The 72,089-nt window shown below is 39.5% G+C and overlaps 2 protein-coding genes across 2 annotated transcripts; both read right to left on the bottom strand.

Moving 5' to 3' along the window:
• Positions 1-31,529: 31,529 nt before the first annotated feature.
• On the bottom strand, positions 31,530-42,804 carry LOC139718696 (dnaJ homolog subfamily C member 5G-like). Its single transcript, XM_071630155.1, has 6 exons — positions 42,670-42,804; positions 39,779-39,860; positions 38,497-38,553; positions 37,764-37,916; positions 32,963-33,112; positions 31,530-32,085 (listed from the first exon to the last, which is right to left on the bottom strand). The coding sequence occupies exons 1-6, from the start codon at positions 42,768-42,770 to the stop codon at positions 31,981-31,983; spliced, it is 648 nt and encodes a 215-aa protein (XP_071486256.1). The 5' UTR covers positions 42,771-42,804; the 3' UTR covers positions 31,530-31,980.
• Positions 42,805-57,861: 15,057 nt separating this feature from the next.
• LOC139718771 (E3 ubiquitin-protein ligase SIAH1-like) lies at positions 57,862-65,962 on the bottom strand. Its single transcript, XM_071630236.1, has 5 exons — positions 65,847-65,962; positions 62,183-62,407; positions 61,661-61,900; positions 60,510-60,728; positions 57,862-58,298 (listed from the first exon to the last, which is right to left on the bottom strand). Exons 2-5 carry the CDS (start codon positions 62,376-62,378, stop codon positions 57,862-57,864), a joined length of 1,092 nt encoding a protein of 363 aa, XP_071486337.1. The 5' UTR covers positions 62,379-62,407; positions 65,847-65,962.
• Between the last annotated feature and the right edge of the window lie 6,127 nt (positions 65,963-72,089).

The following is a 72,089-nucleotide window of genomic DNA, read 5'->3' as shown; positions in this document are numbered from 1 at the left end:
CCGTCTCTGTGACTTCACTGATGACTGTGGAGACTATTCTGATGAGGATTCTGCCCTGTGTGGTAAGAACAAGCTTTGGTAGCTTTGGTTTTTCACAGCTTAGACATGTTTCTGTCCATCAGGAGATACCATATGTAATTTCGCTTTCTTTGTTTTTCTGTTTCAAGCTTATACACGTGTAGGTTGAAAAATTGTGTTTCGGTTGGATTTGTTTCATTTGAGCTTTTATCATTTGTGTTCAACTTGAATTCCTGTAGACTTTAGAGAGAGGTTGTCACTACTCACTAGTACAAAAGATAGATTTATACCAAACCTTGGTACTGATTAGCCCTAAACATAGGAAATCACTCATTTGCCAATACGGATAGGGAGCTCATGTCTTTGAAAGACCCCTTAAAACGTTCATGTTAAAAAGAAAGCTCTTTTTTTATGTAGGTCTAAGAAATACCAGTGCTAAATTTTTAGAATGTGCAGAACCTCAATATATGGAGGAGTATGGAAAAAAAATCTACCAAATACTTGTAAGCTTTACATCAAAATGCCCAGAACTTAGATGTAAGTTGTATGTTCTTTTAATTTCATAACTTTCTATCACATACATTGTAGTCGTGATGAGTTATACCAGTACCTACTTGTAGGCTCACATAGGTCTCTTGTTTTGCTTTCAGCTTCATATGATATGTGCAGCTTTGAGGTGGATTTTTGTGGCTGGACCCAAGAGTCAACTGACGAGACCAACTTCATCCGAAGGACCGGTCCCTCAGACACAGAGAACTACGCAACAGGACCATTCAGGGACCACACCACTCAATACACTGGTGAGATGGGGCTTAAAGGCATAATTTACCATTTGTAGATGAAACAAAAACGCAGTGTTAGTGCTTTAAAATAGTTCCAAAATGTGAGTTTGGAATAGAAACAATTCACCACTGTAAAAATTTGAATCCGTACAATGTGTATAATCAATGTTAAGTGTATTGTCAAGGAGACAAAATGTGAACAATAGCTATAATAAAGATGTTGCCATACTAAACCATCTACAGTTATGGTTTAATGAGAAAAATACTGATATCTCCTTATATTTTAGGCTTTATTGCGAAAATTTCATATGGTACGATGTTTTGTGATACAACAGACCTACACATGCATCAAATGTGATATCTTGAACATTTTTAAAATCACTGTTCCCAAAGGTAAACAGGACCTTTAGGGTGTAAACCATGACTTTTCTCATGCTTTGTACAAGTCTTGCATGATATTGTATCATGTTGAGGATGGGATTGTAAGCTCAGTCTCTGTGAAGTACATATTGCTAGATATCATTGTTAATTGTCGAAGTATATGTGTTGATTTTTGTTTACCCTTTAAATGTTATCATACTTTCTTTTAACAGCTGTTTATGAAAAATGTTGAAAGTATTCTCCTACCAATTTGCAGATAAAGCAGAATCTTGTTTTGAAATATCTTGCTGACATTTTTTCTTTATCAAATGATATGATATGCAGATATGAATATACTTCTCAATATATCTTTATTTTCATGGGAGTGGTGTGATTACATTTTCAAATCCAATCAGAATTAAACCTAAGAAAAACGGATAGCAGTGATAATCAGTGATTATGACATCAGTTTAAAAAAGAAAGAATATCATATATTTCATCCTAGGTTTCTACTTGGTCATGGACTCCAGTCTGACTGGTCTGAGTGAAGGTTCCAGGGCCCGAGTCATAAGCCCCGCCTACCAGCTGGTTGACCCCTCGGTCACATGTCGGGTGAGAGTAGTCACAGATTAATATTTTACCATTTTGTGCTGGAATAGTAATACAATGTATGTCAAGATGTTTGGCACTTGAACAGAAAGAATAGAATCTTTGTGGTATTCAGCCCTTCTTTGAGTGACAGATTTGATATAGCTATATGTTTTTACAATTTATGTACCTTGTAGCCAACAGAATTGACTCAAGTGCTTGTATTGCTGGCATGAAAAAAAAAGATAAAGCCATTTGCAGTTGACTTTTCAGTTGCCATTTAATCATATTGATAAACCAAGGTAACCAATACTGTAAGTATAAATATCCAGAGAATCTTGCCATCTGTGCTCACCCATATATGAACTGTGTGGAAAGTTTTCATTGTACCTCCTCTTGTGGCTGTTTGTCCGTAGTTCCGTTTGTGGTATCACATGTTTGGCAGCGACATCGGCACCCTTAATATCTACTACCGGACTGCTGTAGGAGCGTACCTTACACCCCTCTTCTCCAAGTCAGGTCATTCCAATGATTACTGGGAGTTGGCAGACATGGAAGTCACCACAAGTAGCAACTTCCAGGTATTGTTATGAGAAATCTTGAAAATTTATGAAATTCTTGCATCAAGTTTGTGTGTGTGTGTGTGTTTTTTTTTTTTTTTTTTTTTTTTTTTTGGGGGGGGGGGTTTGTTTTGTTTTTTGGTCAATATAGGGCAATTCCCCAGTGCAAATAACATCAGAAGGTTGACAGGAGATACATAAAAAAATACTATGACAAGACTTTAGATATGTCATTCAGTAGATATGGGAAAAATATTAGATTGTTTTGCCTTCTAGTTTGAGATATTCTTCCTTGGGTGGTTATGTGAAACATCTGAAATATAACTACAACTGTGTCTACAGTGTGTTTATTTATATCTGTATTCATAGTTCTAGTCCTAGTTATCCTATGTGATTTTCATGTTTTTAGAGTGATAGCAAAACTCAGTCTCATACTTTAGTGAAATCTTCATAGCTTTCATTGTATCAAACCATGGATACGTAAAAATACCCAGGAGAGAGAACAAAAAGAAAAAAAAAAAGAGCACACACCTATCATCATTCCACAAATAGCATCATGTTCTGTTTCCAATTGCCTACTGAAGGAAGATATATATAATATGTTGTGATGGTTTTCTTTCTCTCTCTCTACATATATCTCTATCTCTCTATCGGTCTGTATTGTCCTACATGTAGATTGTGATAGAAGCAGTGCGAGGGGACGGACCCTATGGAGACATAGCCATAGATGATACCTCGGTCACTCCACAGTGTGTGCGGGCAAACTGTAAGTCTCTTTACTGTGACATTAAATAGAAAGGTTTAACCATAACTTATTTCATGTAGGGAAAAAAATAAACAAGATCCAGCAAGAAACAGTGCTGAAGTTAGAACTTAATCTGACTGTCAAAATTCAATCAGATAATATCTGGCGATGATAATACATATAGTCATTCTTGTTCAGACCACATGTAGGTGGCAAAAACTGATCTGATATGAAAAGTACTTGGCACCATCATAAGTGTGCCCTGTCGTTCTGGACTGCACAGACCACTGAGACTCAGAATATGTTCATTTTCAGACCAGCCTTCAATTCTTGTTAAATATATGCTTTAACCTTGTCTTTTATTCCAGTTATCTCTCTTGAGTGCCTTTCTTCATGAAGATATTAAACTAAATTGACTTGTGCATGTGAAATGCTTGTAAAGGACACAAAACCACAACAATTGAAAATGCAAAGATTTTAGATTGATACCTAACAAATGTAAATAGATAGTATCTGTTGTAAAGCAAAAAAGACTGTGCTTCTGTTGAATTATGTGTATCCTAGAAGTAGGTAGTACATTAATGTAGGATTCAATGCATCTTTGCATATGTCAGTCCTCGTTTGAAAATCACCCTGCTTTTGATCAGCTTGTCCAGCACCAGCCTTAGGTATTCTCAGACTTGGATGTGTAGAAATGAATATAATAACAAAATTTAAAGTGTCCCCCAGGGTCATATGTATTATGTCTTTTGTTGCTTCATCTCCCTCTCAGCTGACCTACCCACTGGGTCCACCTCAGCACCCCAGACCACCTTGGGTCCATGCGGTGCAGGCAAGTGGCAGTGTTCTGACTCAACATGTATTGATGTGGACAAGCTGTGCAACTATGAGAATGACTGCAGCAATGGGGATGATGAGGCTTCATGTGGTAAGATCAGATGAAGGCCTTCATGATTAGTCAATCTTAAATAGCATTAAGTAAGGGATTTTTTTTAATGTCCTGTAGGATAACGATGTGCCAGGACATTAGTGTTATAAAATATCACTTGTGCACATAGATTGTACATCATTGATTGATGAACATCCAAGTGGACCCCATGGAAAACCAGACTCTAATAGAGCAGCTGAATATGGGCTTTCCAGCCATTTTCTCAGATGAAGAATGAGAGAAACTAACAAGACAAAACAAAAATATCTGCATTCAGGTTTGATGAATATAAAAAGTGTATTTGTAGTTGAGATGAAAGTAACTTTAAAGGGGATGGCTAGTAACTGATCAGTGGGAATCAGTGGGAATGCTGGAGGATGATTGTTTCAATCCTTGTGGGATTAAAGAGTACACTATATATCTATTCTTGTGTGAAAATTATTTGCTTCAGAATGGTCTCATATTCAAGTAATGTGCAGTTTAATGTTTCCAGGTAAGCGTCCCTGGTCAGTGACGGGGCATTAATCTGCAAATTACTTGAATATGAGACCGTTCTGAAGCAAATAATTTTCACACAACAGTAGATATATAATGTACTCTTAAATAAATCCCACAAGGATTGGAACAATCATCCCTCAGCATTCCCACTGATTCCCACTGATCGGTTACTAGCCATCCCCTTTAATGATAATTTTGATCATTATGGTAATTGCTTTGATAATGGCAACAGTGATGATTATGATGGTAATGATTGTGATGGTAACAGCAGCAATTATAATGGTGGTTGTGGTACTTATCACAATGGTAATGCCAATTGTCATAGTTGTTATAATGGAAACAGCTATAGCTACAAAATTGTATGTCAAGTAATGGTCAGTGATGATATGATGGCAATACCAATACATTGTAGTTGTGATATCAACAGTGTCAATAATGGTTGAGGCAGGGACTTTGTTGGTTACAACAATGATTATGATGGTAATGGTGATGATTTGATGATAAATGGCAATGATTATGATGGTTACGACGGTGATGGTTAGGGTAGTAATGGTAATGATTTTGATGTTAGTGGTGATGATTATGATAAAACAGCAATGAACATGTTTATTGATCCCAATTAAGAGGTGTTAAATGTTTGTAATGGTAAGGATAACAAGTATGATGGTAATGACTACAAGATATGTTGGTCAAGATTATGATGGTAACAGTTTAATGATTATTATTATAAAATTGACAGCAATAGTTATGCGGGTAATGGTGATGATTTGGTAATTCAATTCAATTCAATTCAATTTATTTTCATATTTCTCAATGAAGGAATGTACATCAAATATAATAAAAACATAGTGAATCATAATATGCGGCTTGGATGCACGGTAAATTAATGTAAACATATAAAACATAGCGGTCAATCATCGTACGTTTGGCTCTATGTATAACACTAAAGAAATATGATGGAACTTACTTAAAAGCGAGCTTGTTAAGCGTAGGTCCCAAACTCTGAACAGAGTGTAAGATACATATGAGGAGCACGGATGCAACGTAGGACCAAAATAAAGAAAAACAAAAATGAAAGGCAAAAATACCCGGGACAATAACAGAATCTTCTCAATACAAATAGTGATAGTAATCATGGCAACAAGTATGATGGTATTATTGAAGATTATGATCATGGTTGTTGCAACAGTTATAATTATGGTAATGGTAGTAACTGAGGTGTCAAGAATTATAGAAACCAGCAAGAAACAAAATACTTACAGGGATGCTATTGTTATGCTAATGATAATAATCATGTTGGTAACAGTGATGATTCTGTGTATGAATTTAGTAACTATGGTAACAATAGTCACTAAGAATGATGGTAATATATATCAAGAAGATTAGAAGATTCTGTTATTCACACTGGTAACCAATCATTTTGTTGATTTGTAAAACAAATTGTCATTTGATTGTGTCATTGAATTATAAAAGTTGGCTTAAATATTATTTGCAATTTCTACATCAACTCTATTCCCATGCCAGGTTCATGTGATTTTGAGTTTGATCAGTGTGGTTACCAGGACGACAGCTATGGGACATACGCCTGGACTAGGGAACAGGGCAGTTTGCTGAAGGCTGATGTGTCCCCAAAGTTTGCTGGTGGTAAGTCCTTTCTCAAACATCAATGTATGTCACAAATATAAATAATTACAGATATATATAATTATATCTGAAGGCTTATTATGTACATGTTTGTAAGTGTACATGGTGCAATTTTTAACTCTGGTACCTTAACCAGCAAACCGCAAATTCCTTGTTTTAACTTTCAATAGTGACATACATTATTTCTTGTGTTAAATGGACCACATCTGTGGTGTCCATGCTGTTGTTTCTTTATGTGTGTATTACTTTGCAAAAGAGTAGAGGATAATAGCTGTCACTGTAACTGCAGAAGAATTGTACCTTGTTTGTGTGTTTACCAAGTGTGCATGCATTCATGAATTTATGAATATTGCACGAAATACATTCACTTCAAGGTGATCTATGTACACTACACAAGTTTTTTTTTTTTTATTCTTACTCAGTTGGTAATTGATACATTCATGTGACATTTTGTACATTTGTATATGTATTGGATTTCTCTCCATTCATATTTTGTTCCCCCTGTAGGTTTCTATATGAAGATTGGAAGTGGAAATGGACAGTTCAATGAGCAGGCTAGACTTGTGAGTCCAGTCCTTCCTGACACAGCCCCTGGATGTACTGTCAAGTTCTGGTTCATATCACAGGTAAACAGTCTCCTGATGGAGTCTAGCATGAATGAGTCATTATTACCGATTGAGGACGAGCTGAATTGCCTATAACATGCATTTTACAATAAGAGACACTTGTTCAGGCCAGTGTGTAATGGGTTACATCCTTTAAATTCAACTTCTTTTTTTTTGGATCTAATTCCAATAAAAGGAAATGGAACATCTTGCAGATATGAATGTAAAGTTGCTTCCTGTATATATTTGTCCAGTGTTTTATCAAATATATGAAGCCTTATTTCTGCATTCTGTTTAAATTAGATGGCCTCTTCTACACCTCGCACTGAGTTCTACCTCCAAGTCCACCAAATAAACAACCCTGCTGGATCAGCTGTTGTATGGATTCCACCCTCTACGTCCACCACTGCATGGACACAGGCTACTGTAGGCCTGGGACGCCAGATAAACAGCTATCAGGTAACGGAAAAGAAAGGAGTTTGTGAATCCAGGCTTCTCTTGTACTCTAAATACTCTGCCCTCCTGTGCCCCCCCCCCCCCCCAAAAAAAAAAAGACAAGAAAAAAAGAAGAAAAACAAAAACAAAACAAAACAAAACAGCACAACAATAGCTACAGCACAACAACATAACACTTAAAGTCAGAAGATGGCAACTTCTCCCCAAATCAAAGTGCAAAAATATGTATATGACAAGCCCAAAATCACACTCTCTCAATAGGCCTTGTGTGCATTATTGGCTCCACATCTCCTAGATAAATAGGCTCTAGACTTGATGCTTGCATATCAATCCAACCAAAATACAACACAATGTTATCTTTCTAAACTTCTTTCAAATCAATCACTCATAACAGAAGCTCCCATATTAACAACCTGTGTAATCACTGTATCAAGAAATGAAGCCACTGATGGTAATCATACCTTCCCAGTAGTACCTCCACAGTCATGGAACAGTCTATCCTACATACCATCATCCAATAACAACTACCACATGTAAAATCAAGAAGCTTGGCTGTTGGAAGTACAATAATTATTATGTAGTACTGGTAGCTACAGTTTTGTATAAAGATATGTAGTGAGGGCCTATGTTGGACAAACTATTTGTAGTGCAGTGCTCTATGAGTTTGCAATATTTGGTCATCATTGTTTGGATATCTCTGATTCTTTTTATTCACTTTTCTTAAGGATGAGGTTAAGGGAATGAATGCTCAGTTTCTCACATCACTTTTAAACTGCATGTCCCCAGAAAAATATGACAGTGTGTAGTGGAACACACTTACATTTTGCTTCAATTTTCACAGTGGAATGGAGATACAGAGTTTGCCTGTCTTAAGGAGGGATATTTTCCAATTACATAAGATTATGTTTGTCATTTCATAAGATATATATTTTGCATTACAATGTAGATATCTCTCATCAAAAATATATGACTGCACTGTATTGTGTAACTGCAGGGATTGTTTTTTGTGCTTACCCTTTCCTTGCTGTGTATTCACACTTTATTTAGATGCTTGCATCCTCTTGATGAATTATTTCTTTTTCTTCTGTATTCTTCTGCAGCTAAGATTTGTGGTGTTTATAGAGGACAGTACAGATGTGATTGCCATAGATGACATCATGTTTGAAGGCTGTAAGGTGGAGTCCTACGAACCCTGTGAGTTTGTGTGTGATAACCTCCTCTGTGTGCCGTTCTATGAGAGATGTGACTACTCGGACGACTGCACTGACGGAACGGATGAAAGGAGCTGTGGTATGTCCAGCTGGAATTCACTTCCATTTATTTCTGTCATCTTACCAAAGCCAAAAGGCGCTATCTAAATTCAAACTCATACTAGGCAGGCTTAAAAAGAAATGAATAAATAAAAAAGATAGATAAGGAGTTGAAGCACCTGATACTTACTAGCACCTTAGTTTGCAACTGTCAAGTGCAATACTACAAAATTGTAGGTGGATATAATTTTCAGCCAAATGAAATGTCATTATCATTCATGAAAATGCAATCTCTGTTTATATCAGTAATATTTACTTACTTTGTGTACTGGTACTGTAAACGTCCATATTTCCTCACAATAATTTTTTTTTTTTGCACTGATCTGCTTGAATACATACATATGTATATGCTGGTTCTTGAATTCGTGCTGCACGACTGTCATCCCATTCAAAATGTGCAGAGAAAATTGTGAAGATGTTTTAGAGGGTTTAGAGTATGCACTAGTCAAATGTAGCGCAAAATCCATGAAAATTAATGTACAGCAAAAATATGTGCATTTACAGTATTTTGGCATCATAGTTCAATTTGATTGCTTTTCCTTCTGCATGCTTCAGTAAATTCCTGTCCATCTGTTTGTATGTGAAATTTGTGTCCATTTGATTCATTGGTACAGAAAGGGTTAACCCGTTGCATACAGGAACCTGGTGGCCTATGTATTGAAGGCACATGGTCCCAGTGGTTTAGTCAAATGCGTACGCGGGCGCACGGCGCAAGTTTCCTATAGAGACCTACGCTATCGACTCCTCTTTAGCGCTTACGCTTTGGCCCACTTCCCCGAGTCCGAAGAAGTCCGATCCACTGTAGTCAGTGGTCCGATCACAGTTCGGCGCATGATTCGGATAAGGGGGATGACAGCTTTAGCAAACTTATTTTGTGATGTCATAATAAGAACCACATATGCACACACCCTGGCATTACTACAGACTGCGCGATGCGCAGAGAAGACAATGAAGACAACGTTACTTGGCAACACCTATGCGCTTTGCTCTTCATGACAGCTCAACTTCGGCAATCTTCGCATCAATGCTAACGGTGATCGGCGGTATCATCAACAGCACCCTCTACACTACCGGGACTATGCGCCCGTCTATGGGGATTTCAGAATTCAGTATCAAACAGGTTAATGTGAATCTCAAATATTTGACATTGTTGTCACCTCTTGGTTGCAGACTCCTATGACAGGTGCGACTTTGAGACTGATCTGTGTGACTGGAAGCAGAGTAGTGATGATGATCTAAACTGGGTGTGGCTGACTGGTAACCAAGGGGTGCAGGCTGGTGCCCCTGGGGTAGACCACACCCTAAACACTGCATTTGGTAAGCATTTCTTGTGTTCAGTACCTTAGTCGGGTAATTCAGTGTGGTGTGTCACTGATGTTATGAAAGTACAGGAGGAGTCTGTCGCTACATATTACATTCATTGAATGTGCAAATATATAATACCCATCTTCATGATTTGTATTCTAGATGTTGAAGTTTGGCTACAATTTTGATATGTGATGTTAATGTTTGATTTGAATGTATATTTCTTTCAGGTAAATTGTATTTTAATCACATTTAATTCTACTCACAATACATCATTGTAAGAAGTAATAATGATATAAGTACATGTATACATTCATGGCAATGAAAACGTATTTGTAACAATTCAATATTCCACTTGAGGTACACTATAGCTTCCATTATTCCATGTTTTTTATTGTGTGTTTGTATGTATGTAATCGTTATATTTTGTTGCCCTCTTCTGTACAAGGAAAATTTTATCTTATTTCAATAGATTTCATCACAATTTGCCTAATTGTTATGTTCTGTTCTTCAGGCCACTACCTGTATCTCTACACCTATCAGAGTGATGCAAACAAGAGGGCTAGACTAGAAGGACTAGTCTACTCCAAGCCTCAATCTGGGGACTGTCAGGTGAGTGGTCAAAGGTCAAGGGTCATAAGTCAAAGGTCAAAACTTCAATGAAACAAGAATTCACCTGTTGTAGGATGGCAAAATGTTCAAAATGGAAAGGCATAAAGAAGGTAATGTTATATTTTACCATAGGGAGGCAACAAAAGAAAGCAGCATGTACATACATATATAATAGTGTGTACAAATCCCTAAGCAATATACATTTATAATGCTCTGGGTATGAGGGACAGATGGAAGAAAAAAAAATAGTTGTAAAGAGATGTCAGTCATGCTATCTGGAAATTGACAGAAATAAGCATCCAGATAGGTCAGACTATTGATTTGTTGAAATATTTCTGTAGGTTATTTTATCAGCTATTTTTGAACAAAACATTTGCCCATATTTACATTCATTATATGATACTCATAACTCTTTTACATGCATACAAAATCATAAACTGAAACATATAACCCTTCTTTGTAATTGATTTCATATCTATTAACTTTTTGATACGTATGAGTGACCTAGCTATTTCTCTATTAGAGTATGAGGAGGAACATGCTACATTCAAAGAAGATCATCTCAAAGTACTACTTTACTGTTGACACTATAAATGTTGCATGGCATTTGATTGACCAACCAGAGATTAACCAGTGGAAACTTGATTTTGCAATAACATGCATTTTCAATGAACCACATGCAGCCCAAGTATATTCAAGACTTGCCTTCAGCAGGTTTAGACAATTTTAACAGGTGGAACGTTTTGAACACTATCCCCGCGTTCACATTAGTCCCCGCGACAAGGGGAAAGCCACAAGAGATCTTATCTTTTTTATGACTGACCGTCCACACTGCTATTTCATCTGTCCCCGAGCTGTGGGGGCAATTGGGGCTTGAGGCGAGCTCTGCCACTTGAAACCAGGCATAGCGCATGCGCATGCACACTTGATGACCACAGCTGGACGCCATCAATTTCGCCCCAAGGTCACTCTCCCCTCCAAATCTTGTCCCCGTACCCGACTTGCTTTGAGGGGACGAGGGGACAAGTCCCAGCGAGCGTTCACATTATGGTTTTTGAGGAGAAAGTCCCACGGCGCGGGACTTTCCCCGCGTCACGGGGACCAATGTGAACACAGGGTGTGTGGTTACAATAACAGTTCCTGTTTTGAAAAAAACTACTCTTTATCATTTGATCATTTTGAAGATTGCCTATTTTTTGATGATATATTCAATCTCAATCTCAGACAGTGTTTCATGATGAGGTAAATTCTCTGAAATATGATGAGGGAGAATTTGGTTATATGTATTCATTTCTTTTGTGTGTTTTGAATACATTCTCTTCTCAGATGAGGTTCTGGTACCACATGAATGGGGTCAATGTCAATGAACTCAGAGTCTTGACCTTGGTCTCACTCTCTGACCTTCCCGAGAGTGTCTGGTCACTGATGGGTCCACAAGGTGACCAGTGGCTGAGAGCTGTTGTCTTCCTGGACATCAGCAACAAATTTCAGGTGAGACTGTTGTGTGTGCATACACCGTACTTGAACCCATTGATGATGAGCTGATTTTGCTATGACACTTTGCCCTACTATCCAAGACTAGTTTTCAACAGGTTAAAGTGGATATATAGGAGTTATCCTGTGAGCTTTGTGATTATGTGATTGATTCTTCTACAGATGCAGTGGTAATCTTGATGGCAAACATGGTATTAAGATATCTTTATGGATAACAATGTGAATAGATATTCTTATTAGATTTCGTTGCAATTCTATATATTCTGAGAATATTTTAAAAACCTTTTGTGTGTGTGTGTGTGTGTGTGTGTGGCCCTGTGATTGTAATTTACTCTTTATTCTTACATTGTTGCAAGTCTATGATCTTGGTCAAATTCTAAATCTAAGTATAAACAATAAAAAGCTTGCAGTTCATCTAAGCTTGGTTCGTCTGATGTGGTTATGATGTGATTTTGCCAATAACTGACTATATTTTTGCTAAACCATAACAAACGTCAAAAGTTGAGGTCAAATTTGTACGTTGTGTATATGAAAGATACCTGGGGCCCATTGCATAAGACTCCAACCAGATTTTTTTCCGGTTGAAATCACAAAATTCCGGCTGGAAGCTCCCAACCAGAGTTTTTATGCAACAGATTTTACGTTCTTAGGTTAGCAACCTTAAAAAATTCACGTTGGGCAAATCCCAACCTGAATTTTTTAAGGTTGCTAAAAAAGTTTTATGCAATGGGACCCTGAAATACAATGTACAGTACATGTTTATGTTTACTTGTTATTGCCTCAAGGTTGCTGATAAAATGATTATTAGACGGTTCTTGCCAGGTCATCATTTAGCAAAGGTTGTGATGGTCAATGTGGTACAGATGTACAGACAACAGGGGTAAATGGTGCATAGTCTACACTGTTACAAGAGCTAACATTGCAATTGTGAATCTTTTTCATGCATCAAGAGTACATGAGTCAACGCTGCTTCCCATTTCTCCCTTTGCAAGGTTTTGGGAGAGATTTTTTTTTCTTTATGACATTCAGTAGAAGGAATACATTTTGCAAGAGCTATGAAACATAACAAACAGGGCAAACTTCTTGGAAACAGATGTTTCTCTTGTTTAAAAGAAAAAAATGTTTCTGAAATATATCAAAGATAGGCTGATGTTTTGAAGTGAAACCCACATTAAAACAAGACTGAAGATGCATTGACATTATAGCAAGAGATAGACTCAGTCTTTGGTGTGAGTCTCAGTGTTTGTGCTCCTACCCATGTAGGTTTTGATTGAGGCGGTTGCCGGAGGCGATGATGACAGCATTGGTATAGATGACATCTCTTTCACACCAGGCTGTGTAGTCTCACCTGACCAGACCCTGCCCATCAAAGTCACACCCACAAGTGAGCTATCTCTCTCTGCCTTTGATAGTCTACACTGGCTCTACTGTGTTGAGTGAATGAATGCAATTTTCAGACTTCATTCTTTTTCTGTCTTCCTGTTTTTCTTTGTTTGTTTGATACTGTAGTTTGTAGGAAAACATTGTACAGTCATATTCAGACACCTATCTCCACGTTTGTTTAAGCCTTAATCTTGCAACATAATTCATTGCATATATTGTGTAGATGTAAACAGTGAAATATTTCAGTTGTATTTTCCTTTCCACCCTTTGGGGAAGGGGTTTACATATATGTACATGTACTTACAAAAAAAACATATATATACATATACATGTACAGTGTATATATTTTGATAATTTAATGGGGTTGATTTGAAAATACATATTTATGTTGGACAAAAGTAAAGTAGTGCAAGTAGAGTTAATGTAGCAATGTTTACAAGAGATGGCTGTCGTATTTGACATTCTATCCATTATTTATATGTACATGATATTTGGATGCTGTAAATCCCTGTATGTTTGTTTGTCTCCACACACAGGTACACCACACTGTGATGTAGGCCAGCGATTGTGTGGGGACGGGTCGTGCATTGCAGCCAACAAGTTTTGTGACTTCAGATATGACTGTGATGATGGGTCTGATGAAGCAGACTGTCGTAAGGATTGATTCCAACCTATCAATAACTCTCTTTGTGTACCATGCTCTTTCAATTCAACCACAGAGTCTTAATCACTAGGTCCCAGGTTCAGGTCTATTGGCAATAGTAGCCATGCTCATAGGCAAGACTCTTTATCCTCATTGCATATATGTAGTCTAAAGAAGAGACATTTAGCTGCCTGTCTCTCATAGTAAAGTAGTTACGAAAGTGTTTTATTTTGAAGTTTTTTTGTGAATGATTGTTTGTTTCATTTCGTAAATCCAAAGTCATGTTGATACTCATGCACATACTCAAACTCAAATTGATTCTATAAAGTTGTGCTAAGTAGGAGAAATCTAACTACACTTCTGTAGTCAAAGGGAAATTAATCTAATATATGTGTATTTATTCAATGAATGCAGAAATATTACAGGGGCGCGTCAGTTAGGTTTGAGGAAAATCAGAAAATCAATTTGAAAATTATGAGATCTTTTCAAGTTTAGGTTAAATCTATGTGCCCTCATTGCTAGATAAGGAGACTAAAGCAGAATTAATAACTTCACAGTAGGGCAGTGATACAGAGATTATATAAAGAGAATTCCACAAATTAAACTTTCTAAGAAAGGCACATATTCCTGTCATAATGGCACTGAAACTTCAAAAATTTGAACCGTGTAGTATGATTTTCCTTAAACTCGACTGATGTGTGCTACTGATATTGTTGCAGGCCCTGAATCCACTTTGGAGGTAAATTTCTCTGTAAATTTAGCATGTGTCCACCAGAAAAAAAGTTGCCTGGCTAGAGCATTCCTGAAAAGTGTAGCAGGCTCAGTATAAAGGATTACATGACTAGGTATTGTATCTTTTATGGAAGTGTAAAAATGTGCTGTGATTATAGAACTTCCAAGTATCACTAGTATCTCGAAGTGATTTGAAGTGTTTTATTATGGTTTGAATGTTGAAGGGAAAGTGTTTACACAGACAATAGTATGGCGTGTAAACTTGTATATCTGTCTATCTTTTACAAATGTTCTCATCAGCCACGGTGTGTAACTTTGAGACTGACATGTGCTCATGGCAGCAGAGCCTCAACGATGGATTTGATTGGTTGCGATACAACGGCTCAGAGTCTCAGACATTCATGGGCCCTCAGACAGATCACACCCTCAACAACCCTCAAGGTAAACAGTCAAAGCCTGCATGTTGCCAGAAAAAATTTGGTAGCAGCACCACTTACCATGATAATTTGTGTGTTTGTTTGTTTGTTTTGTTTTGTTTGTTTGTTTTTGTTTGTTTGTTTGTTGTTGTTGTTGTTGTTGTTGTTGTTGTTGTTGTTGTTGTTGTTGTTGTTGTTGTTGTTGTTGTTTTGAGGGGGTGGGGGGAGCTCCTTACCTCTTGGTCTACAGCAACTTAATGGTAATGAATCTTGGACATAGGCTGTGGGAATTTCAGATTCTTGTAGGAAACTACTGTGCAACTGATACATCCAATATACTCATATTGGAGTTACCGTGAATTGTAAAGGGAAGCATGATTTTGCTTTTCAAATTTCCTCTTTATTCAATACATAGAGTATAGTCAACTGTGAAATATTAGAAAACCTGACTGTGAAGGTATTTATCTGTCATTTGCAAATATCTATCAAAGGTTGAGACTTTAAAGTTAACCCTTTGAGGATGGTTTGATTGTGCTACAACTCGCATTTCCCATAGACACTTACCCGAGTATATTCCGGACTCGCCCTCAACGGATTACAACTAGAAATATGAACTGGGACAAACCATCTAATCTAAACAGCTGATAACATGATGTTTGTGTAATCAAGTCTTGCGTCACCATTTGTTGACCATCCCATATCACACACACCACCAACAGGAATATACTATTACGTGGACGGCTCCCAACTGACCGTACCGAGTGCGGTCAATGAGTTTGCCACCCTGGTCAGCCCACGCTTCTCCCAGGCAGGCACCACCTGCTCTGCCTCTATCTGGTATTACTCCTTTGGTGCTGAGTTTGGGCGCCTGGCCCTCAAACAGAAGGTGCTCACAGAGGAGCGGACTGTGGCTATTGTCGATAGTGGGAATGCAGTGGACAATCGCTGGACCAAGGCAGAGATTCAGATCCCTAAATGTGCAGCAGACTTCCAGGTAGGAATCTACAGCCATATTCGCACGCACGAAATGCTTTAAAATTACTAATGTTTGCGTGCATTTTAATTTTGCGAATTTCATGAGAGCCAGGATTTGGAAAATTAAAATGCATGTGAAGGCTCTTGTCTACACTACATGTATTGAATGCCAGAGGCACTTTGCGAAAATTTAATGCTGTGAAAAAGGGCCGTCGGCTCCAATTTGTGAAAATTTCATGCCGCTTAAATATCATGTTTTACAGTATCTGGTTTTGGCATCGCAATGTGAAAAGTGATTTCATTTGCCACAGTTTACTCGTAGCAAAAACAATCACTCAGCTACATTTGAAATGCTTCAGATTTCCATACTGTGTATGCCTAAACAATGACTGAACATGACTCCGCCACTCTAGTGTGCAGACCTAGTGTGGCGAGTTGCATTATGAGACACAAAGTAAATAGTTCTGGGCATTTGTTAATGGGACTGACTATCTTTGCAAGTATTCAGGTTGTTCACATGGAATTGTTTGTCTCTGTTGCAAAATTTTCAAAAGCATCTTGCTTGCTTAATTGTTTAAGTGGTTCTTATTAAGTTGGCAAAATGTTTCAGAAGATTTAAGTTTCCTTTTGTCTCCCAAATAAGCAAGTTTTTTTATTTCTTCCCAATTATTTGCCAGATTTGATGGATCTAGCCAGTTTCACTTAATCCTCCTCCAATAGGAGACATATGCAAAGAAATTCAGAGTTGCCAATTTACCAATGACATACGACATTATCTGGAGTAGATTACTCCAGAACTTGATTGGTGATAAAAAAAAAAAAAATGTTAGAGTAACTTTCAATGAGAGATTAAACTGGTTCGCCCATTGTGTCCAGGTGCTGATTACAGCTGAGAATCACCAGACGGCGCCGTATGCAGGTGGCTTCGCCATCGACGATGTCAGGTTCGACAATTGTGCCTATGATCTAGCAACGCCAGGGGCCTGCCCCGTTGGTCAGTCAGCCTGTAGCAGTGGCCAGTGCTATCCTACAGAGTACCAGTGTGACTTCACTAACGATTGTTGTCTTGATAATTCTGATGAGACGGACTGTGGTAAGTTGGCAGTTATTAAAAAAATTCTACAACATTTCAACATTTGAGTGTTATACAATGTACATGCATGTTTTTCAAAATAGTAGATATGTTGTACCTGTAATTTTGTTGGGTATTGCTAGTTTTGTGGACAGAAAGATATTCATAGTGTTAACATAGGAAATCGTCGCTGGGGTGACAAGACCTTGTATCTGCAATTTTGGTAAAAATGACTTTTTTGAATTAATGGTCAAATAATGGGTTAAGTGATATCCTGTCCAAATCCCAACTATCTTACTCCAAAAATGAAGCCACCACAGCATGTCAACGGAAAGGCTATCCCATTCACTATAGTGCTGTGGCCACCATATTTTTTTTGCTCTCCTGAACATTTGACATTTTGTAGATACGAGGTCTTGTCGCCCCAGCGACGAAATATTAAAAATGCTAAATGAAGAATCACATATTGTAGCAACACTCTGATTTATTCCATATGATCATGAACATGAACATGATTCTATGATAAGGCATTGAATAAGATTGTGCTGGTATTGAATGCACAAAAATTATTTTTGTAATAATGCAGAAATTATAGGACTGAACTACTCCATCACATGCTCATAATGCATTATTCACACTGCGATTGATAGTCATATGCTTTGTTGGTGAAAGAAAGTCAGGAAGATAAGGGAAAAAATAACACAGTTACAGTCAAGGATATGACAAAATATATACATGGCAGATAGTAGTACATGTATTTAGATAACAATGTGTATTTGTACTTGTCTTTTGCTTTGTGTTCAGCTTCATACGCACGATGTGACTTTGAGTCAAGCCTGTGTGGCTGGGTGCAGATGACAGACGATGATTCTGATTGGATGAGGATTCAGGCTGCCACATCATCCTCACTGTTGTTTGATCACACACTGGACAGCAGTACTGGTGAGATTGATATGTATTCACACACTGAATAGCAGTACTTTGAGAGAGTAATATGTAGTATATGTGAGAAAGGAAAGGGGACATATTGATTCAATTAGATTTATTATTCTACATTATCATGCTGTATTAACTCTTGGTGTGCCATATGGTAAACTCTCTGTATTCCACATTATATTGAGACTGCAACACATGAGCGCTATTGGAATACATTCTGTAAATTTGAAAGCCATGCAACTTTTTGTAGAAGTGTTTATGCGAGAAATGCAGTATACATGTGGCTAAGTGTTTATGCGAGAAATGCAGTGTACATGTGGCTAAGCTGTTGAGAAGTTTTCAAGCTGGAAGTGGAATTGGATGTGACGCTTTCAACGTACTGCATGTACAGTGTAGCATATTGTTTTGTGTGCGGTTGTGCATTCGAACAGAATATGAGAAGTTGGCAAGCCATCAACTGACTACAATATGGAATGCAGCCAGAATATAAGAAAGCCCGCAAATGACGAAACTGTGTTAAACTTTCAGCTCAAAGCCCCAAGAAATAGAACTTTAGGAGGTATAATGATACCATAGAAACTTAACTTTGAAACTAGGTGAGTGAACTCTCAATGAATGAATCGGATAGATTCGGTGATGCCATGGACACTGTACCTGTAATGATAATGGTTGTGGCAGTGATGAAACATAGAGTTTGTACAATGTATGTTTGTCCTTGTAATACCCAAACCGGCTTGTTTAGTTGCCCGATGACAGATGACTGAAGAATCAAATATTTTTTGTTCTCTTACCCAGGATCTTTCCTTGTGGTGGATCAGTTCCAGCTGGCTGGCAGTGGTAGTACCGCCCAGCTTGGTAGTTTTATCATCAGTCCAGTCTCCTCAGGCTGTACAGTGAGTCTGCAGTAGATATGAAACCGTTATACCGCCCTCACTTGACAAGTATTGTAGAGAGGAAGGATGATGGTAACAATTTCTATTTCTGTTCATGTTGTGTTTACTTTGTCTTTTATGACTATATCTCATGGCTTATTTTTGTCTTTCAAAGTATTATTTTCCTGTGGTATGATTTAAATAAGTATCTTTTATTACTTGTTACTTCTTTTGAACAGGATTACTGGATTCAGCGTATACTGAAGTCATGCTAAAGAATTGAGTTTGCAGTTCTTTGTCTGAAATCTCTCTGTCTGAAATTTACAGTTTTCCCAAATCATATGATGATACCACTGAAGAAATGCTGGCAAGCAGAGCTATGAGTTCACTGTAGTAGAAAGTGTCTATCAAGTGAATCTCAGACACAGTGTGTACTCTGTCTTTGACATGAATATTCATTACCTCTTCTCACAGCAGATGAAAGATATTGCACCTAAAAACACTTCTTTGTAAAGAAGAGTGAAAGAACTCTGTAGAGTAGAGATTTAGTTTGTCTTATGTATGATATTTCACGAGTTATAATTGTGTACCTGTATCTATGATCAAGCTTTAATATTTGCATGAAGGTGTCATTTTCATAATACAACTTTTTCACACCATCACAATAACTTGCTGTGATATTTTTTCCTTAACCAGATGAGGTTCTACTATTACTTGAGTGGGGATGATGCTACTCTAAACATCAAGGTCATGACCCTAGTAGGAGGCCCTCTAGAGACAAAATGGAGTATGTCTGGTGACCAGGGACTGACGTGGAATAGAGCCTCATTACCACTCACCAGCAGTGTCCTCTTTCAGGTAAGATTCATACTCAATAGTGTACAGACACTACTCCTGAAAGGGGTGATATAGTTTTGGTTGAGATGGGAATTCAGGTTTTAACTGTTTGTGAGATGATTAGAAATCAATTATATGAAATATCAAGGAGCATATCATTCTAAGAGGAATTCAAATTTATCAAATGAAAATCAGATTGGAAATTGTTATCAATTGATATCAAAAAACAAAGCAAAACAAAGTGGTCCTAATAAAAGGTGGGATGGGTCCCACCTTATATTAGGACCTCTTGATTTAGGATATCTCAGCCATTTCAAAACCGATTTTCATCAGATAAACTTTGAATTTTTCTTAGAATTGTATGCTCTTTAATATTTCATTTAGATGTTTCTTTTTTAATGATCTCATATAGAGGTAAAACCTGAATCCCCATCTCAAGCAATGCTGTACCATTCATTGGACAATTCTGGAGTGAAAGTTTCGTCCAGATTGAAAAGAGGTCAGCAATGTAGTCATCAGTAGACAGCATGAAGTTTAACAAATGAGATCACATGTCACTCCAGAATGTATTCCAATCAAGAGAATAATAATATCACAAGCTATTGAATCCTGAACCTTCACAAGGAAAGCACCAGGGTGCTGTCCTCTAGACCATAGGACAGCCTACCCAAGATCACATGAAGATAGTAGAGGATGACAGTGCAGATGATGATGAAATTATGTTTAATACCTTCAGAGTAAAGTTTATCTGTCATATTCTCCAATCTGTGTCCAGATTGTTCTGGAAGGGGTCAAAGGTGATGACCCCGGCTCCTTCCTGGCAGTGGATGATATGTCCTTCACACCAGGGTGTGTCCAGTCCAGCTCACCTCTACCGGTCAGTACCACCACCCCACCCACTACCAAGGCAACCACTACCAAGGCAACACCTGCCAAAACTACATCTAAAGGTGAGCCACCTGATTCACCTGTAGACTTCTTTTGATTCTTTGTCACCTGAATTGCTCAGAGTCACCCCTGTGTGTGAGTGTGTGTTTTTGGTTGCAGGTGTGTAAAAATACTTTTGTAGGATTTTTTTTTTTTTGGGGGGGGGTGGGGGGGACTGGTGTACATCATCCAAATATCACCTTCTCCTGCATGCTGATTTCAAGAGATACGTGATCAGTTTGTCCAGACACACACAAATTTGACGATGTGTGATTTTTTTTCTTTTCTTAACTGCTTCCTTCAATCAGTGGAGCTTGACATTAGGTGCTAAGAGGTTAAATATGTGATAGAGATACCTTTAATGTGACCATGCCCTCTTTCAATTCATGCCAAACATTTACCCTTTGAAGCCTAGTCATGAGATACTTTAGGTTGGGCAAGCATCTATGGGAAAGTGTGTCACAGTAAAATCAGCTTGTCCCGAATCAAACTCTTAGATTTGGAGTATTTGGATTTTTCTTTTAATTGTAATCCGATGTATAACTATGAAACAGGAATGTAATGTGGAAACAGGAATTTGTGTATAGTTTCATCATGATGAGAAGAATAGATAAGTTTGCATGACGGGATCATTGCAAGAATTTGTCAGAGTTGTCTCATAGGGAAAGTATTTCAGTATCAATGTGTTGATAATACATTGTATCATTAACTTTATGAAGTAGCCTATAGTGTCCATGGCATTTTGTAGTCAAGGTTGCAAAATCTTGCTATCCTATTTCTGTCTTGTTTGCTCAAAGGGTTTTACCATTTCAAGATTCAAGCTTCAAATGTGCTGAAGGTGTCAAAAAATTTTGTGATCCATGCCCCTGTTTTGTATAAGATTGATATGCTTAAACATAAGGTTAAAGAATTTAAATTCTAAAATTCTATCTTGCCATTTTTCTTCCTCTTTTTTTTTTCAGCTAAAACCATGCCACCAGGCAGTACTGGAGGAACGACGGTAACACGGCGCTTGCCTACACCAGACAGTCAGACTGGTAACAAGAATAATGGTAAGTTGAATATTCTTTATGTTTGAGCAGTGTTTTAATCGGTCAGATATAAGTGACATAAATCCCTTGGTTTCATGTTGTTCTCAGAATTTGTTGTTGTTGTTGTTGTTGTTTTGTGACATGCACCACAATTTTGTTGGGATGATATTGTAAGGATTTGTGTTGTAAAACTTCCATCTTTACAGATACGGTTTACATCGCTGTGGGAGTCGTGGTTGGAGTGATGATCATCTTGGCTTTCCTTGTTCTGGCTTTCCTTCTGGTCTCCAGAAAGAGACAGTGAGTTTCAGTTTAATACATATAACAACATGATCTTTAACTCTTAACGTGCCATGGTCGCCGAACGGCGACCTTAGTCCTGACGTGCCATGGTTGCCGATCGGCGACTAAGAACAGCGAGAAAAGGATTGATCATTTAAGTTCTTGTGGTACCGTAATGTGTTACACCACGCAACTGCCAATGATATGTACTGGTAGTTGATTAGCATAGCCATCGTTTCCACTAAAAATATGAGCATGCTTACATTAGAAAATTTTGAGTAAATACACAATTTTTCAGCTAGATGTATTTTTTTCACATCGGGAAAATCCGCAGCGGGCGCACTCTCTGCGAGATGTGTATGGATCAAAAGTCTCATTGGTAAACCACGTGTGTGTATGCTATTGACTCTGCATGTATTGTCTATGCGGTTCCATTCACATTGTTCTGCTTGGACGCTGTCCTGCGGGAAGCTGCTTTGATTTTGTTTCTCAAAGAGGGTCAGCTTTCGTTCGTCGGTCAAGTCTTTCATCCTTTTGTTTTGGTGAACTTCACTAATCGTCCCCACGCTAGCATAGGAATTGCGCGCGGACAAAGGCCTGCCGATTTCAATAGAGTACGCCCGCCCGCGGTCCGCTTAGACAAAAGGAGGATTAGCAGGTTCTTCCTTCTCAGGTGGACAAAAGACACTATTCCAGGGCCCGGGACAATTACTTTAGTTTCAAATACAGGATGTGGGACTAAAGGACTCAGATTTGGGAATGAATTACTGAGGCAGAAAGAGAAATTGCTAGGACAAAATAAACTGCTAGTATCTTTGGAATCATACAATTCTAGAAGGCAATTTTGTTATCATTTGAAAGAGGAGATGTTGCTCTAAAACTTTCTCACAGAGTCAAGGGAGCGTTCCATTGAAGAAAAAACACGACTGACTCTTTTTTTCCATACTACACAAGAATTTATAATAATTTTTTTGATGTATCAAATATTTCTGCAATATTTCAGATTCAGATAGATATTGTGGCAAACTGACTGCATGACACGAAAGAGCAAACATTTCTTGATATATGTTGTGTAGAACTCAATTCAAAACAGTAAATAGTTTCAGAGATATGGCGGTTATAAATTTCATTGTCAGTCCAGTTTCGAAACGTTCTGGCATTAGGTAAAAACCTCTGGCACGTTACGCGTTTTGGGCCTGGCACATTAAGAGTTAAGCCTTTCTGTACCAGAAGGGACAGAAAGGACTTTGGACAGTGTGTACAATGGGGTTTTCTGTACTAATCAGCACTCAAAGCACACAGATGGTTATGACTTTAGAATCACTACTGAATGCAGCTATTGGAAACACGCTATTGTCATTGCAATTTTGATAGTCGGCCACATTACAAACAAGTGCAATTCATCTTTCTGGACTGAGTGCAAGAAGAGTCACTTGAACAATTTTACATTGAACTCTGATGTACATTTTTGAAGTATGTAATTTATTTTGTGCTAGAGAGTATTTGATCAAAGTCTGATGTCATTTTAACCCTAACTAGGCCGGGGGGGCCTCCGAGGCCCCCCCCCCCCCCTCGACGTTCCGCGCGATGTATCGCTATCGCGAAAAGCTATCGCCACAATGTTTCAAGACTTTTTTCTTTCGAGTCTCCTGCATCTTTTGACACCAAACTTGCGATGCCCGGGTGCGCGGTTCCGAAGTTACGCATAAATATGTGTATGCATGTCAGACCAAAAATTGCTCAAAAACATGAATTTGTGTACAATTTCAATGCAAACTGTGCAGGCAAATTTCATAAAAGCATGATTATTTTAGGGTTTTATTGATTAAACTCAGTTAATAACATATTTTCTTGTTCCGAACAATGTTGCGGACAAATTTCATTGAAAAAAACAATGAAAAACATAAAGTCGAAAAAACAAAGAAATGAATAAGAAATTAAAAAACCATAAAATACTTAAGAAATTTTTCTGATTCCTCAATTTTTTTCTCTTACCTTTGCTAAGGACACTAAGAAGAATATTTACACAAAAAATGTGCCTGTTTTGAAGTTCATTTGGTGATTTATACCAAATTGTCTAATTTCATGCATCATTATGCATAAATTAGCATAATTTAGCATAAATGATAATTTTTTGAAAAATTAACTTCATGGTACTTTAGATTACATCATAGGCAATGTGTGTGCCAATTTTCGTTGCGATCGCGCGGTCGACGGCGGAGATCTGGAGGTTGGGCCTGGGAGGCCAGGCCCCTCCGGCTCTATCATCTACCTAAATAGCCCGGCCTAGTTAGGGTTAAACCAGCCCTAGGGATTAAACCAAATAATGTAAGTTTTTCTGCCCAGTGTGTATGCTTTGTAAATAATGTGGAGTGTATGCTTCTGTACACATGTACCATGATCATGTACATGTACCCAAAACATTCCAAATGTCTATCCTTTGCATACTACCTATGTCTGTGTACTTGGCTGACACTGATACTACTCAATAGCTCCTTAACACAAATAAACTGAGTTTATGTTCAAGACTGTACATACTGTCACACACCTGAATATCAATTCAAACCATCCCAACACCTGCCAAGCTGACACACACAGAGACTCCAACCCAAAGCACATTCTGATCTGGAGATTCTCCCGCCTGAAACCCCTAGCAAACTGGAGACTCCAACTTGATGTGTGCGAAGCGCGAAGTTCCTAGGGTTCTAGATGCTCTCTGGTGCTATCTAAGGCTTATTTTTTCAACATACGATAGAAACAAGTAAGAAATCCTTTCCAACGGGAGACAAAGAGCCAGGGCGGGAGAAATTAAATCTCAAGCGAGAGAACGGGAGATTTTGCAAAAATGGGTTTTCGGCGGGAGATCTCCCGTCGAAAACAGGAGAGTTGGAGTCTCTGCACACATATTAACACAGATTGTTCTCAGGTATGGTCTGGTACAATGTACATATGTGACCCTGCACCACAAAACAAACAAAAGGTCGCCAGACATGAATTTTTAGTTAAGACCATTTTCTGAAAGAGCAGACTTTAAGCTTTAAAATGATGTATAACTCAAATCAAATGGACTCTCCTAACCTATCTAAATATTTGAAAGAAAGCACAAACTCAGGAAAAGTGTGAACTGAGAAAAGAGGCTCTGAAGTACAGTGTCTATTCAAGCGCTTAATCTTTACCAAACAGTGCTGGCTGTGAGATGAATGGGACAAAAAACAGGAAGTAAACCACAGGAGTAACAACAATAAAGGGATTATCAGATTAAACTGAAATTAAGCATGCCTCATTAACACATTTTGTCCATAATTACTGCCAACTTTCAAAGCAGTAGCACTATCCTTTCAAAAGTTATTTTAGAGTTGAAAGTGAAGAGTGTGTACAAGGTTTTTCAGAAATGAAAAAGGGACTCTAAAGACACACCTAATCACACTATTCTACCAAAAATGTTGGAGATAAACTGCTAAAAAGCACACTTTCCCGCCTGTTTTATTATGACCCCAAATTTTAGCATAACGTAAAAGAAGACTTGCTCTTTCAGAAAATATGAAAAAGTCAAGATCGGCTAGGTTGACCATTTCACTTATTTTCAGTCCTCACGCAAAATCAGTGTGTGCGACTTTATGTTCGTTTTGAGGTGCACGGTCACATATAGAATTCAAAATCAAGAGTTTCCAGAGTTTTAAACCCTGAGTTGGAAGTTTATGCTCATTTTAGAGACATATTTTTCTGTGATGATTTGTCAGGAGTAAGACTGTAGAGGAGACAACAGTTATTCCTGGCTCCATGGAGAATCCTGGATATGACACAGACCTCGGAATCACCACGGTAACTACAAGTCCTTCAAACTTCATACACATTGTAACCTTCTACATGAGCACAACAGTAATTAAGACTCTGCTCATGTCCAAAGTTTGAGAATGAAGACTGATGAATTGTAATAGGTTTTTATAAATGCAGAACAATGATATTTTTGTCACATGTTTTTAAAAATAATTTGACACATTGAAGTATTTCATCTTGAAGAACAATAGCAGTTTTGTTTGCTGATGATAATAAATTTCAAGTAGTAATATCTTGCTAGAAATGAGAAGAGTTTGTTATTGCTATCTCTCTTGTATAGTGCATCTTTCTTATTGTTGTTTCTTCTTTTATGTTTCAAAATATTATTGTGAGATCTTAATATTCCTTGTAATATCAGGAGTAATTATGCAACATCATCCTATCCTCAAGTTAAAAATAGGCTTTTTTTTTAGCAAGACTTTGATTTGTCTCATTCTTCATTTCTTCCTGTAGTTTGCAATGAATGATATCAACACAGAGATGTTTGGAGCAAGTGGAATATATGCAACAGGTTTACCGGTAAGTGACTTAAAAATGCTTCAATACGTTGATTCTCGACATACAGTTAATACCTAGGGGCAATATTTCAGGTCATTTTGGCAGAATAATGAAATCAAAGAAATAGTATGTGTGAAAGCCCTTGTTGTTTTGTATATGATGAAGGACTTTTGCAGACATCATTTAGGTAAAATTCTGGAGTATACCCCTGTGCTAGTGAGAAAAATAGAGAATGCAGTCATTATTTGTAATTCACTGAAAAAGAATTAAGCTCATATTAGTTTTGATTGACAATGTAGTATTCCGCATCACTCATATATTATATGAATCATCTTTCATGTTTTTTATTTCATCTTTTATTTCATTTTTTTTATACTGGATTTATACCATAATGACCTATTGAATTGTTATGAAAACTTACTCTATAATAATAGATGATGTTGATAAATAATGATGCTTGAATGAAAGTAGGTGTAGTAACATTATGTAGGCCTGTATGAAAAGCAAAAATAATTCATAATTTGAAGTCAGCTTATGTACTCGGACGAGTTGAAGGCACATGGAGGAAAATATGAATTAATTTTGACGTGTGATGCAATCTGAAAAATGCAATCTGCAAAATGAAGTCGACATTAATCCTTAACATGCCAAGACCACATATACATGCCTATGACTGGGTGCTAAATTACCAGCTCACAGCAGAATGCCCAACTGGAGATCTGTTTTGGGGGTTAAAATTTGTGGAGATAGCATGCATATTCATATCATATCACATCATTTTCATATCTCACTCTTCTCTTTCATTCTCCTTATTCTCCCCCCCCCCCCCCAATACAGGATGTAGAGAAAACAGACCAAGATGGAATCTCCAATCCAACCTACAGTCATCCCGCAGAGTTCCCCATCAATAATGACACGCAAGCATAGTCAAAGTCACATTTTAAACATAACCATCTCATGTCAGCATTATTCCAGTACTCGAGTCCTGTTCACATTTTAAAGATACATATTTCTTGTAAACATTATTCCAGTACTCGAGTCCTGTTCACATCTTAAAGATACCTATTTCTTGTTGACATTATTCCAGTACTCGAGTCCTGTTCACATATTAAAGATACCTATTTCTTGTCGACATTATTCCAGTACTCAAGTCCTGTTCACATCTTAAAGATACCTATTTCTTGTTGACATTATTCCAGTACTTAAGTCCCGTTCACACCTTAAAGATTCTTATTTCTTGTTGACATTATTCCAGTACTTAAGAATGTATGAGATATCTTCTACCCAAGTCCAGACTGTTTGTCAACATGTGCAAGGTTTCATTAATATTTTGTTTCACGTACTATTGTCGTATACATGTACCAACTTCACCACACCTTACAGAAATTTTTATATAAGAGAGCAGGAATACAATAATAGTAATACAAAGAATTGAAGGTATGAAGTAAAAGATATCCACTCTCGAGTTTTAAACTGTGAAGAAGTCCTCTATGGGACATTGGTGTGTGTAATGTGTGACGGTTTTGCTGTAAGAGGTTGACTATTAGTGTGTGCTTCTGCCTTGCTTTTAATTTCATTCTTGCACCCTAAAGCCAATGTTTACCAAGAAATAGGACTTCTCATAGACTTATTACATAGAACAACCATCAGCCTTTGGATATAGGTTAAACCATTTGCAATCATATATTGTATTTTATTTTAACTTTATCAATAAATACTCTGACATATATGTTCATAGAGTATGTTTATAGAGTCATTTCAATCATGTGATTGGCGCAAGTGTTAGTTTGAGATTGGTAGAGTGTACTCGTGTTGCATTTTACAACCATATCATGTACTCATGTTGTATATCACTTTGCAAATGTTGAGCAAGTTTACCCATGACACAAAGTGTTCATTGGAGATGATACCTGTGCATTTGTTTCAAGTCAGCAAAGCTAAAATACTACTCACAGAAGTGTTTCATTAAAAGAGCATTGTTGGTGCATTTATGAATATCGGATAAGTCCCCAATATATTTGTCTGACATGATCACTGAATATATTCCACAAAGAAATTTACGATTTTCTAGCCAGAATTTATTAAGTATACCAACAACCAAAACATGTTCATATGGGGATCGGGCTTTTCAGTCAGCAGCACCTGTACTCTTGAACAAATTACCAAGTCATCTTAGGGCCATCACATGTACTCACACTTTCCTCAAGTCCTTAAAAACATATTTGTTCCGTTGTTAAATGATTATGATATGTTGTATTTTGTATGTTTAATTATATTGTTTTGTTAAAATTATGTAAGTTGTAGTTTATGGTATTCTACTCAATTATGTAAAGCGCATAGAGATTCCAGGAATATTATGCGCTATATAAGCAGCTATTATTATTATTATTATTATTAGGACCATCGCATTCATTTGTGAAAGAGATTGCAATGTCAGGAAGAAATTGCTGAATGTGTACACAGATACAATAACGCAAGATGGCGGAATACGATGCAAAATGTATAGAGGTGAAACTTATTTGCACAAAGTTAAAATCTGTGACCATCTTCAGTGAGAAAGACTTTAATAGAATGATATAAACCAACAATGAGACTGAATGTCTGAATTTTGCTGTGCTGATCTATCAATTTCGTTTTGAGTTAAGGCTGTGAACATCGACCACCATAGTTTTTACAATGTGGGCCCTTTTACATGTAACCCAACAAATTACATTTACAGTTGTATTGGAATACAGGCAGATAGAACTTATTCAGTCTGAGAGGTATAATTAGTACACGTATTTGATCTTTTTGTTTCGTAATCATATGTTGTATATCTTGCTTTCTAAATCTTTCTAGGTACTGAAATACGCTGCATGGTTTCATGAGGATGAATCTCATAACATGCAGTGAGTTTTAGGAGTTCTGCTAATTGTCTACTTTGTTCAAGAGTGTCTCTCTGCAATAACCTGTCATAGAATGTGATTATACCCCTGTGTCATTAATGTTGTGCCAATGGTATCACACTGACTATTATAATCATCTTGTGAAAAGTAATGCAGATGTAACCATTATTGAAGTGTGAGTTGTTATTAAACAAGAATATATATTACAGTAAAAGCAATATCAGTCATTTGTGTGTTCAATTTTCATTTATTTCATATTATTGCCAAGACTTTTGATGCAAATATGTATCCATTATTAACCTTTGATTAAAGAAAAATTATTAAAAAACTGATTATTTACATTATGAAAACTGCATTTACATTCCAGGCAAGTTGCAGTCACTTCATACTACTGCTGTATTATCGAATTGTCATCATCAAGAAATAAATACTGTATTCACACATGTACATGAATCAGAAGACAATGTACACTTACATTGTATATAAGTGGATATACAACAGGTGTGTAATATATAACACTCGAGTACACATGTAGTAAATAAATGCTGCATTAAGAGACCTGTGTCATGTGGAACATATATCAATCTATGATAAAAGAATACCAGTACATATGGAAAGAGAAAACTGGTTTAAAAAAGAAAAAAAGTGGTTAAACTGAATGAAACATTGCAATATTCAACAACCACATGATGTGCATATTGCGTTCCTTCAAGAAAATACCCTGCTCTTTTTTCTTTGTCTCTATATGTTTACCTATCTTCTCTTCTCCATTTATATGTTATATATTCACCTCTCTCTCTTTGTCTCTACAATGTTTCCGTCCACTATCTTTCTATTATAGACATACAATGTATCTCTCTCTCTCTTTCTACCTCCCTGATTATACCTATCTGTACAGTACAGTGTACCTGTATTTTACTACTAGATTGCCCTTACTCTGAGCTCCAGAACAGTGGGCCAATATCTAAAAAAAGAGAAAACTAATCACAGTATTTGATTTGCATTATCGAAATAATCTACAGTACAGGTGTAATAGGTTATTAGTGGTGTTCAAAAAAAAAAGAAGAAGGAAACAAAATCTGGAATGCACTAACAAGACAAGTTAAACCCACTGGGTAAATTGAAGACTTTGGTTTTACCAGGAAATGTGGTGGAGCAGAATTGCCATAAGCCTTGCATGGACTGAACTTAGTTTCACAGTATCAGTTTTTGTACTAGAGCAAAATTTATTGTGGAATTGAAAAAAATATATACTTTGTATTTAGAAATAAGGACACTTATACATGGATTATCAAAAAAAAATAAAATAACACTAAAAGTATGTGCATCACAGGCACTGACAATTATGGCCTATAAGACAGAATGAAATAAGTTGAGAACTTTTTTTTTTCAAAAAATGTAACATATGCCTATATGATAACTAAAATTGCTCACTTATAACAAACGAGTTGTATCTAAAACAGTGCTAATCTCTTCACAAGAAATAAATAAGTAAAACAGATACTTATCTAGCATGTGGTCTAAGGTTCCCTTACAGCTCCTATGAGAACTACATGGACATTAAAAGAGATGTATTCATGGAAAAGTTTGACCTGTTGTGAGGAATCTTGTGGGTACCGTTCAGGGCCTGTGGGAATTTCAAAATCTTGTAAAGTCCCTGTTGTGACGTTGAGTCCGCTTTGATACACCCATCATGGTCTTAGCTAATGTTACGCAATGATGCATGGACATGGTGCATTGTAACACCTCACCAACCCAAACTCACAACAGATGGTCGTAAAAGGCCACTGCACACTACACGACTTTGCCAGGATTCACCAGCCGTACAACCTAAAGACCGAAAGTGTGACGTCGCCAGCCCTACCTGGGTCTTAATGCCAGCCATAGAGGAATGACATGTTGACTTTCCATGACAAGTCGGGGACTTTCAGCCAATCACGCTGCAGTAATACAATGTATGTACTAACGCCAGTACAGTCATCAGCCTAGCTAAATAGTGTATGTCGGCTGATCGCAGTGTGCGGTGTGTCGAGTCATGCGACTGGTCTTGTGACCCTGTTTTCCTCCTCAGTCCTGCGACCAGTATAGGGCCTATATATTGGCATAAGGCCGGTGAAAGTGACACGCATAATACCTTTCCGAGAACGGATTACGTCATGATACATGTCTCATGGGCTGTGCCTTGGTGGCAGAATAATTCAGCTTCAATCAAGGAAACAAAATAATGGGAATGCAATGAGAAATTATGATCACGGGGGGGGGGGGGGGGGGGGGGGGGGGGGGGGGGGGGGGCTCATACGTAACATGTTTGGGAATAGGGAGCTACTTTGCATGCTATTAATCTTCCAGACTAAAAAACATACTGGATGTTCAATCATGAATACTTGCCCACATATCGATTAATGTCTATATTTTCAGATAACTCTTAAATCAAAATATAGATTCAGCTCTTGAAAACTGAAGTAGCCATTTAATACTCAAAGCTGGTCTATTAAAAAAAGAAGACAAAAATTGTCCTGGCTGTGAAAAGCTACGGAAGATAGCAGTGAATCACAGTCAAGTCACATACATGTACTCAAGTAGCAGGCAATGGACATCATACAGTGCGCCCCCTATCGACGCATCGGAAGAGTCAGTTTGATAGGTGAATGTTAATGAGTGTCACATTGCGCGTGCCATTCATCCAACACTATAAAAAGGCGATACATTGCATCCTCCCCGCTCCCCGCTCCCAAGTGAACACGGAAGGTTAAGGAGCGGGCATCGCGAATGCTTCGTTGTGGATGCCGCTTTCCGAGCTGGGTTGGGTTGTCACGGTATCTCCTTTCTTCTCTTCCGCCCTTTCCTTGTCCTCCTGCGAGAGGAAAAAGAAAACAACAAATAAACAATGGGCAAGCGAAGTTTAACACCTAGTCACAGTAACATGAAGGTGAGATAAGCCTCATGCGTTCACACAGATGTCTGCGATAAACCATCAGAACGACATCCTGTCTCTCCGCCGGTTTTGCTATCGATCTTTCTATTGCCTCGTTTATCACTTTCAACATTACATGACATTTACTGTGACTTTTCCTCGGCCTAGACTATTCAGACGGTTTAACAGGGCCCACGTTTTACAAAACAAACAAACAAACAAACAACAACAAACAAACAAACATGTGCATAACGAGTTAAGTGACTTTCAGCCATAACTCGAACAGCAAATAATTATGTCCTGCGAGTAGTTGTCCCTCTTCGTATACATCCCTTATACATTTTTAATTTCGTAAGCACAAAAATAAATACATGAATAAACAAGCAAATAAGTCAACATATAAATAATGATAAATGGGATATCAACTTAGGTTGACGTGAGTAAAGAAAGAAACCGACTTTTCCATTTTTCCATGACAATCATAGTGAATGGCTGGTATTATCCCACTTTACGTGGGTATGCGTGTCTTCTTTCATGCACAGATGGGAAAAAGACAAGGCAAAGATACTTGTACGCTTTAAAAAAAAAAAAAAAAAAAAAAAATATATATATATATATATATATATATATATAAATTAAAAAAAAATATATATATATATAAATTTAAAAAATATATAGACATATATATTAACATTTGTAGATACTTGTAGGGACTGTGAATAAAAAGAAAGAAAAATCTCTAGAGTATGGACATTTTGATAGAAAGACTTGAAGAAAGAAAGAGAGAGAGAGAGAGAGATGAGTATATGGTACATACCGCCTCGCTGACGTCGGAGAAGTCTGCATCCTCGTCGTCATCGGGGGTCCGCCGGCATCGCGAGCACAGACCACAGCACCCAAAGCAGCAGAAGAGACAGCAGCAGCAGCAGCAGCATCCAGTACAGATTACACAGATGATTGACGTCACCTATCGGAAGCAAGAGAACAATACGGATCATGCAGGTTGCATACGATTTGACGGGAACACAATGATCATAGGCCAGATGCGATACTTCCATTTATTATTGCAGCAGATATGACTATGCATGCAACAACCCGGGGAAAATGTGACTTAAATTCAAGACTTCTGGCTGCTGCGGAAGCTGCAGTTCTCATCATGAATATAACGAGGTCGACGTCAGAATCTTCATCGTCCTTTATATCAATTTACTAATGAAAATTTACTAAAAATGCAGCCAACTGTGCGTCACTTTTTCATAAATATATCAAGCCAATGATTGCTCGTTGGATAAAACAATTTCATGTACATTAAACTGATGTAGATTATTATTCATCCCGTCGAAACGTAACCCCAAAATTCTTATAAACAAAAAAAAAATTGACTTCACTCAAAATAAACTATGTAAGGACCATTCTTCCACTGGACATGCTGGAAGGACGTCAGAAGAAGTTGATTGTTTATCGGGGAAACGTCGCACGACGTAAGTTTCCAATCCCGTTTTGTGATTTTTGATATCGAGTTCAATATACATTGTAACACAATGGCACCTAATAGTTTTTAAAGTTAATAACGCATAATAGTACACTCTTTTGCTGATGTCCAATCGTCGCTACTCGTTCGATCTATGTCTAACGGACGGTGGTTGAAGTAATCGTACAAATACATGAAAACTGTCAAACACATGCGATGATTAATTTGACGTTTTGAGTCAAGGTTTTCAGACATTTAAGCAGTACGAAAAAAAAAACGATTTATAAACAACATAACGCACAAGAAGTTAACACATGTACTATTTTATTATCATAGAGAGCCTATGAAAAAGTGTGAAGACAAGCAACCAAGCTCGACAAGAATACTCATGATGTTTTCTTATTATCGTGTCAGTAGGCGTTTTGACATCAGCCCGATAAAAATCCAAGCTCGAGATATTTTCCTATTTCCCAAGTCAGAAAATAGCGCGCTATTTCGAAACATCGGGCTGATGTGAAAACGCCTATTATCAGCGTTTTCACATAAGCCCGATGTTTCGAAAAAGCGCGCTATTTTCTGAAAGGGGGAATTAAAAAATATCTCGAGCTTGGATTTTTATCGGGCTGATGTGAAAACGCCTATACCGGGTGTCCCAAAAAAAGCGGAACGGTGGATTTTCAGTACCTTGTGGTTTAAAAGTGATATATTTTCTGACATCATTAGTAAGAGCATCTTCCGCAGAAGACTATGATACCAAAATCATTAAATTTGGTTCAGTACTTTTTATTCTACGTCAATTTCTGTAAATGCAGTCATTTTCAATTTTTTGCGACTTATGAGATAAAAATTTGGGTGCGACACGCGTTCCATACGTTGAATTGTGTATGCTCGTTGATCCATGTCAACAAAAGATAACGCTTTCTATTGGGCGCGTACACACACACAGACACACACACACATACACAGTGGTTTTTTTTTTCTTTTCTGGCCCGTGCCCAATGTGAAAGCTGTATCTTTTGTTGACATGGATCACTGAGCTTACACAATATTCACCGTATGGATCGCGTGTAGCACTCAAATTATTATCTCATAAGACGCAGAAATCCGACGAAATTTGAAAATGACTGCATTTTCAGGAATTGGCGTAGAATAAAAAGTACTGAACCAAATTTTATGATTTTGGTATCATTGTCTTCTGCGGAAGATTCTCTTTCTAATGATGTTAAAAAATATATCACTTTTAGAACGCAAGGTGCTGAAAATCCACCGTTCCGCTTATTTTGGGACACCCGGTATAGCGCGCTACTATCCTGCTATTTCAGAAATTTCCCGAGTTGGACTCGAGAAATTTTCTCGATCAGAACGATACAATTAGCGCGTTAATTTGTGTTCACATTATCAAATAGCGCGCTATTTCGAAACATCGGGCTGATGTGAAAACGCCTATTATCAGCGTTTTCACATAAGCCCGATGTTTCGAAAAAGCGCGCTATTTTCTGAAAGGGGGAATTAAAAAATATCTCGAGCTTGGATTTTTATCGGGCTGATGTGAAAACGCCTATATAGCGCGCTACTATCCTGCTATTTCAGAAATTTCCCGAGTTGGACTCGAGAAATTTTCTCGATCAGAGCGATACAATTAGCGCGTTAATTTGTGTTCACATTATCAAATAGCGCGCTATTTCGCTATCGGGAAAATTTCCCAAGTCAGAAAATAGCGCGCTATATCGAAACATCGGGCTGATGTGAAAACGCCTAGTGAGCCACCTGCAACAACTTCATGAATTCGAATAACATGAGATGCAAATAGTGGAACATTCCTGCATTGATTTGCATATTTCATTATCATTTTGCTCGCATTTCACACGTCACGTTCCCACTTTGGTGCATTAATAGGCGTTTTCACATCAGCCCGACGTTTCGAAATAGCCCGCTATTTTCTGACTTGGGAAATTGGAAAAAATCTCGAGCTTGGATTTTTATCGGGCTGATGTGAAAACGCCTAATGTTGTCGCGTAATAACCAAGAAAGATATTGTCAAAGATCTCATTCCTGTACGGAGGCATTTGATTATTACGCCCTTTTACCAGCTGAGTATTCTTCTACTCAATAGGCGTTTTCACATCAGCCCGATAAAAATCCAAGCTCGAGATATTTTTTAATGTCCCAAGTCAGAAAAATAGCGCGCTATTTCGAAACATCGGGCTGATGTGAAAACGCCTATTATGTCGTGTAGTAAATGTCGCAATTTCTTCCTTGAAGCAGAGCAGGTCTTTGAACTCCTGTTTCTTGCTTGAAGTTTACACCGTGATTCAATACATCAAACTGCCGATTGTTACTTTCCGATGCAGCCGGGGGATTCCTACCGGTTTCTACCGAGGTCGCCTGGTCAGCGTCCTGTCTAATGTCACTTTATAGAAAGGGACAATTATGAGGTGAAAGCTGGAGTGTCATCTCTTCGAGCAAGGCTCAGTCTTACTTATAAACACCATTACAAGATAACGCTTCTCTGACAAGGGAAAGACAGGTAAACGAGGACTGCTCTTGGCAGGCTTAATTCCACCGTCTGAAGAGTCGGTACATGCTTGATAGGAAGCCATCCCTTATAGGCTGATATCTGCAGCAAAGGTATTCCTGCTAATCAAGGACTAGTGAACAGCGATGGAATTGTGCGTTCCGGTGATATTGAAGTGCCTTCATTAACTATCAAAACCTGTATGAGCAATGAACCTGTTTTCAGTGATAGTATCGAATCACAGAATTTCAACCTTTCTCTGCTGCACGTAGCAGTCAGCCTACCTTACCAGGACTCTACCAGGACTGACAAGACACCACGCATCAAAAAAGGAGCCAGAACAGGAGCAAAATTTCACGATTTAACCTTCAAGATTCATCGGTAGTAACAGGACCCGCCCTGGGTGCGCTTTTCCGTTTTGCCCGAGGAACGGCGTTTTCTTCTACTAGTATATTACTCTTAAGAACGTGTCAGTCATGGAGATACATATATGTATGTATGCCTCTCACAGCTAATAGAACTCAAGGATGTCATATGCAGCAGCAGTGATGATCAAAAGCGATGGTCAAGAGGGGGTTAGCGGTGGCACCTAGCCGGCTTGCTTCTTCATCGAGCCCGGGGAGACAGATGGATGTGTTCCTGGCATCAGTTTGAAGAATTTGGCATGGCCCAGATTGGATACAGGTCAGTATCAATCCATGTAACTTTTATACGGGAGTACCCCGAGCCTATATACTGTATCATCATTAAGGTGTTCACTGTGCTTTTTTGTTTCATGGTGATACTCTCACTCATCACCATGCATCCTATCCAGAAATAAGACTTGATAAGAACTTTATGAAAGTCCGATGTAAGAAGTTTTGTGAGATGTTGTTGGTTCCGATTAAGGTAAGTACGAAAAAGAGACAGCACGTCATCCTTTCTCTTCCCATCTCGCTGTACTCCAGGAATTCAGGCTATGCACCGCCATTACGGAAAGCACCATTGTAGGACCCTGTCACAATTTCACTGAAATAGCTCGGTAGCATTGTCGTCCACATACGATGCAATGCAATAAAGCCAGCTCGTAATTAGCTCTTGGTATACATTGGTACAAATGGTCTTTCCTTCCTATTTTTTCTCAGCTGGCTAGGCACTTCACTTGTCCTGAAAGCAGGATAATGCATGAGTTTGTCCGATGTAACAATTTTTATGGAATTCATATTCAAACAAAGAAGAAACTTGCGCAGAGCTGGTGACCGCTGGGATGACTAGTGCATGCCGTTCATTGTTACTCTTCCTCGGCTTTAATTTGGTATAAAGACTGAACATGTTTTCAATTTCGCTGCAAGGTGCTGGTCATATGATAAGCAAAGAAATCTTCAAAAATTTCCCTGGATAGAAAAGACGGTGACCGGCAACTGACTGAGTCGGTCTGTTGACAAGCTGCACTGCGCTCTGTTCTTCTTCCCCCGGTCACCATGTCACATGACATGATTGTGTGAATGCTGTTCGCGCGCTGCGTAAATTAAAGTCACTCATCTATTCTGTGCCTACCCCCATTTTACTGTTTTCTGAGAAAGCATCTAAATGATGTGAATGACTGTAAATGACGTAAAGAGAGAAAAAAACCAAGATTAAACGCAGACTTACCTTGAAGCATCGACTGTTCATCATGAAGTACCACTTTACGTAGTCTTCGCCCACCTGGTCTGCGATGTAGAGACCCAGAGACCCGTACTCGTCATAAATCTGCTTCTTCTTCTCATCTGTTAATACCTTGTGTGCCCGATTGATTTCTTTAAACTGTTTGGTGTCATGATAATGATCAAAAGTATACATTACAAACATCATCGGTATTTTTTATTCATAATTCGTTAGAATAAAAAAACAATATCACGATCAATGTCCTTAAATGGCGCGGAGTAAATTTCTGCATGTATTTCTTCCACTCTACGAGCATATATTTTCGAACGAAATCGTCTCATGTAAGATTTTTATTGTGTATTGTTTTCCTTAAAGTCATAGGTCAAAAGTAATCGTTCCTCTACGGATAAAAGCAAATAAAATAATACACGTATCGAAATTAGAACTTGAAAACTCACCACTTGACTTTTGTTAATTGATTTCGTAGAAGACAGAGCTTTCCGATAAATATGAGATTTTTTGATAAACGGTATGTATGCAAAACAACAAACACGGGGGAAAAAGAACTTTGGCCTTTTTTGACATCTTCTGACATGCACACCGCGTACCCCTGATATAGAATATTACATCATTTGAGTAGGCCCTATAGCAATGCATGGAAATAGAATTAAAAAAAAACCCTCCACTGGCATTACTGGAAAATAAAAACAAGAAGTCACTACTGATTGGTCAAACTTACCTTGTCCTCTGCAGTAGGGTCATCTCTGTTTTTGTCAGGGTGATACCTCAGTGCTAACTGAAAAAAAAAGAACCATAAAGGAGAATTAGGACCATGCTTGTTATATTATCAATCAACAGCACATATTCACAGCCACACAAACGTACATAATTATTAGATATAATTTTCTGGTGTAACATACCAGCCGATTTGAGTATATATCGGCGATGGAGGCTAGTAATGTTTACACGCGCCTGCAAACACACCGCTATTACCTTCGACTTGTGGAGTTAACCGACCCAGGAAATCACCGTGCCACGGGTGTATTTCTGAGATTTACCGGGAATATCATGAAACAAAGAAATGGAAATGAAATAAGAATGTTTCATCCTATGATTCATCTAGGCCCAAGGTTCTTAGAGTTAGTTACGTAACCTTTGTCCCACCCCTGCAAGTCGGTTACCTCCTACTCCGTCCGTGATAATAGACCATTACTTATGAAAGATTGAGTGAGCATGAGACCTTCAAAGATTCTAGAATGAGTTTGATGCTTTGAGACAGTTTAGCATCGAATGCTCGCCGAACAATCTCTGACTGCGTTTTCCTTCTTAAAGTACTGTAAGAAATTGTGCAAAACAAAATATCACTTAACTAATGAATAGAGCTTTAGTCTGATTTCGATCACAGATCCATATCGAATCAGCAAAAATAAATCATATATCAACAGCATGAATTACAATTGTCATGATAACAGGGTGTTTATTAGTATAACTGGTATGATTATTACAAATGAATGCTTTAGTTTCAGCCGTACACTATGACTGTGACACTTATTCACAGCGCAACGTTGAGGTATTTTGTAGTGACACTGGTTCTGCTACCATCAAAATCGCAAATGCACATGGCTCACTAGTCACAAAATAAGGAAACAAACAACAGAAAACCTACAGGTTTAGAGATATCAAGAACACACTTTAGTTGCAAATCTTATCAGATATATTTTGGAGTCATCTTGTCCTAGACTACTGGTTTAATACTTTAGAGATGTTGTTTTAAAGCGCCTTTGCCAGCATTACGAATTGCTTTATACAAAATGACGTGCGCACCTAACTTGCGTCCTGTATTCACACTGTGGACGAAAGAATATTATACGTGATTTGCCTACAACGCTAGAATATCATTGAAATCGACGACGAACTACCAGTATGCGCACTTAGTGACACTTGTATGGGCCACTTTGTGCAGAAAATTTTGTGTCAACAGGCACAAATTTCTTCTGAGAAATCATGAGAAAGAAACTTACTCTTCTGTACGACTTTTTGATCTGTTCATCAGTGGCATTCTTTGTGAGTTCAAGTAATGCGTAGAGTGACTCCCCTGACACGCTAAGAAAGAAAATAAGATTAAAGAAAACAAAAATCAGACATGAAGAGGGCGGGAACAGGAGTGAATATATTACATAGTGAGCAAATACGTGACTATATTATTATGAAAGACACGCGGGGACTATATGAAAGACACGCGGGAACAATATGAGTCAGATGCGTATGTAAGCTGAAATATGTTGTGTTTGACGGTTTAACTGGGGAAAATTGACATAGGAGGAGAAAATCCAATGTAAACTTCACTTGAAGAGAGATTATATATTCAAGAAAGAATTTGAGAATGATGGTGGGGCATATTTCATTACATTACTCATTTTGTCAATATTGACCGGTCGCTGTTTAGCTACTAAAATATATAAATATACACGTCTTTCATGTCCCATCTTGTCTCATTTTGTGCCTCCCTCCTCCGCGGTTCGTTGTCTCCCCCTCTCCTACCCCCCCCCCCCTCTCTCTCTCTCACTCCCTCCCTCTTTGTTACCACCCCCCCCCCCCCCACCGATTTCCATCATACCAAGGAGCTTTGAAGCTCCTTGATCATGCTTGCCCCCAAGTCTCTATCTCAAATCGAAGTATGTGCAAACAGCATTATCTCTCTCGAGCATGTCGAGTACAAAGTATAACGGTCATTACTTGGTATATGCATGCACTACATTGTACTTGCCAATATGCGGCGTAGGTATCTTCATACGTAGTTTCAAGTTTATGAATGGACCTTTGATATTCATCTTAAAGGACAAGTCCACCTTCATATACATAAGGATTGAGAGAATGCAGCAATATTATTAGAACATATCAATGAAAGTTTGAGGAAAATTGGACAATCCGTTCAAAAGTTACGAATATTTTAAGTATCTGCGCAGTCACTGCTGGAAGAGAAGACTACTACAGTGTATGATGTCACATGCGTACAACTATATAAGGAAAATAAAAAGAGAATTTCATAAAACTTTACTATTTCAATAAAGTGCACATTTCTTCGACTTGCTCCTGACGTATGTTAAGGGTAATAATTCCCCCTGCCTTCTGAAAGAGAGAAGTCGAGTGTTCTTTTGTTATGCGAGAAAAATGGAAATATGTTGAATTTTCTTCATTCTTTCCTTATATAGTTGTACACATGATTGTGACATCACAAGCTATAGTAGTCTTCTCATCCAGCCGTGACTGAGCAGAAACTTCAAAAATTCATAACTTTTTGACGGATTGTCTGATTTTCCTCAAACTCTCACTGATGTGTTCTACTAATATTGCTGCATTCACTCAATCCACATGTCTATGATGGTGAACTTGTCCTTTAATGTGTAATATCTGATTTCTCAATCTCGTCCATCATAATACATGTATTCAGAATGTTTTCACGAGTGTAAATATTCAGAATGTTTTCACAAGTGCAAATATCCCGTATATGGAGCGATCTAAGAGGAACACCTGGCGGAAAATAGACTTATATAGACCTTAAACCATAACTGTCGAGTAGATAACTGCTGTATTCATTGAACATATCGAAGACTTCCTTAACTGTCGTCAAAGACATGCCAAAAACAAGGACGACATAATGAACAATTACACAATAGGTCTGCTACAGTTGGTCGAAATGTAGGCCTTGTATTTAGTGCTCGGTCTTCTTTTTCACATCTTATCACTCTCTTTCTCTTTCCCTTCCTCAGCTTCCATCTCTCGCTCGCGTGTTTTTTTGTTGTTGTTTTTTGTATGTGCTTGACTTTCTCCACAGCAGCCATTGTAACCTTCGTTCCTTCTGTGTCTTCTCTCTCTCTCTCTCTCTCTCTCCTCTTCCTCCTCCTTCTTTTCCTGTTCTTATTTTTTTAATCCACCATGTCTCTTCTTTTCCTTGATTGCAGTTAAACCAGCGCAAAAAAAGCAAATGGTGTCTACTTTGTCTTCTTGCCAATTTTTGCTTTCTTGTGTCACTTTAATACATATAAGATTTTAATGTATATACACGGACTAATTAAATGAATTACTAATTGATCATACAATCTTAATCTAAACCCGGCTCCTTTCATCTAATTTACTCACAATCTTCCTCATTCGATGATTTCGCATTGACAGATATCTCATCTTGTGTGGACGCTGACTAGGGAAGTAATTGGGAAGAAATTGCGGTTTGACAAAAAAAAAAAACAAAAAAAAATCTTGTGACGGAACAGTCGCCTTTCTGGACCCTATATACGAGATGTTCTCGAACGACGAATCTTACAATCAATGTCTGTTCTCTATCATACTAGTCAGGACATTGCAAATATGATTATTTTTCCTATTTGCCTGAATAGGCATTTCGGGCAATAAGGGAATAGACCTCTTTAAGCGGGCAAGTAGGTGTTCAAATATTTCCCTTGCCCATAACGCCGAGATTTAGTTGTCCACAGCGAGTGGGCATATAGGTTTGTCACACCGCGCCGGTGATGGGATAGCATTCCGCATTATACGCAATACATTATTGACATTACGAGTGCACAATGGTAGTTTAAACCTAGCCATCGATTATGCAAATTTCGATTGTGTATACAACAAATTTGATAAGAAAGACATGCTTACATGCGCATGTAACAACGTAGATGTACCTATTTACTTTTATAGTCCGTGGACTAAATTTCAAATTACGACTTTGATTTGAATTATTTTGTGATTTCTGGTCATTATATCTTGTATTGCCTGTGTGGTTCTATGCGGTTATATATACGCAGTCAAACCTGCCTTAGTGACCACCTGTCTTTAACGGCCACTGTTTTCTACTCCCTTAGATAGCCGCTCTAGACAGGTTTGACTGTATATCTCCACATCTCCTCACCTCATCGATCGGGCATCAGACTGTGCTTTGCTGGTGTTCTCTTGCCCGGACTGCTCGGCTTCCGCCTCCTTCTCCGAGGGAATCTTCTTCTCTTCATCCATTATTCACTCCTTGATAGGCCAGTCTTGAATGAAGACTATCCTCCCTTTTACTTGCTCCTGAAGAATAAGATTGATCTTGGCCCTGTCTTCTCATATGTGATGTCGTGCTGCACATGAAGTCCTAAACATCTGACGAAATCATGATACAAACACGGAAGTCTTATGACGAACTAGTTAGACATTATCAGAATATCTAATCACAAAATAAATATGCAGAGGCTGCAGAACTGGCGGAACACTAAAATTAACTCTTACATGCGGGAAAAACGAAACAGTAGTATTTTATACGGTATTCATCGAATTACAAGTTATGTACACTGCAAAAAGTCCGGTGTTAAATAGTGAACACCGAGCTGGTGTTAAATTTTCGGTGCTCATTTATGGTGTTAAATTAACACCTACGGGTGTCATTTCCAAATTTTAAACTGTTTTTCGAAGAGTTTCTTATTAACTGCACTTCTTGTTGATTTTTAATTTAAACAAGACGATCAAGAATTTTACATTAAAATACTAGATTTTTGAAAAAATGTGAAAATAAATTTACACCAAAGTAACACCAGCTGGTGTGGTCCCTTATTGAAGCTGGACGGGTGTTAAACTATTGATATTAACACCAGTAAATATCAAATCAACACCATGTGGTGTCATTTTTGAATTAACACCAGTACAGTGTCAAAATAACACCAGGTACAGTGTCAAATTAACACCACGAAGTGTCAGGTGAACACTTTTCAACACCATCACAGTGCATTTTTAACACCTGTGGGTGTGGTCCTTTATTGAAGTTTGACCGGTGTTAGATTTAACACCCGTGGTGTTAAATCTAACACCGATGTTTTTACAGTGTACACCAACAGAAGTGGTTGAACAAGAAGTACTAGTACTACTACTAGTATTAATAATAGGAGTAGCAGGTGTAGTAGTAGTAGTAGTAGTAGTAGTAGTAATCATAATATTAATACAAGTTGAAATGGTTAAGTAAATCATTTTGATAGTGATATATTTTTCATCAAACAGTATATCAAATCGTAGATCTAATTGGCATCAAATGCTATGGGGAAACAGTCCCGCTGAACATCTAATGATCGAGAATTAATTCTTTTTTTTTTTGGAAATACGTCGCGAACTCAATTCCTGCTTTGTTTCGAAGTTATTGTCAAAGCAGTGTCAGAGGAGGCAAAATTCCCCTGACACTAAACCTATGCCGTTGTGGTTCAAGACTATACTGTAGTATACTCTCCAAAAAAAAAAATAAGCTTATTGCTTGATATCACAGAGAAAAAAATATATAATGTGCACGATCACTTTAACAGCAATTACCTTGAAAAAGCCTTCATGCAAGTTTCAAAATGTACTGAGAAACCGGCTTCTCAATATTGGATAGACAACACGTATATATTATCATACATTCTGATATGATTATTACAAAGATGATTGACGGGATTCGCGTCGACATTTTGAGCGCACTGTATAGATGGTTGTGGTTAGAAATAAACACTTTGACAAAGTATGGTTGCGCTAGTACGATTGTAAAGATCAGTAGTATGCATCTATATGTTATTATAGCTAGAACAGATAAATACTCTGAATGTTATTTATACTAATCAACGTTGGCTACTACTGCGCTATAATTTGAATTTTTAACAAGTGACATCAGAGACTATTGACCGAATATCCTTAATTTCTCTGTTTTCAGCACGCGTGAGGAAAGACAAGTATAGAACCTTACATTGATGACGGTCTCAAATTTGCTGGGCAACGTCAACCCCGCGAGTGACGTATCCATGGTAACGCAAAGCTACGGGATAATTTTAGTGAAGATGAACGACTGATCAAACATCACACCGCACCGAAGAGTATTTTGAGAAGCTGTTTCACTCGATTGCAGAGCTACTCATACGGTTTCAATTAGCGTTTTTTAATCTGCCTTGAAATGATTATTGCGGAGTCATTCTAAATAATTAGGCCTATATTCCCGTTGACAATGAATCAAACAACAGTAACTGATGCACTGTCATTTCTAAGTCTGCATCAGAGACACGCACGTGAAGCAGCTGTTAAAATTGTTTCTTTACCGTACCTCACTCTGTTGGTGAACATTAACACATCTTTCTAGAAAAAGACCAACATTGTGTTCCAAGCCCGTTAACTGAACACCACAAAGATATAGTATTTAGACATTGAATAAAGCGCAATGAGGCCGCGAACGGGGAGGAATGAACGGTCAGCTGTCGCGAGTAATTAGCGAATATCAGCAATGCCGCCTCGATGGACGTACCCCACAAACTATAATAGTGACAAGACATTACCCCTGCAGCCCTGGCCGGCTCAATTCGATGCAGCCTCGTTAAACTACGCGGATGTTAAAAGCACGTTGCATCACATAATTAGCCTTATCAACATTCAGTGATCAACATTGAAGCGATCACGAAATATCACATTACAAGCAGCACATATTTATATTATAACTCACCTTTCCGCCACCTGTGTGTAGGTAGGTATTCATGTCATGTTCGTGCTTCCTTGTCGACCAAACTGAGCGCGAAAAGGCCGCACACACTTGGCACACAAGGCGGTTCTTAAACCCGCACGCATCGGCATTGTAAAGGAGGGAGATTCCGTTCAAAGTTCACGCCAAAGGAGCTGCGACAATGCAGCACAGACGGAGCCCTCAAAGAACATGAGGGTAGGCAAAGGGGCGGTTTTCATCGATTTACCCATCATCGTTTATCAGTCTCACGAAACTAACCCACTTATGAGATCAGCGCAAATTACGTAACCACATCGTCAAATAGGGCGGAATGTATGTAACGACACCAGTTCGCACGTTTGGAGAATGCTGTAGCTGTACTTGTTGTAATGCCATGTAACAATGACAATTTCTCTTAATATAAGGTCTTTAAGGTCTTTAAGGTCTCGGTATCGATGTAAAGACCGTTAGCGATTGAATGCAGTAGTTAATCACTTCTCAACGTGACATCAATTGCATGAGCTCCCTTTCTATTCATTGCCAATGAATCGCAGTCTATACGTCTCTTTCTACCTTCCTGTCTCTTCACTAAATACGTTGCTAACTTCATTGCTCTTTCTCATGTTATTAACCGATATGCAATTGTACGTAACAATGAACAGCAATATTTATCGGCACGTGGAAAATGCGCCCTATAATAACGATGATGATGACAATAGTAATAATAATGATAATGATGATGATAATGATAAAAATATATGTTATTGTTTTTCTTATAACAACAATAATGATTACATTATTGTCATCATCATCATCATTATTTTTATTGATATAATTGTTAATACTATTATAATTATCATTATTATCATATTTTCATATCTATCCTGCATGGGTCGCCTTTTCAATGTACTGTAATCACTGCTCTTCCCAAGGACCCAGCCGTTATTATAGCCCTGTATGACATTACTCGTACTCTGCTTACCTATTTTACACCTGAACAAAAAAAATTAAATTAAGTGCATAATTTGTGTGAGACTTGCGAGGTTGTGACATTAGCTCTTCATTCAATTTGATTGTGTGGTTACCATCAATATCGATGTTTCACGATAACACGCTATATAAAATTTGATATCTTTGCTCATTTTATGTCCGATGTCCGATGTCCGCTTTGATAGAACCTCTATACCACTCTATTTGTCTGATTTTGATGCGAATTTCCTCTTTAATACTCCATCACTCTCTCACCTGTGACGCCAGAACCACACATTTGGAAATTTCTCTCTGGAAAAATTCATTGAAATAATTGCACTTTAATATTTCATTGGCATTAAAATCATAACGTTTTGTGGAAAGACATAAAATTGATGAAACATTTATAAACAGTTGCAAGTTAGTCATTTGGCACACAAAAAAGTGACATCTATCAAAACAGAGCATAATAAGAAAATTACAGCTATTACAAAGATGATAAATTGACTTTTCTCGCTCTGATATACAATATTATTGACAGTCTCTTCTCATTTACATTTTTTCTTTTAATTGAAGTACTCCTCAAATATACTTTTATAGAATTAACGTGATTGTTTATAGGGGAAATCATAAGAACGAATTAAACTTACATTCACACAATATTTTGCCAGTCTGTCAGAAAAAAATAAATATAAACATGATCACATAATCATAATAGGGCTCAAATATTTTTCGGCCGTTTTTTTTTTTCGTAAGTTTTTCTCTTCTGTTTATGTTTTTGTTAGTGAGTAAGTGATATCGATCATATATCGGTTTACATTTAATTGACTGAAGGCTTTTCGCTCTTCAAGATGAATGCACCTTAACGGAGAAACTACGAATATCTATATTGTAATACATTGCGTTTTGAACATTTTCTTTGGCTTTCTCTTTTGTTATAGAAATAGATTTTTTGTGAGTCCATAGTTTTGGGGTGAACAAAACTCACTTTCACCTCTTATTCTCCATTATTCCCATTACCTGATTTAAACATTATGTCTTGAAAGCATTAACCGATTACAGCGTACATCATTAAGTGCTGGAATGATTTTGATACAGTACCTTCCGGGACTATACAATAAAACTTTTTGACTTTTTATAGGGGTAGATAACGTCTGAAACTCGACTAAATTGACTCTCACAGGTGATTAAATGAAATCATGTAATTACACTCGGCTTGATTAGTTTCATCGAAGAAGAGCAAATTTCATTTCATTTGTTGTGAAAAAAAAAATCTGCGTTATTTCCATTTGCCACTTAATAAGTCGTGCAGATATTCTTTGACAAAAACAACTGTAACATATTCAACTCGGTTCCATCTTGATCAATGTTGATTGTGTGGTGTGAAAAACCTCGGATGGCTTCGATCGATCCGGTGGTCCTGATTAAAGGATCTGCAAGTTTGAGCAACACAGACAATGAAAGCCAATAGAACCATAGCATTACGTAAAGCACGAACAGCAGTTAGCTATTTGTTACGAGTAACGGGAAATTACAACTTGAAAAGCAAAAAGATGCTTAAAATGTTATACCTCACAATTTGTAAATGCTTATTTCGAAAAGATATTAGCTAAAAAAAAGACAGAAAAGTTATGGGGAAAAAACTCAACTGGAGCGACTCTAGGAAGAGCCGAAAATGCGTAGGAAAACACAGTATTTGGATAACAGTATGAACATGAAAATTTAAAAGAAATATAAAGGAGGAAAAATACCTTCCGTGGACTACAAGCAGGATTCTATGGTTCTCATCGTCTCATCAGTTTCTTTCTCGGGGTAACACTCCTCCTTTCCTGTCCTCCCCATTCATAAGTCACCCCGCCCTCTGTTGACAGTCAGTATACATCCCTTTCCTTCCATCCCCTCCCTCTGATGGTTATACATTGTGTTGCATGCGCCAGTGGGTCGTTTTGTGGAGATCGTTTCAAGGTGTTAAGGGGCCCTGGGTTGTCGTCTATGCTGTATTCCGATTGTTCGTCACTTGCCTGTTAGCGTTTCTTTCTTTGTTTTTATTTTACAGTAACGACTATTTGTGGTCATAAGGTCTGCCTAAACTTTTCATACCCTCTCAATCCTCTGAAGTGTCCATTTCCAATCTGTCTTTTGTAAGTTTGTCTTTTGTCAGTTGTTGATTCATCCTCACATGAAAGCTGAATGAGCTTTTGCATATCATTGTTTCCTTCCTCTTTTCCCATTTCGAAGTGCGATATTTATCCTTCCTTCTATCTCGATCTCATTGATGTGCGATATTGTTTCTGCTTTCCGCGTAGGATTGTTCCTGCATCTCCTTTCCCTCTTCCGCATTGAAATATTTCCGGATTTGTCTCTGCCACCTCGCCAGCAATAAATCAACTTTGTAGACGTATGACGTTGTTTTTTTTTTATTTCAGTTTGTGTTGGTTCTCCTTCCTTAAACCATGTCGCTGGTTATCTATCATTATAGGAAGATCCCCTCTGCTGATTGGATGCTTATTCCGTGCATTTGACCAATCACCTTCCTTGTGCAATAACAAAGTTTTTCTGTCGTGCTATATTGTAGTGTGCTCTGCTTGAATTGTTTTGTTGCGTTTCCCGTGTTTCCTCTTTAAGAGCCCCTGTCGTGCTTTTTGGCAAGTATCCGTCAGTGTCCATAGGAACTTTATGCTAAATGAACCCACTTCTTCCGGAACCCGGTGAGGCTTGTATGCTGTGTAAACTCGATGGGTGATTGCCATATTTTCCAGGCAACGAGTTATGGTGAGTTTCATCAGCTTCTCTTTTATTTCTGAAGTTTTTTCTGACCTTCTTTTTGAATTTTTTTCTTTGATGTTTTTGTCATCAGAAGTGAGTTTCTTTAGACAAAGTTGCATTGTTGTGGCGCTGCTTAATCCATTACCATAGTTTGAGGCAATTTTCACACCAGTAACACATCTGGTTCAGTTTCTACCTCTGCGTCGTTCAGTGTTTGGAATATCCAAGCTGGTTCCATAAATAGTTTTTGGCGTTTTGATTTTGTTGCCATCATTAGTTCCATGCAGTCTTCGCTTGCTTTCCCATGCATCATTCTGCATACTTGATAACGCAAGACAGTATCATCATTATGTTCCTTTCGTATTTCGTACCACTTATCTTGCATTTGGTCATCAACGAGCAGTTATGAATTTTGTTGCTTCATCTTATCATATGACTGTTGTATGGAAATGTTTTATCTCTTTGCAGTCATCTATTTGTGTTTACCTCCATTTGCTGCTGGCTCCAGACGGTCGCTACTCTCGATTTTCATGTCCTTTGTTAATCGCCCATCCCGTTTTGTCCAAATCGCTTTATATTTCCTCAGTTAGCTGTCCCACGTCCGACTCGACCTTTTCTGTCAGAAACATGGTTATTCTTGTCTGATAGATTTTTTTTTATTCACACGACTCTTCTTCCTAATGGATAACAGACGAGAGAGACTGAACATCTAAATCTTGTTTTGTCTTTTGCCCCATTTCCGCTGCCCGGTTTTGATAGGTTTCATAATGCCTCCTTTCTTTCTCCCTGTATAGCTCTGTGTAACATGAGTGCCTGTGGATTTCCGTTGGTGGTATCAATATTGCAAAGTAAAGCGCAGTTGTCAGAAGAAACTTCTTGAATGAGGGGAAGACGTCGATGTGATCTTTCTGCCAGTCTTCACTAGTCTGGTTCTATGATCTGCCAGTCTGCACCAGTCTTTTTCTGTGATCTGCCAGCTCTGCACCAGTCTGGTTCTGTGATCTGCCAGTCTGCACCAGTCTGGTTCTGTGATCTGCCAGCTCTGCACCAGTCTGTTTCTGTGATCTGCCAGCTCTGCACCAGTCTGGTTCTGTGATCTGCCAGCTCTGCACTAGTCTGGATCTGTGATGTGCCAGCTCTGCACCTATCTGGATCTGTAGTCTGCGAGTCTGCACCAGTCTGGTTCTGTGATCTGCCAGTCTGTACCAGTCTGTTTCTGTGATCTGCCAGCTCTTCACCAGTCTGGTTCTGTGATCTGCCAGCTCTGCACCAGTCTGGTTCTGTGATCTGCCAGTCTGTACCAGTCTGTTTCTGTGATCTGCCAGCTCTGCAATAGTCTGGTTCTGTGATCTGCCAGCTCTGCACCAGTATATTTCTGTAATCTGCCAGCTCTGCACCAGTCTGGTTCTGTGATATGCCAGTCTGCACCAGTCTGTTTCTCTGATCTGCCAGCTCTGCACCAGTCTGGTTCTGTGATCTGCCAGTCTGCACCAGTCTGTTTCTGTAATCTGCTAGCTCTGCACCAGTCTGGTTCTGTGATCTGCCAGTCTGCACCAGTCTGCTTCTGTGATCTGCCAGCTCTGCACCAGTCTTTTTCTGTGATCTGCCAGTCTGCACCAGTCTGGTTCTATGATCTGCCAGCTCTGCACTAGTCTGTTTTTGTGATCTGCCAGCTCTGCACCAGTCTGTTTCTGTGATCTGCCAGCTCTGCACCAGTCTGGTTCCATGATCTGCCAGTCGGCACCAGTCCGCTTCTGTGATATGCCAGTTCTGCACCAATCTGGTTCTGTGATCTACCAGTCTGCACCAGTCTGCTTCTGTGATCTGGCAGTCTGCACCAGTCTGTTTTTGTGATCTGCCAGCTCTGCACCAGTCTGCTTCTGTGATCTGCCAGCTCTGCACCTGTCTGGTTCTATATGATCTGCCAGTCTGCACCAGTCTGTTTCTGTGATCTGCCAGTCTGTACCAGTCTGTTTCTGTGATCTGCCAGCTCTGCACCAGTCTGGTTCCATGATCTGCCAGTCGGCACCAGTCCGCTTCTGTGATCTGCCAGCTCTTCACCAGTCTGTTTCTGTGATCTGCCAGCTCTGCACCAGTCTGTTTCTGTGATCTGCCAGTCTGCACCAGTCTGTTTTTGTGATCTGCCAGTCTGCACCAGTCTGTTTCTGTGATCTGCCAGCTCTGCACCAGGCTGGTTCTGTGATCTGCCAGCTCTGCACCAGTCTGGTTCTGTGATCTGCCAGCTCTGCACCAGTCTGTTTCTGTGATCTGCCAGCTCTGCACCAGTCTGGTTCTATGATGTCCCAGTCGGCACCAGTCCGCTTCTGTGATCTGCTAGCTCTGCACCAGTCTGTTTCTGTGATCTGCCAGTCTGCACCAGTCTGGTTCTCTGATCTGCTAGCTCTGCACCAGTCTGTTTCTGTGATCTGGCAGTCTGCACCAGTCTTCTTCTGTGATCTGCCAGCTCTCCACCAGTCTGTTTTTGTGATCTGCCAGTCGGCACCAGTCCGCTTCTGTGATGTGCCAGCTCTGCACCTGTCTGGTTCTATGATCTGCCAGTCTGCACCAGTCTCTTTCCATGATCTGCCAGTCTGCACCAGTCTGGTTCTGTGATCTGCCAGTCTGCACCAGTCTGGTTCTATGATCTGCCAGTCTGCACCAGTGTGTTTCTGTGATCTGCCACTTTGCACCAGTCTGTTTCTGTGATCTGCCAGTCTCAACCAGTCTGTTTCTGTGATCTGCCAGCTCTGCACCAGTCTGTTTTTGTGATCTGCCAGTCGGCACCAGTCCGCTTCTGTGATCTGCCAGCTCTGAACCTGTCTGGTTCTATGATCTGCCAGTCTGCACCAGTCTGTTTCCGTGATCTGCCAGTCTGCATTAGTCTGTTTTTGTGATCTGTCAGTCGGCACCAGTCCACTTCTGTGATCTGCCAGCTCTGCACCAGTCTGTTTCTGTGATCTGCCAGTCTGCACCAGTCTGGTTCTATGATCTGCCAGTCTCCACCAGTCTGTTTTTGTGATCTGCCAGTCTGCACTAGTCTGGTTCTATGATCTGCCAGTCTCCACCAGTCTGTTTCCGTGATCTGCCAGTCTGCAACAGTCTGTTTTTGTGATCTGCAAGTCGGCACCAGTCCGCTTCTGTGATCTGCCAGCTCTGCACCAGTCTGTTTCTGTGATCTGCCAGTCTGCACCAGTCTGGTTCTATGATCTGCCAGTCTGCACCAGTCTGTTTCTGTGATCTGCCAGTCTACACCAGTCTGGTTCTGTGATCTGCCAGTTTGTACCAGTCTGGTTCTGTGATCTGCCAGCTCTGCACCAGTCTGTTTTTGTGATCTGCCAGTCGGCACCAGTCCGCTTCTGTGATCTGCCAGCTCTGCACCAGTCTGTTTCTGTGATCTGCCAGTCTGCGCCAGTCTGGTTCTATGATCTGCCAGTCTGCACCAGTCTGTTTCTATGATCTGCCAGTCTGCACCAGTCTGTTTCTGTGATCTGCCAGTCTGTACCAGTCTGGTTCTGTGATCTGCCAGTCTGCACCAGTCTGTTTCTGTGATCTGCCAGCTCTGCACCAGTCTGTTTTTGTGATCTGCCAGTCGGCACCAGTTTGATTCTATGATCTGCCAGTCTGTACCAGTCTGTTTCTGTGATCTGCCAGCTCTGCACTAGTCTGTTTTTGTGATCTGCCAGTCGGCACCAGTCCGCTTCTGTGATCTGCCAGCTCTGCACCAGTCTGTTTCTGTGATCTGCTAGTCTGCACCAGTCTGTTTCTGTGATCTGCCAGTCTGCACCAGTCTGGTTCTATGATCTGCCAGTCTGCACCTGTCTGTTTCCGTGATCTGCCAGCTCTGCACCAGTCTGTTTTTGTGATCTGCCAGTCTGCACCAGTCTGTTTTTGTGATCTGCCAGTCTGCACCAGTCTGGTTCTATGATCTGCCAGTCGGTACCAGTCCGCTTCTGTGATCTGCCAGCTCTGCACTAGTCTGTTTCTGTGATCTGCCAGCTCTCCACCAGTCTGTTTCCGTGATCTGCCAGTCTACACCAGTCTGTTTTTTTGATCTGCCAGTCGGCACCAGTGCGCTTCTGTGATCTGCCAGCTCTGCACCAGTCTGTTTCTGTGATCTGCCAGTCTGCGCCAGTCTGGTTCTATGATCTGCCAGTCTGCACCAGTCTGTTTCTGTGATCTGCCAGTCTGCACCAGTCTGGTTCTGTGATCTGCCAGTCTGTACCAGTCTGGTTCTGTGATATGCCAGCTCTGCACCAGTCTGGTTCTGTGATCTGCCAGTCTGCACCAGTCTGGTTCTATGATCTGCCAGTCTGCACCAGTCTGTTTCTGTGATCTGCCAGTCTGCACAAGCCTGTTTTTGTGATCTGCCAGTCTGCACCAGTCTGTTTCTGTGATCTGCCAGCTCTGCACCAGTCTGTTTTTGTGATCTGCCAGTCGGCACCAGTCCGCTTCTGTGATGTGCCAGCTCTGCACCTGTCTGGTTCTATGATCTACCAGTCTGCACCAGTCTGTTTCCGTGATCTGCCAGTCTGCACGAGTCTGTTTTTGTGATCTGCCAGTCGGCACCAGTCCGCTTCTGTGATCTGACAGCTCTGTACCTGTCTGGTTCTATGATCTGCCAGTCTGCACCAGTCTGTTTCTGTGATCTGCCAGCTCTGCACCAGTCTGGTTCTCTGATCTGCCAGTCTGCACCAGTCTGTTTCTGTGATCTGCCAGTCTGCACCAGTCTGGTTCTGTGATCTGCCAGCTCTGCACCAGTCTGTTTCTGTGATTTGACAGTCTGCACCTGTCTGTTTCTGTGATGTGCCAGCTCTGCACCAGTCTGTTTCTGTGATCTGCCAGCTCTGCACCACAGTCTAGTTCCGTGATCTGCCAGCTCTGCACCAGTCTGGTTCTGTGATCTTCCAGTCTGTACCAGTCTGCTTCTATGATCTGCCAGCTCTGCACCAGTCTGTTTCCGTGATCTGCCAGTCTGCTCCAGTCTGTTTTTGTGATCTGCCAGTCGGTACCAGTCCGCTTCTGTGATCTGCCAGCTCTGCACCAGTCTGGTTCTATGATCTGCCAGTCTGCACCAGTCTGCTTCTGTGATCTGCCAGTCTACACCAGTCTGTTTCTGTGATCTGCCAGTCTGCACCAGTCTGGTTCTGTGATCTGCCAGCTCTACACCAGTCTGGTTCTGTGATCTGCCAGCTCTGCACCAGTCTAGTTCTGTGATCTGCCAGCTCTCCACCAGTCTGGTTCTGTGATCTGCCATCTGCATCAGTCTGGTTCTGTGATCTGACAGTCTGCACCAGTCTGTTGCTGTGATCTGCTAGCTCTGCACCAGTCTGTTTCTGTGATCTGCCAGTCTGCACCGGTCTATTTCTGTGATCTACCAGCTAAGCACCAGCCTAGTTCTGTGATCTGCCAGTCTGCACCAGTCTGGTTCTGTGATCTACCAGTCTGCACCAGTCTGTTTCTGTGATCTGCCAGCTCTGCACCAGTCTGGTTCTGTGATCTGCCAGTCTGCACCAGTCTGGTTCTGTGATCTGCCAGCTCTGCACCAGTCTGGTTCTGTGATCTGCCAGTCTGCACTAGTCTGTTTCTGTGCTGCCAGTCTGCACCTGTCTGTTTCTGTGATCTGACAGTCTGCACCAGTCTGTTTCTGTGATCTGCCAGCTCTGCACCAGTCTGGTTCTGTGATCTGCCAGTCTGCACTAGTCTGTTTCTGTGATCTGCCAGTCTGCACCTGTCTGTTTCTGTGATCTGACAGTCTGCACCAGTCTGTTTCTGTGATCTGCCAGCTCTGCACCAGTCTGGTTCTGTGATCTGCCAGCTCTTCACCAGTCTGTTTCTGTGATCTGCCAGCTCTGCACCAGTCTGGTTCTGTGATCTGCCAGCTCTGCACCAGTCTGCTTCTGTGATCTGCCAGTTCTGCATCAGTCTGGTTCTGTGATCTCCCTGCTCTGCACCAGTCTGCTCCTGTGATCTGCCAGTTCTGCACCAATCTGGTTCTGTGATCTGCCAGCTCTGCACCAGTCTGTTTCTCTGATCTGCCAGCTCTGCACCAGTCTGTTTCTGTGATCTGCCAGTCTGCACGAGTCTGGTTCTGTGATCTGACAGCTCTGCACCAGTCTGTTTCTGTGATCTGCCAGTCTGCACCAGTCTGGTTCTGTGATTTGCCAGTCTGCACCAGTCTGATTCTATGATCTGCCAGTCTACACCAGTCTGTTTCTGTGATTTGCCAGTCTGCACCAGTCATTTTCTGTGATATGCCAGTCTACACCAGTCTGGTTCTGTGATCTGCCAGCTCTGCACCAGTCTGTTTCTGTGATCTGCCAGCTCTGCACCAGTCTGTTTCTGTGATCTGCCAGTCTGTACCAGTCTGGTTCTGTGATCTGCCAGCTCTTCAACAGTCTGGTTTTGTGATCTGCCAGTCTGCACCAGTCTGTTTCTGTGATCTGGCAGTCTGTACCTGTCTGTTTCCGTGATCTGCCAGCTCTGCACCAGTCTGGTTCTGTGATCTGACAGTCTGCACCAGTCTGTTTCTGTGATCTGCCAGTCTGCACCAGTCTGTTTCTGTGATCTGCCAGCTCTGCACCAGTCTGTTTCTGTGATCTGCCAGTCTGTACCAGTCTTGTTCTGTGATCTGCCAGCTCTGCACCAGTCTGCTTCTGTGATCTGCCAGCTCTGCACCAGTCTGGTTTTGTGATCTGCCAGTCTGCACCTGTCTGTTTCCGTGATCTGCCAGCTCTGCACCAGTCTGTTTCTGTGATCTGCCAGTCTGTACCAGTCTGGTTCTGTGATATGCCAGCTCTGCACCAGTCTGGTTCTGTGATCTGCCAGCTCTGCACCAGTCTGCTTCTGTGATCTGCCAGCTCTGCACCAGTCTGTTTCTGTGATCTGACAGTCTGCACCAGTCTGTTTCTGTGATCTGGCAGTCTGTACCTGTCTTTTTCCGTGATCTGCCAGCTCTGCATCAGTCTGGTTCTGTGATCTGACAGTCTGCACCAGTCTGGTTCTGTGATCTGCCAGTCTGTACCAGTCTGGTTCTGTGATCTGCCAGCTCTGCACCAGTCTGGTTCTGTGATCTGCCAGCTCTGCACCAGTCTGTTTCTGTGATCTGACAGTCTGCACCAGTCTGTTTCTGTGATCTGGCAGTCTGCACCTGTCTGTTTCCGTGATCTGCCAGCTCTGCACCAGTCTGGTTCTGTGATCTGACAGTCTGCACCAGTCTGGTTCTGTGATCTGCCAGTCTGTACCAGTCTGGTATTGTGATCTGACAGTCTGCACCAGTCTGTTTCTATGATTCGCTGCCTGTCTGCACCAGTCTGGTTCTGTCAGACACTTGCTGCTGGTAGTAGTTTACATGTCTCCCTTTTCTTCATCCCAAAGCTCATATTACTCCCATTTCCCTTTAAGTCCTCACATTACCTAGGAAAATAATGTCACCGCCCATAAAAGTTATTAGTAACATTTGCAATGCGACAGCATGATTCAGTGTTCTAGTGTTGCAGCTTCAGATCATTATTCTTTGTTGGCATGACGCTGCGATGAGATCATCCTCTTCAAACATGCTGAAAGCGTCTCATGCATTATGTCAACGTATCCTTTTCCAGCGCTACACTACGAAAAAGTGGTCTTGTGTTTCAGTCCGTGGATTTTAACTCTTTGACTTCTGACATGCCATAATCTGCGATTTTCTTTTCTTTTTCCCTTTGTGTTCATCCAAATCATTAGATAATTAAAGGTCTTCCTCGTCGCGCCCGAGCTGGTCCACGGATAATGTCGCTCTCTGTGGGATGAAACAACGTGGCTGTATTCTTCGCTGACGGATAGATACTTTGATTTATAAGCTCCGAGCAAAATATCAGACTAGTCATGAATTATTTTTACAGTGTGCAACACATAAGATTGCTTGAGTATTGCTGATCTGCCATTCATCTTTGGCAAGGGCTCTTCACTCCCATCCGTCATTTTGTTTGTAACTCCCTTGAACTGATTTCAACCAAGATAGCTTTTTAATCTTTCTTCTGTTAATCAGCTTTGGCCGACAATCTGATTGCTGACAATAGGGATTGTTCTCCAGACAACAGACGTATTTATGTTATGTTTCCCCCACAACATTTGTCGTTCGGTTTCTCTCTCATGACTTCAACGGACAGTGTGTGTACTCAGGCTATCAGAGTTTATACGTGCAGGTGATTCACAGGAGCCTAAATGTGTGACGTTCGTCGTCTTCTGGAATTTGGATGACCAGGCGTGACTATCTTTTTCGGAAAGGCTCTTCCTGTCAGACACTGGAAAATACGTGATCGTAAACGTTAGTTCGGATTTCTTTGCTCCGTCTATTTAAGGAGGGGTTTTCGGATCCAACATTGTCTTATAGGTCATTGTAGGTGATAGCTCATACGAGATCAACCTACTCTTTGTAGCTGACGAAGTTTCTTGCGGTGGCGGACAAGGCCGTTTCCATGGCGACAATGTCGACTTCTTTACGAGCTGTGATGATGCTATGATGCAGCGGTAGATAGACTTGTCGTTGTAGAAATGAGTAACTCTTTGCCCAAGTGCTACTGATGGTACTGTGTTCTCCCAAGTCCTCCATGGCAGACATAAAGTGCTGACGTCTGATGCAGGTTGTTTTAGTCTCTCACCATGGATGAATTTCAATATGTCTCAGAGGGACCATCACTGTATCTTCTGTCTCCATGAGGGAGTGCAGAGGTGCAGTACGTTCCTTCCAGTCAGTGTGGATTGAAGTCATTTTCTTGATGCTCTACTGTCACAACTGTCCCGGATGCAGACTTAAGCACGTATGCAGGGATGGATTTCAAACAATGTCTGGAGTCTGCATCTTCTTTCTTCCAACTCCTCTCCCCCTCCCCCTCCCCTGAGGCTGGCCGCCTACCAAGAAGCGAGCCAGCCGCCTCCGCTACCCACCGAGGCTTCCTCCCAAAGCATCTCCTCGGCTGTAGCGACATCTACACTGCTCCATTCCATACCCATAGAGGGCGCTACTGCGGTCTCCCATTCCATGTTTGACGCGTCCACTCTCTCCCATTCCATTTCGTCCGACTCCAGAACCTGTGGAGTGTCGACCACATTGACTTCCCAATCCATCCGCGCCCTCACGTCCACCCACTCCGTCTGCAAGTGGGCGTGTCCCTCCCTTGGTAGCCCCACCCTGACAACGGGATCACGGTAAGTAGACTTCCTTGCCAGCCGTCTGTTCCTCCTCAATCGGGACTTGGTTCTTACTTGCTTCGATGTGGAATGACTCGTTGGTGCGTCCTCCTTGAGTCTTTGCTTCTTGGTGGAAATTGAAGTTTTGAAGCCCTCACCTAGTGCTATCACATAAAGCAAACGGAATCGAAATCGGGTTAGAAATGGCGAAGGAGTAGCATTCTGTAGCAAAATGCACAATATAGGTCAAAAATCAAGGTCAAAGGTCAAAGAAGTCAAAGGTCAAAATTCTGTGTAGAAGTTTTGAAGCCCTCAACTAGTGCCATCATATAAAGCAAACGGAATCGAAATCGGGTTAAAAATGGCGAAGGAGTAGCATTTCGTAGCAAAATGTACAATATAGGTCAAAAATCAAGGTCAAAGGTCAAAGAAGTCAAAGGTCAAAATTCTGTGTAGAAGTTTTGAAGCCCTCAACTAGTGCCATCATATAAAGCAAACGGAATCGAAATCGGGTTAAAAATGGCGAAGGAGTAGCATTTCGTAGCAAAATGTACAATATAGGTCAAAAATCAAGGTCAAAGGTCAAAGAAGTCAAAGGTCAAAATTCTGTGTAGAAGTTTTGAAGCCCTCACCTAGTGCCATCACATAAAGCAAACGGAATCGAAATTGGGTTAGAAATGGCGAAGGAGTAGCATTTTGTAGCAAAATGTACAATATAGGTCAAAGGTCAAGGTCAAAGGTCACGACTGAAATTCTGTGTAGAAGTTTCAAAGCTCCCATGTAGTGCTATCATATAAAGCAAACAGAATCAAAATTGGCTCATAAATGACAGAGAAGTAGCAAATTGAAGATTTTGATCACACACGGACGCACACACGGACACACGGACGGACGGACACACGGACGGACGGACACACGGACACACACACGTACGGAGCCCGTTTCATAGTCCCCTGCTCGAACTCGTTCGGCGGGGACAATAAGAGAGAATGATAAAGGAACAGTCTGAAGCAGATACATGGATGGTTCTATGATCCATCAAACAAAGTTGGGTGGAAAAAACAAGCAAAGAGGAGGGAGCAAACGAAGGCGAAAATATTTGATTTTTTCTATTCTAATGCGTAGGAAAAGAAATATCAATGAAAAAAAAAAAAAACAAATACACACCGTACAATTAGGCCCTGAGAGCCGTGGAATTCCACAGGTGCCTGCGATGGAGGCACGTGCGCGGGATGGGGGAGGGTAATTTCAAAGCAAAAATCTCCTCATTTCGACAGGAAGAATCTTTTGGCAGAATTTTCTGGGAATGTTATATCAAAGCGTTTTTAGTAGTTTTTGGTTTTTGGTTTAGTTTATTTTATGCGGGGATGGATATTTGTGTGTGTGTGTGTGTGTGTGTGTGTGTGTGTGTGTGTGTTGTGTGTGTGTATTTGTGTGTGTGTGTGTGTGTGTGTGTCTGTTTGCATGAGCGGGGAGGTGAGGGAAAACAAGACAATACAGTTGGATTTCAACGGGTGCTGCTAACCCCTCCAAACTCAAGTTCTGTGATAAAAGCAATTACGTGGCGGGTAGACGAGAGGAGCACAATTTCATGAAGGAATGCAAAAATCTTTTGTTTTATTTCATCAATAAAAATGTGGAAAATCAAATAAAAAAATAAAAGCCCTCTGACCCGTGGATTTCCACGGGTGCTGCTAGTATATCAATAATGTCTGGTTTTTGTTTTTGTTTTTGTTTTCATTTTTGAGCACACATAGTTGAAAATGTTTTAGGATACAGACAGACATACAGATGATGGCAATGGTTCAGAATACCAGAAATCACTTTCATCATTTAGAGGATGTCAGAGATCGAACTTTAACACTTGTCTGCTGGAGTACAAGGCTGTAATCTTATGCAGCTAATCAGTAACAGCTATCATCAGAAATGTGACCTAAATGCTGAACTACAATTGATGTACTAAATGACTATGCAAGAAAACATCAAAGAAAATAGGTTACTGATAAATCCCCCTGGGGTATTTTAGCAGCTGCCTACTCATGGCCCTTGTGGTACTATGACGTTTGCTAGCTGTGAACAAAACAAAAAAAAAGGTTGTTTTTATAAGATTTCCTTTTGATGGCGGCTTTTAGAATTATGAACAAAAAATCTCAGGCACAGCCCTAGCAGAATTGCATGCAGCGTACTCCCATTATGAAGGAAATGGTTATCATAACGAAATTCTCAGTACAGGGATGTAAAAACTTGGGCCCTAAAATCATCATCCATACATCTTTGTATACCTCAATGTTCGGCTATAACAAATTTTTGACATAACAAAAGAAAACCGCTGGTCCCAAGGACTTTGTTATAACCATAGTGCAGTGTACTGGGCATCACAAGAAAAAGTCCTGACCTGTAGGCAAAGTTTTCTGCCTGTTTCCTGGAGCCGATGAGCTGGACGATGGCGAAAAACTGCTGGAGCCCGTCATATTTCTCCTGCTTCTCTAGGACCAGCATGAAGTGGTGGCCAAAGCAACTCTGCATCATAACCCAGTCCACTGCACCGGGCAGGTTGATGTCAGTGGCCAGGAACACAATGTCCTCGCCTTTTGTTTGGGGAAGAGGGGAGAGGAAGACAAGTGAGTTATCATCATGGGAGTGGGGGGGGGGGGGGGGGGGGGGGGAGGGGCAGAGGGGGAGCGGGGAGGGGGGAGTTGGGAGTAGGGGGGAGATGGCACAGAGAGTGGCAGCACTGGTGTCTTTCAGGGGACAAGGTTCTGAATTTTTGAGCAAGAAATTCTGGGTTTCTCTACCACCTAGTGCATGCATTCTTGAAGTGGCAGTTTGATCCACTTTGTCCCCAGTTACAGGTTTGTAAACAGGCAAAGGTTAGAGTAGTAATAATGGCACACCTCCAAGAAAGATACAGTACTGTTAAAGTGCAAAATTATTTTTGTGTGAGCAATTTTTTGTGCTCAGCCAGGTAAAATGAATTTCAGGTGTTTTTGATTGTGTGGAATCAAGACATCAACTTCAGATGTTTATGATACAAAGCAAAAAAATAAAGCTTAAACATTCACTCTCTTCTATCTGTTACACTATCATTTCTCAGTTCAGCTTGATTCTCTTTGTTCCAGCACAAACTCGAAACACGTTATCACTTTTGTTTGTTGAAATGAGAGTTCTAATTCTAAAAGCCTGACAAAACAGCATGTCACACACATGCACAAAGCATCAACACCACAAAAAGTGGGTTCACAGTGACTGATTAAACAATTGATCTACAAGAGCAGTCGTAAGTGCTTGTATAACAGGGATGCCATTTGGAATGAAAGAGAGGACCTGCAATAATCACACATAAAACAACTTTGTACACTATGAAGGGCCTGAACTTTGATACTTTTAGGACTTGAATTCAGACTTTAGCATGAAAACTAACATCTTTGCTATAAGAAGATGACGAAAAAGAGAAAGAAAGGTGATGAGGTATGACGGAAAGAGGGATTGTGGGGAAACAAACCATTGGGGGCGCCCTTACCTTGTAGCGTGGTGATGCTTTTGTGCGCGTGCGTCAGGTGCGGCATGACCTGATCGAGGGAGCCCTGCCACTTACAGGAGGCTCCGGGGCAGGGGCAGGAGTAGGGCCGGAACTCACACGTCTCCTCGTGGTCCTGCTTCTCGTTGTAAGACATCGTGGCCGCGCAACCGGACGATGCGTATCGGCATGGAAACATGACTGTCTGAGCCACCTTCTCCATGGCTAGGTTACGGATACTCCCTGTGAAAAAAAAAAAAATAATAATAATAATAATTTCAAACCCTTTATGAGCTTGCATTATACTAGTGATGGGACTTTCAGTATGGGTCTTCAGAATCCCCAGTATTGTACTAAGTGGACATTTTCGCACAAGTAATTTTTCAAGCTTGGTCAGGTGAGTTCAATTTCTTGTGTTTTCAATTCTGTGGAGAAATGTTCGAAGAACAGGGGGAATGTAAAAATTACTGCATGTACTAATGTGGACCAAAGGAAAGCAGTGCATGATGGGACTGGGCACCTTACCTAAGGGACCCCTGCACGTTGGGCAACAGTTGAGTTTTGGTCGACAGTTTGAGCAGACTAAGTGGCCGCTCTGACACTGGAGAATAGGCGGCAGAACATAGTCGAAGCACACCGGGCATTCGAACAGGCTGGCAAGGTCCTGATTGGTTGTCGGGGTGTGGCTTCGCGCCTTTCCATTGGCCGCAGGTCGGCTCATACTGGCCACACTATGCAGCTTCCGAAGGGCTGAAATGGAAAGAGTGAAATGAGAAAAAGATATTGCATGAAAAGAGATGAACATTCCAAATCCTGATGTACAGATTTCACAACAAAGACTTAGTGAAGTCAATAACCCATATGGTTTCAAAGACTAGTCAGGAGTATACTTGGGCAGGTGTCCATGAGAAAAGCATGGAATAGCAAAATCAGCGTGTCCTTTTAAAGAGGTTAAACGAGAACATTTCAGACAGAATTTCTCTATTTCTGTCATCAACTTTCTCAAGTATCCTAACTATCCACCAACTTTCAAGATGTCCTTTCATTTACGATATCTCATGGCAAATTTTCCTTGCAATATGTTTAGCAGAACACAAGAAAGCACTCAATTAGAAGGAAATAATGACAAAATTTTAATAACAATTTACTCATAATGCATTGCATGATGTCTGTCAGCCATTTTGGATGCAGAATCTTTCTTTTGTGCAAAGAGATGCACACTGCAGAGGTTCTTTGTCACGAGTTATCATGTCACTTATACTGAAGTGCTTCATGTAGATATAAATTCCAACACAGTCCTCAAAGCTTCCGAGATCTGTGCAACATAAAGATCAGTGAATCAAAGACAGCTTTCAAGATTAGGTACTGTTGGAAATAGATATGAATCTACAATGAATTATGCAAGTTATGGGAAAGAGGGAAAATCATGGGCAAGTTATGGGAAAGAGGGGAGGGAAGAAACAAGTTTCTTGAGCTATTAATTTTTGATTGGCCTTAATCATATCATTCTCTTACAAGAACATCTATTAAAATGAGCCCCCTGCCCCCCCCCCCCCCAAAAAAAAAGAGAAGATGAATTTCATATTTCATTTCAAGCACAGTATTTGAAGACCATCCAGTCATCAATCCACAGATTTGCTACTTGTTACAGTGTTCAAGTCATAGCCAATAAGTGCACACAAACCCAAGGTTTTATATATGGTAACACTACTGAGGCGATGCTCTCCAGTCTCATTGTTCAAAGATGAATTTCTACAGTGCCAAGTCACTCTCAGTCACAGCTCACACTAAAATTTGTTACAGGTTTTGATAAGTTTAAATTGGGCAGATAATGCACTGTATGCATGATTATTTTCCTTCGGACCCACCCCTTCTTCCTCTTTCACACTTGCCACCCAACAGATACATTGTAACTAACAGTTTCAGTGTTTACATTGTCCCTGCCACTTGGTTCTAGGCTACTTATGAAGCGCAACTCAAAAAAATCAATCAAGCTGTTACAATGCATTCTTAGTTCACTTGAGACACATGAAAGTCATGTGCTAAATAGGGAAGAGGGTACTCAGATAGGTACAATTGTATAGAGCTCTTACTCTCCACTCAAACTAATCACCAAGCCCCATTATTGTAAATTTTGACAAAGTGTTTTCCTGGAATGGGTTAGAATCTATTAGAGTATTGTGACTGAAGACCCTGTTGAGGTCACTGCCTAATCAAAGTTCGAACAAAACACGGGTGGAGAGAGGGAAGGAACCAAGCAAAACACCATCAATGCATCATCAGTAAAAACCAAAACCATCCGTATATGATGCCCATGGGGGTTGGACAACTCGACCACGGGATAGTCTGACCCTGGACAGCTTGACCTAGTCAAGCTGTCCAGGGTCGGGTTTGCGATTTAACAACTCAACCTAAGTCTACTTCTTACAGATTTTTACAGAATGAAACACATTTTTGTCGTACAGTGTATGAATGGCTTACAGTAGATCAGTCGAATTATGTTAGAAAAAAAGATTTATTGGATTTTTAAAAAAGAATTTCCTTTTATTTTCTGATGTCGTGAAGCAATATTTCACAGTATTTTCCCTGCTCTGAAAATCTCGGTGACCGAGCTTTTTCTTGATGACAGAACATGATGTATGGTAAAGAGAAATTTGTTGTGAAATTTCCAAGAAATGATATAACAAAGAACAAAACATTATATATCACATAGTTACATGTGTTTTCTATTCTTGGTGACATTTTCATGAGTGTAGGAATCACTTCGGAGAGAAAGAAAATGAAACAAACATTGTCTACATGTGAACATCGAATTGGCGCTTTCGCTCATACTCATTCAGCTGAAACAACGCGGCACACTCAGAGTGGTGCTCACTCCAACCAATACCAGCATAATAGAATACCGGACCACAGGGCCCCCAGCCTGTAGGGTTGGCTGTCATGCAGCTCGATGGGTGGCCAGTGGAGCACTAACCACTGAACATGCCACATGCTGCGTCGTTTCAGGTAAACGAGTATGAGCAAAGGCAATTCGACGCAGATAACATTTGTTTAATTTTTCTTCTTACTAGAATGATTCCTCTGCTCATGAAAATGTCACCAACAATAGAAATTATAGAATTCAAACGAAAGTATATGAAATTCCATCTTTTGTCATTTATTTTTATCATTTCACAGAAATTTCTCAACAACTTTCACCTTTAATACATACAGTCACAAGACAAAGCTTGGTCATCAAGATTTTCAGAGCAGGGGAAATACCCTGAAATATTGCTTCACAGCATCAGAATTAACAGAAAATAGAACAGAATAGATTTTGTAAAAATCTGATGAAACCTTTTTTCACACACATGCACATTCTACTGTACTAATCTATGCCATTTAATATACATTACAAAAATTTGATTCATTCTGTAAAAATTTGTAACAAATAGAGTTGTTGCCCTGTTGTAGTGTTGGGTCTAGTTGTCCAATCACAAACCCGACCCTGGACAACTCGACCCGGTCAAGGCAAGCTGTCCAGGATCCAGCTCAGACCAGGGCAGGGTCTGTTGACGGTGTCCAGGAACCAATATTATTAATGCCCATATCATATTTGCATACCATACGACTGCAATAATTGCTCATTGTACATGTACACAATAACTGCTGTGGAGAGAAATGACAATTAACAATCCAACATGTCATTGGTATTGCAGAAGTAATGAGCTGTTGTGTGTGTGTATTTACTGGTGTGTGTTACTGTGTAGGAAAAATACCACAGCTTTTGTTCACAGCAGGCCACAGCACAGGGCAGTTCTCTGTGTACCCACGACTGCTCAACTGTGTAAATACAGCAATCTTGTACAGTATGTAATATTACGTAGCCTAGCCTTCCTACGCTGGCTGGAAACCACTCACTACAACCAAAATCTAGACAACATTAATATTGTAGGCCAAAACATTATTACGAGGTAACTTCTATGCATGGTTCCAATACATTTGCAGTGTAAAAAATGGTGAAGACGTTACCGTACAGAACACATCAATTCTTGACTGCACTGCACTGACTGGCACTGCCACTGCGCTACAAATTTCTCACTCAGAAGATCACATAACTGATACATATTTGCGTTTCAAATTTAAAGAAAACATAGAGCTAACACTAAAATATTCATACAAATACAAAGCACAGATTATCGTGGCTTACTCAGTTAAAACTCGTTCTTTCATCACGAATACAATTCAGACGGAATGAACGAATATGCTGCCGTCGAGTTCATAACATCACACTGGCTACGCTTCACACACACACGTACAGTGAAAACTTCCACTGTATTGTAAATTGTACAGCTACGAAAGACCGACTGTCATACAGAACTGTACTGTGTCTTTTACACTGGGATCAATGAGACTTCGCTGGACCCTAACATCTCACACATTTGTCCACATCAAACGGAATATACATAGCATCCACAAAAGTAATGGGGTAAGCGAAATATAAAGCACTGTGAGTTGCCAATCTTGAGATCGAAAATAACAAGAATGACTCAGGTTTCGTACAATATTGACAAAAGCATCTACAACATCAGTGTTGTGAAAATAACTCTCTGCAAAGAAACAATGGGTATGATCTTCATCATTGTGTGTAAGCCCTTTTAGCTTGTGTGATGGATATTCTACATACGTTGCACGCTTATTAATAACTTTGTAAAATTATGCTACATGTATCACATTTAACTCTCAATATCATCATTTAATCATGTTATTGTAAAGGAGTAACAGATAAGAATATTTTTTTTCACATATGCATGTAGATACAATTGAGTATATGAATATAAGAACGACCCAAGTCCAATTTTTGGCCAAATTTAGTTTGACATGGGAAATTGTAGCTTATGCATGGACTCATCTTGTGTATAAATGATAAATCCTAATTACCCCCGGAAGTGCCTGAAATAAAAGAGTTAAATCTTATATGAATGTAAGAATGAAGGACTTGGGTCATTCTTACATTCATATTATAGCGCCCTCTCTCGTCCTTCTCTCATCTCTATAGCAGAATATCATGTATATGAATCAAAGAACGACCCAAGTCCATATGAATCAAAGAACGACCCAAGTCCATCACACAAAATGGCCTCTCCACAATCAATGTTAATGTTAATTGTCATAATAATATATGTTCTAATTTGTATATACAATGTTGCCATCCCATCACAGTTAAATAGAATATTATTGGACAAACAAAAAAGATATGAAGTTTTTTTTAGTTTACTCGAAATGGTCTTCCATGGACTTGGGTCGTTCTTATATTCATATACTCAATTGTGTTATGATTCTTATAATTATGTACTATGTTCAAAACGTTGTTGCTAATAAAAAAAAACTTCAAACTACAAATTAATAGGCAACAATTCGCCTTATGAAAGTCCATACCATATTATTGTCTATTCCTTGTTTAAAAAAAAAAAAAAAAAACAAAAAAAAAAAAAAAAACAAAACGTGTTTATTGCATTGGCGGATGGGGGGCACCAGGCACCCCCTTTTTTTTTTTTTTTTTTTTTTGGTTAGAGTAAAAAAGATAAAAAGAAAAAAATGAAAGGGCCACGCCCGTGCGCCCCCCCCCCCCCCCCCCCCCCCTTTCCGGAATTCCTGGATCCGCCCCTGTATTGTGATCATTTGGATAACTCAGTGCAATGTTCCACCTTTATTTCTTTTTTTTATGAAAAGTTAATAAGATGGATATCTTTCTTTTTAGATAGGCCTACAGGCGCTAGTATAAATGTAGCTAGCAAAGAAATCTGTCCTAAATATTGCGAAGGTAGCTTACGCTTCAATATGATTTTTTTTAAATGATTTTTCTTTTTGGTTCCACTAACCCCTTTTATGGTATTTTAAACTCAGTTTTTATTTTGGTGTGTCATTACAGTAATTTTTATTACACAGTTTTTTTTTCTTTTCAATAATACACTTTGTCTACGTTGAATTCAGAATACATTTTATGTCAGTCTCCATGGTCTAGTATCTTTTTAAGGGTGTATTGTATTGTGTATGTGTTAAAACTTGTACTGTATACTGTCTATTGTAATCCAATGTTTTATCATGTACATGTACACAGGGCTCCCCTGGAAAGCAGTTGAGAAACTGAGGGGACTGAATACCCTGTTTAAATATGAAGGAATAAATTATATGACTTACTTTCTGTGTAGGCCCTAGTCTACAAAATAGATTGTCTCAAATCTGTTTGAATCTAATATTAATCTGCCAGAAACGAGATAAGACGGGAAGTATGGCGTTAAGCTCCAATTTTCTTGGCATCAAACACCCACACACGCACGCACTGTGTGTGCTTTTAGGTTTTCTTTTTACTATAATAGGCCTAAAGTCCCTTAGACTCCCATTCAACATATATCATAATCTATAGTAGGTCCTACTCCATTAGGGTGTATTTAAAACATGAAAAAAAACCTACAGGGTTTAATAATTCATGCAATCATAAGAGGTAAATGAAATAAAAATGTAAGAAGGGATCTTTTTTTTGTACTCTTGTCAGGAAATATACATAAAAATTACAACATAAAAATAAAAAGTGAATAGAAGGGAAGCCATGTTAAATGTATGTGTGAGAAGAAAACATTACAAGTCAAAGATTTCCCTTCCATGGCCCCTTAATTTCTTCCTATTGTACTTTGAGAGTTCACCCTGCCCATCCCGTATGAATGACTGGCGTGCAAACTCTCATTGGTGGTTATTTTTTCCTGCGCAGATATGCAACGTAGAGAATAATACTGTAAGCCTACATAGGACCTGATAGGGCCCATGTCATAATAAAAATGTATTATGTTCTTATATAACAGAAGATGGAGAGAGAGAAAAAAATAAGATTATATAGGCCTACACAGTGAAAACAAACAAACACACACACACACACACACACACACACACATCAATATGATAAACAGACAAAGCTCAATCTCCCTCTCCTTCTCATATTGTTTTTGTTTTGTTTGTTTTGTTTGTTTGCTTTTATTTCTGCATTCAATCAGATGCAATTTGAATGCAAACTTCAAAAAGTACAAAGACAAAGAATAACAAGTGCAGTGAAATAAATCGATAACAGTACATAAATAGATACACATAGGTGATTGCATTGAGCAATAGATACACAGAAACATAAAATAAGATATACAGTATTTTTCAGTAAACAACAGAGATAATTGAATGCAGGAGACCACCATCATAAGCGATTAAGCTTGAAATGGATGGAGGCCTCCATTGTAGTATTGCAACAACAACAAAAATGAAGAAGATCGAGTTCAGCCTTTTCGCTTATCCTTCTGTTCCATGCCTGCGATTGTAGGCCCTATACAACTTGCATTCATCGTATTATAAGTGAGTTGAAGACGCACATTTCCTTCGTTATAAAGATAGTAAATTTCGGTGACAGTTCTTTATTCCGAAGGATCGTTATTCCGAAATTCCGAAAATGAAATGATGGTTCGATATATTCAAGTTCAAGTTCAAGTTGATTTATTTCATTTCCAACAAACAAAATGATTAGAAATACAATGAAACACTCGTATACACAGATGTCAGGAAATCAGTACCACAATGCGATGAACAGAATAACATTGTAAAAGAGATAAAGGTAAATCATCAACAGACATACAAATAACTGTTACGTCACTGTGGTGAATGCATAACCAATATTGCTGGAAGATTCGCTGTAGTATATAAAAAAAAGTTGTTATTTCGAACAGCTGCCGAAGGCTCAGTATTCCAGAAGTTTGTTAGTCTATAAAAAATGAAACAATTAAAGGATCGTTATACCGAAGATTCATCATTCCGAAAGTCAAAAAAGGTTTGTTACTCCAAAGAGTTCGTCAGCACCATCACCTTTTCTTCTTTTCTTTTTTCTTCTTCTTTTGCAATTTTTTTTTTCGATTAAGAACCTAAAGAAATGTTTAGTAAGCTGATTATAATTTTTTCGGATACATTTAGGCCTACTTTGGATATTAATAACAATGTATTGTAATAAATCCATTTCAGCCTCCCGTTTCATCTTGACCTGATTGTCTGGGTAGTAATAACAGTGACTCGAATTATCCTGGGACACTTTCTTAATTTGAACGCCAAGTTGGGACAGTAATAAAAAAAAAAGATGCTTTTTGCAGTTGCCTTTGCTTTCTCGTTGTTGCTGTCATTAATTATCATTGTTGTTGTTATTATTTTCATTGATATCATTATTATTGTTGTTGTTATTATTACTATTTTTATATTATTATCATTATTATTACCATCATTATTATTATCATTATGATTATTATTATTATTATTATTATTACTATTATTATTGTTATTATTATTATTATTGTTATCACCATTATACATCATCATCATCATCATTATTGTTTTTGTTGTTGTTATGTTGTCGTCGTCGTTGTTGCTGTTTTAGACTTGCCATTAAACCCCAGTTTAAAGTAATTATAATACGGCGATAGATTACGATACAGCACAATGTTCAAGTATAGGCATTAAGAAGAAAAGTCAATTTTTATCAGCAGCATCGCAAGAAAATTCATCGTATCAAAATCGAACTGAATTATAAGGAAGTTATCAGGGTTATGGAATTGTAAAGTTCCTCATGTTTTCTCAAATATCTTTAATGCCATATTTACACATTCTGAAACTGGCGTAGCTTTTGACGATGTTATCACCTCTCAAGTCTCCCATTGAACTGTATGTACACAAATTCTTCACTAAACAGGCGATACAGGAGGTGAATGGTAACTGTTATTATTCCGAAGGATCAGCGAAAAGGCTTTTAAACTCCAATCATCTATAGTTGTTGTTGTTGTTGTTGTTGTTGTTGTTGTTGTTATTGTTGTTGTTGTTGTTGTTGTTGTTGCAATACTAGAATAGGAGAAAGGGAGGGAGATTTATGAGCTTTGTCTGTTTATTTGGATTGACGAATCTTCGCTGAATACGGTGCAAACATTACCCGATGACAAGTAAAGGGGATTGCACTCTGTGCGTATAATGCGTGCCTTATACTCTTGACATAGTGGGCTCAGGGTTGGAGCTCCAAGACCTGTGTCCATTTTAAGCAAGACACTCTACCCATAATCCCTCTTGCAGAATAAGTTAGATCTATAGTGCACAAATGTGACGAAAATACTATTGAATACTGGCTATCAAGAGTGCTACCCGGTGCAGGGCGGATCCAAGAATTCCGTAAAGAGGAGGCGCCTTTACAAAATTAAAGGAGGACGCACGCCCCCCCCCCCCTTCATTTTTTTCTTTTGATTTCTTTGTTTTAACCCCCCCCCCCCCTCAAAAAAAAAAAGATAAATAGGGGGCGCGCGCCTCGTGAACTGCTATGTTGGCTGTCCTGTTATGAATTCCTATAACACGGTCAGTTGGTTTCCTGAAACCCTTTGTTCACATTTTTCGTGCTTTACGAGCCTGGCGAACATAGCCTGGACAAAACATCTATGACAGCAACAATCAACATGACCTCTCTTGTGAACCTTTCACAGTAGGCAGGGGCGGATCCAGGAATTCCGTAAAGAGGAGGAACTTTTACAAAATCATTTTTTTATTTCTTTTGTTTTAACAAAAACAACAAAAAAGAGGGGGCCCTCTGGATCCGCCAGTGCGGTGAATGGTTTGAGAGCATTTAGCATGCAGGTTTTGTTCACTATTAGCAATGATAGAATGGTTGGACACCACGCTGTCGTAGAAATACGAGGCGGCATAAGTATGGACAAAATAAGAATGATTATGATAATAATAATACTGAAAATTATAATGATACTCATAATAGTAATTATAATTATAATTATAATACTAATGATGACAATAATAATGATAATAATAATAATAATGATAATAACAATGAGAAAAATCAATGCAATATAAAATGATATCTCAATCAATTAAAGCTAATTCTTTTAAACCGTGCTATTATCTTCATTATCATTCTTGTCAGCTACACGTTTACTATATATTATATTGATATTACTCTTTGGTATCTTAAACAAGAATTCAATGTACTAACAGTATTTTGCAATTGCAGCATTCTTCCTTACGAAAATATAGGCGAACAAGGATGTATAACTATGGACAGGTGGACGTGTATGCTAGAAGCTGTTATTTTCGCGTACAGATATTATTTTCGCTAAATAGGAGATCACAGACATTTTCGCGAGATGTTGCTTTCGTGAATAGACACCGACGCAGCTATCTAATGCGTTATATTGTTATCCTTAGAGCATGGCGACGTTTTCGCGTGTTGTTAAATTCGCGATCCAACTATAAGATTCGCGAAGATTGCGAAAATTAAACCCTCCCGAAAGTATTACAGCTTATAGAGTATACCTTTCTGCATCCTCGCAACAGCAGGCGTGGACGACGTCTGCTGTTCTTCAGGCTTCGACTCCAGGATGAC

Source organism: Diadema antillarum, unplaced genomic scaffold (assembly GCF_040938485.1).
Source record: "Diadema antillarum isolate AM-2024a unplaced genomic scaffold, OU_Dant_1.0 scf00000099, whole genome shotgun sequence".
Lineage (NCBI taxonomy): Eukaryota > Metazoa > Echinodermata > Echinoidea > Diadematoida > Diadematidae > Diadema > Diadema antillarum.
Note: the sequence above shows the minus strand (reverse complement) of the source record. Positions and strands in the feature narration are given on the sequence as shown.

Bases quoted from the DNA above. Each gene is read 5' to 3' on its own strand.
- LOC139718771 (XM_071630236.1), bottom strand. From the start codon at position 62,378: ATGAGCCGACCTGCGGCCAATGGAAAGGCGCGAAGCCACACCCCGACA. The intron at 60,729-61,660 runs GTAAGGGCGCCC...CCCAAACAAAAG, and splicing joins AAGCATCACCACGCTACAAG to GCGAGGACATTGTGTTCCTG. The intron at 58,299-60,509 runs GTACACTGCACT...TGATAGCACTAG, and splicing joins ACTTTTTCTTGTGATGCCCA to GTGAGGGCTTCAAAACTTCA.
- LOC139718696 (XM_071630155.1), bottom strand. From the start codon at position 42,770: ATGGATGAAGAGAAGAAGATTCCCTCGGAGAAGGAGGCGGAAGCCGAG. The intron at 38,554-39,778 runs GTAAGTTTCTTT...TTTTTTTTTCAG, and splicing joins TCAAAAAGTCGTACAGAAGA to TTAGCACTGAGGTATCACCC. The intron at 37,917-38,496 runs GTAAGTTTGACC...GACACCAAACAG, and splicing joins ACCCTACTGCAGAGGACAAG to TTTAAAGAAATCAATCGGGC.